This window comes from Rutidosis leptorrhynchoides, chromosome 4, assembly GCF_046630445.1.
Source record: "Rutidosis leptorrhynchoides isolate AG116_Rl617_1_P2 chromosome 4, CSIRO_AGI_Rlap_v1, whole genome shotgun sequence".
NCBI classification, from domain to species: domain Eukaryota; kingdom Viridiplantae; phylum Streptophyta; class Magnoliopsida; order Asterales; family Asteraceae; genus Rutidosis; species Rutidosis leptorrhynchoides.
This window is the reverse complement of record NC_092336.1, coordinates 211,466,330-211,538,418: the sequence shown is the minus strand read 5'-3', so window position 1 is coordinate 211,538,418 and position 72,089 is coordinate 211,466,330.

The window sequence follows — 72,089 nt, the reverse complement described above, 5'->3', positions numbered from 1 at the left end:
CGAGATGAAAGAACTGCAAAGCCAATTACAAGAACTTTTAGAGGGTGGTTTCATTCGACCAAGCACATCACCGTGGGGAGCTCCTGTTTTGTTTGTCAAGAAGAAAGATCTTACATTCAGGTTGTGTATCGACTACCGAGAGTTGAACAAACTTACCATCAAGAACCGCTACCCACTACCGAGAATCGACGACTTACTTGATCAACTACAAGGCTCATCTGTTTATTCAAAGATTGACTTACATTCCGGGTATCATCAAATGCGGGTGAAAGAAGATGATATTCCAAAGACTGCTTTCAGAACACGTTACGGTCATTACGAGTTTATGGTCATGCCGTTTGGTTTAACTAATGCACCAGCTGTGTTCATGGACCTTATGAACCGATTTTGTGGACCATACCTTGACAAGTTTGTCATTGTTTTCATTGATGACATACTTATTTACTCAAAGAATGACCAAGAACATGGTGAACATTTGAGAAAGGTGTTAGAAGTATTGAGGAAGAAAGAATTGTACGCTAACTTTTCAAAGTGTGCATTTTGGTTGGAAGAAGTTCAATTCCTCGGTCACATAGTGAACAAAGAAGGTATTAAGGTGGATCCGGCAAAGATAGAAACTGTTGAAAAGTGGGAAACCCCGAAAACTCCGAAACACATACGCCAGTTTTTAGGACTAACTGGTTACTACAGAAGGTTCATCCAAGACTTTTTCAGAATAGCAAAACCCTTGACTGCATTAACGCATAAAGGGAAGAAATTTGAATGGAATGATGAACAAGAGAAAGCGTTTCAGTTATTGAAGAAAAAGCTAACTACGGCACCTATATTGTCATTACCTGAAGGTAATGACGATTTTGTGATTTATTGTGACGCATCAAAGCAAGGTCTTGGTTGTGTATTAATGCAACGGATGAAGGTGATTGCTTATGCGTCTAGACAATTGAAGATTCACGAGCAAAATTATACGACGCATGATTTGGAATTAGGCGCGGTTGTTTTTGCATTAAAGACTTGGAAGCACTACTTATATGGGGTCAAAAGTATTATATATACCGACCACAAAAGTCTTCAACACATATTTAATCAGAAACAACTGAATATGAGGCAGCGTAGGTGGATTGAATTGTTGAATGATTACGACTTTGAGATTCGTTACCACCCGGGGAAGGCAAATGTGGTAGCCGACACCTTGAGCAGAAAGGACAGAGAACCCATTCGAGTAAAATCTATGAATATAATGATTCACACTAACCATACTACCCAAATAAAGGAGGCGCAACAAGGAGTTTTAAAAGAGGGAAATTTAAAGGATGAAATACCCAAAGGATCGGAGAATAATCTTAATATTTGGGAAGACGGAACCCGGTATAGGGATGAAAGAATTTGGGTACCAAAATTTGGAGATATGAGAGAAATGGTACTTAGAGAAGCTCATAAAACCAGATACTCAATACATCCTGGAACGGGGAAGATGTACAAGAATCTTAAGAAACATTTTTGGTGGCTAGGTATGAAAGCCGATATTGCTAAATATGTAGGAGAATGTTTGACGTGTTCTAAGGTCAAAGCTGAACATCAGAAACCATCAGGTCTACTACAACAACCTGAAATCCCAGAATGGAAATGGGAAAACATTACCATGGATTTCATTACTAAATTGCCAAGGACTGCAAGTGGTTATGATACTATTTGGGTAATAGTTGATCGTCTCACCAAGTCAGCACACTTCCTGCCAATAAGAGAAGATGACAAGATGGAGAAGTTAGCACGACTGTATTTGAAGGAAGTCATCTCCAGACATGGAATACCAATCTCTATTATCTCTGATAGGGATGGCAGATTTATTTCAAGATTCTGGCAGACATTACAGCAAGCATTAGGAACTCGTCTATACATGAGTACTGCCTATCATCCACAAACTGATGGGCAGAGTGAAAGGATGATACAAACACTTGAAGACATGCTACGAGCATGTGTTATTGATTTCGGAAACAGTTGGGATCGACATCTACCGTTAGCAGAATTTTCCTACAACAACAGCTACCATTCAAGCATTGAGATGGCGCCATTTGAAGCACTTTATGGTAGAAAGTGCAGGTCTCCGATTTGTTGGAGTTAAGTGGGGGATAGACAGCTTACGAGTCCGGAGATAATACAAGAAACTACCGAGAAGATCATCCAAATTCAACAACGGTTGAAAACCGCCCAAAGTCGACAAAAGAGCTACGCTGACATTAAAAGAAAAGATATAGAATTTGAAATTAGAGATATGGTCATGCTTAAAGTTGCAACTTGGAAAGGCGTTGTTCGATTTGGTAAACGAGGGAAATTAAATCCAAGGTATATTGGACCATTCAAGATTATTGATCGTGTCGGACCAGTAGCTTACCGACTTGAGTTACCTCAATAACTCGCGGCTGTACATAACACTTTTCACGTCTCGAATTTGAAGAAATTTTTTGCTAAAGAAGATCTCACTATTCCGTTAGATGAAATCCAAATCAACGAAAAACTTCAATTCATCGAAGAACCCGTCGAAATAATGGATCGTGAGGTTAAAAGACTTAAGCAAAACAAGATACCAATTGTTAAGGTTCGATGGAATGCTCGTAGAGGACCCGAGTTCACCTGGGAGCGTGAAGATCAGATGAAGAAGAAATACCCGCATCTATTTCCAGAATATTCGTCAACACCTTCAACAGCTTAAAATTTCGGGATAAAATTTATTTAACAGGTAACACATGTTCTATATCTATATGATATGCTAACTTAATGATTTAAAACCTGGAAACACGAAAAACACCGTAAAACCGGATTTACGCAGTCGTAGTAACACCGCGGGCTGTTTTGGGTTAGTTAATTAAAAACTATGATAAACTTTGATTTAAAAGTTGTTATTCTGGGAAAATGATTTTTATTATGAACATGAAACTATATCCAAAAATTATGGTTAAACTCAAAGTGGAAGTATGTTTTCTAAAATGGTCATCTAGACGTTGTTCTTTCGACTGAAATGACTACCTTTACAAAAACGACTTGTAACTTATTTTTCCGACAATAAACCTATAATTTTTATGTTTAGATTCATAAAATAGAGTTCAATATGAAACCATAGCAATTTGATTCACTCAAAACGGATTTAAAATGAAGAAGTTATGGGTAAAACAAGATTGAATAATTTTTCTCATTTTAGCTACGTGAAAATTGGTAACAAATCTATTCCAACCATAACTTAATCAACTTGTATTATATATTATGTAATCTTGAGATACCATAGACACGTATACAATGTTTCGACCTATCTTGTCGACACATCTATATATATTTCGGAACAACCATAGACACTCTATATGTGAATGTTGGAGTTAGCTATACAGGGTTGAGGTTGATTCCAAAATATATATAGTTTGAGTTGTGATCAATACTGAGATACGTATACACTGGGTCGTGGATTGATTCAAGATAATATTTATCGATTTATTTCTGTACATCTAACTGTGGACAACTATTTGTAGGTTACTAACGAGGACAGCTGACTTAATAAACTTAAAACATCAAAATGTATTAAAAGTGTTGTTAATATATTTTGAACATACTTTGATATATATGTACATATTTGTTATAGGTTCGTGAATCGACCAGTGGCCAAGTCTTACTTCCCGACGAAGTAAAAATCTTTGAAAGTGAGTTATAGTCCCACTTTTAAAATCTAATATTTTTGGGATGAGAATACGTGCAGGTTTTATAAATGATTTACAAAATAGACACAAGTACGTGAAACTACATTCTATGGTTGAATTATCGAAATCGAATATGGCCCTTTTTATTAAGTCTGGTAATCTAAGAATTAGGGAACAGACACCCTAATTGACGCGAATCCTAAAGATAGATCTATTGGGCCTAACAAACCCCATCCAAAGTACCGGATGCTTTAGTACTTCTAAATTTATATCATATCCGAAAGGTGTCCCGGAATGATGGGGATATTCTTATATATATGCATCTTGTTAATGTCGATTACCAGGTGTTCACCATATGAATAATTTTTATCTCTATGTATGGGATGTGTATTGAAATATGAAATCTTGTGGTCTATTGTTACAATTTGATATATATAGGTTAAACCTATAACTCACCAACATTTTTGTTGACGTTTAAAGCATGTTTATTCTCAGGTGAATACTAAGAGCTTCCGCTGTTGCATACTAAAATAAGGACAAGATTTGGAGTCCATGTTTGTATGATATTGTGTAAAAACTGCATTCAAGAAACTGATTTCGATGTTACATATTTGTATTGTAAACCATTATGTAATGGTCGTGTGTAAACAGGATATTTTAGATTATCATTATTTGATAATCTACGTAAAGCTTTTTAAACCTTTATTTATGAAATAAAGGTTATGGTTTGTTTTAAAAATGAATGCAGTCTTTGAAAAACGTCTCATATAGAGGTCAAAACCTCGCAAAGAAATCAATTAATATGGAACGTTTTTAATCAATAAGAACGGGACATTTCAACAGTACCTACCCGTTAAATAAATTTTGTCCCGAAATTTTAAGCTGTTGAAAGTTTTGACGAATCTTCTGGAAATAGATGCGGGTATTTCTTCTTCATCTGATCTTCACGCTCCCAGGTGAACTCGGGTCCTTTATGAGCATTTCATCGAACCTTAACAATCGGTATCTTGTTTTGTTTAAGTCTCTTAACCTCACGATCCATTATTTCGACGGGTTCTTCAATGAATTGAAGTTTTTAATTGATTTGGATTTTGTCCAACGGAATAGTGAAATCTTCTTTAGCAAAACATTTCTTCAAATTCGAGACGTGGAAAGTGTTATGTACATTCGCAAGTTGTTGAGGTAACTCAAGTCAGTAAGCTACTAGTCCGACACGATCAATAATCTTGAATGGTCCGATATACCTTGGATTTAATTTCCCTCGTTTACCAAATCGAACAACGCCTTTCCAAGGTGCAACTTTAAGCATGGCCATCTCTCCAATTTCAAATTCTATATCTTTTCTTTTAATGTCAGCGTAGCTCTTTTGTCGACTTTGGGCGGTTTTCAACCGTTGTTGAACTTGGATGATCTTCTCGGTAGTTTCTTGTATTATCTCCGGACCTGTAATCTGTCTATCCCCCACTTCACTCCAACAAATTGGAGACCTGCACTTTGTACCATAAAGTGCTTCAAGCGGCGCCATCTCAATGCTTGAATGGTAGCTGTTGTTGTTGGAAAATTCTACTAACGGTAGATGTCAATCCCAACTGTTTCCGAAATCAATAACACATGCTCGTAGCATGTCTTCAAGTGTTTGTATCGTCCTTTCGTTCTGCCCATCAGTTTGTGGATGATAGGCAGTACTCATGTCTAGACGAGTTCCTAATGCTTGCTGTAATGTCTGCTAGAATCTTGAAATAAATCTGCCATCCCTATCAGAGATAATAGAGAATGGTATTCCATGTCTGGAGACGACTTCCTTCAAATACAGTCGTGCTAACTTCCCCGTCTTGTCATCTTCTCTTATTGGCAGGAAGTGTGCTGACTTGGTGAGACGATCAACTATTACCCAAATAGTATCATTACCACTTGCAGTCCTTGGCAATTTAGTAATGAAATCCATGGTAATGTTTTCCCATTTCCATTCCGGGATTTCAGGTTGTTGTAGTAGACCTGATGGTTTTTGATATTCAGCTTTGACCTTCGAACACGTCAAACATTCTCCTACATATTTAGCAATATCGGCTTTCATACCTTGTCACCAAAAATGTTTCTTAAGATCCTTGTACATCTTCCCCGTTCCAGGATGTATTGAGTATCTGGTTTTATGAGCTTCTCTAAGTACCATTTCTCTCATATCTCCAAATTTTGGTACCCAAATCCTTTCCGCCCTATACCGGGTTCCGTCTTCCCGAATATTAAGATTCTTCTCCGATCCTTTGGTTATTTCATCCTTTAAATTTCCCTCTTTTAAAACTCCTTGTTGCGCCTCCTTTATTTGAGTAGTAAGGTTATTGTGAATCATTATATTCATAGATTTTACTCGAATGGGTTCTCTGTCCTTCCTGCTCAAGGCGTCGGCTACCACATTTGCCTTCCCCGGGTGGTAACGAATCTCAAAGTCGTAATCATTCAACAATTCAATCCACCTACGATGCCTCATATTCAGTTGTTTCTGATTAAATATGTGTTGAAGACTTTTGTGGTCTTTATATATAATAGTTTTGACCCCATATAAGTTGTGCCTCCAAGTCTTTAATGCAAAAACAACCGCGCCTAATTCCAAATCATGCGTCGTATAATTTTGTTCGTGAATCTTCAATTGTCTAGATGCATAAGCAATCACCTTCGTTCGTTGCATTAATACACAACCGAGACCTTGTTTTGATGCGTCACAATAAATCACAAAATCATCATTCCCTTCAGGCAATGACAATATAGGTGCCGTAGTTAGATTTTTCTTCAATAACTGAAACGCTTTCTCTTGTTCATCCTTCCATTCAAATTTCTTCCCTTTATGCGTTAATGCAGTCAAGGGTTTTGCTATTCTAGAAAAGTCTTGGATGAACCTTCTGTAGTAACCAGCTAGTCCTAAAAACTGGCGTATGTGTTTCGGAGTTTTTGGGGTTTCCCACTTTTCAACAGTTTCTATCTTTGCCGGATCCACCTTAATACCTTCTTTGTTCACTATGTGACCAAGGAATTGAACTTCTTCCAACCAAAATGCACACTTTGAAAACTTAGCGTACAATTCTTCCTTCCACAATACTTCTAACACCTTTCTCAAATGTTCACCGTGTTCTTGGTCATTCTTTGAGTAAATAAGTATGTCATCAATGAAAATAATGACAAACTTGTCAAGGTATGGTCCACACACTCGGTTCATAAGGTCCATGAACACAGCTGGTGCATTAGTTAAACCAAACAGCATGACCATAAACTCGTAATGACCGTAACGTGTTCTGAAAGCAGTCTTTGGAATATCATCTTCTTTCACCCGTATTTGATGATACCCGGAACGTAAGTCAATCTTTGAATAAACAGACGAGCCTTGTAGTTGATTAAATAAGTCGTCGATTCTCGGTAGTGGATAGCGGTTCTTGATGGTAAGTTTGTTCAACTCTCGGTAGTCGATACACAACCTGAATGTACCATCTTTCTTCTTGACAAACAAAACAGGAGCTCCCCACAGTGATGTGCTTGGTCGAATGAAACCACGCTCTAAAAGTTCTTGTAATTGGCTTTGCAGTTCTTTCATCTCGCTGGGTGCGAGTCTGTAAGGAGCACGAGCTATTGGTGCAGCTCCTGGTACAATATCTATTTGAAATTCAACGGATCGATGTGGGGGTAATCCCGGTAATTCTTTCGGAAATACATCGGGAAATTCTTTTGTCACGGGAACATCATTGATGCTCTTTTCTTCAGTTTGTACTTTCTCGACGTGTGCTAGAACAGCATAGCAACCATTTCTTATTAGTTTTTGTGCCTTCAAATTACTAATAAGATGTAGCTTCGTGTTGCCCTTTTCTCCGTACACCATTAAGGGGTTTCCTTTTTCTCGTATAATGCGAATTGCATTTTTGTAACAAACGATCTCTGCTTTCACTTCTTTTAACCAGTCCATACTGATTATCACATCAAAACTCCCTAACTCTACTGGTATCAAGTCAATCTTAAATATTTCGCTACCCAGTTTAATTTCTCGATTCCGGTAATCTGCTAAAATTAATTTACCGTTTGCTAATTCGAGTAAAAATTTACTATCCAACGGCGTCAATGGACAACTTAATTTAGCACAAAAATCTCTACTCATATAGCTTCTATCCGCACCCGAATCAAATAAAATGTAAGCAGATTTATTGTCAATAAGAAACGTACCCGTAACAAGCTCCGGGTCTTCCTGTGCCTCTGCCGCATTAATATTGAAAACTCTTCCGCAGCCTTGTCCATTCGTGTTCTCCTGGTTCGGGCAATTTCTAATAATGTGGCCCCGTTTTCCACATTTATAACAAACTACATTGACATAACTTGCTCCGACACTACTTGCTCCGCCATTACTCGTTCCGACACCATTTGTTCCTTTCGTTCTGTTAACCCCTGGTCCGTAGACCTCACACTTCGCCGCGCTATGACCATTTCTTTTAAACTTGTTGCAAAATTTGGTGCAGAACCCCGAGTGATACTTTTCACACCTTTGGCATAGCTGCTTCTGATTGTTGTTGTTGTTGTTGTTGTTGCGGTTGTTATTGTTGTTGGGATGATTATTGTAGTTGCTACTGTTGTTGTTGTTGTTGTTGTTGGGCCGTTTGTTGTAGTTGTGATTGATGTTGCGATTATTGGGATAGTTGTTGCGATTATTGTTGTAATTGCTGTTGTTGTTGTATTGGTGATTCTTATCACCGTTTTCCTCCCACTTTCTTTTTACTTGCTTCACATTGGCCTCTGCAGCAGTCTGTTCTTTAATTCTTTCTTCAATCTGGTTCACTAGTTTGTGAGCCATTCTGCATGCCTGTTGTATGGAGGCGGGCTCGTGTGAACTTATATCTTCTTAGATTCTTTCCGGTAATCCTATCACAAATGCGTCGATCTTCTCTTCCTCATCTTCGAACGCTCTCGGACACAATAGGCACAATTCTGTGAATCATCTTTCGTACGTGGTAATATCAAATCCTTGGGTTCGTAACCCTCTAAGTTCTGTCTTGTGCTTATTAACCTCGGTTCTGGGACGGTACTTCTCGTTCATCAAGTGCTTGAATGCTGACCGCGGTAGTGCGTAAGCATCATCTTGTCCCACTTGCTCTAGATAGGTATTCCACTATGTTAACGCAGAACCTGTGAAGGTATGCGTAGCATACTTCACTTTGTCCTCTTCAGTACACTTACTTATGGCAAACACCGATTCGACCTTCTCGATCCACCGTTTCAATCCGATCGGTCCTTCGGTTCCATCAAATTCCAAAGGTTTGCATGCAGTGAATTCTTTGTAGGTGCATCCTACACGATTTCATGTACTGCTAGATCCAAGGTTATTGTTGGTATGTAGCGCGACCTGTACTGCGGCTATGTTTGAAGCAAGAAAGGCACGAAATTCCTCTTCGCTCATATTCAAGGTGTGTCGAGTAGTCGGTGCCATTTCCTTCAAAATAGTCAAATGAAACGAGTTAATCATATAGAATATCAAGAGTAGTCAATAGTATTTCGTAGCATAATATGAACTTATTTATAAAAGCTCTTTCTTCATATTAGCGTTTTATACTCTTTAATTCGGGTAGTACCTACCCGTTAAATTTATACTTAGTAGCTAACATACCATTTCAACTACTACAATTCTATATGAAAACTAATCACAAAAACAAAAACAAAAAAAAAAAAAAAATCATATTCAAGCCTTTATACAATAACTTGCAAACTTACAATACCGCTATTTTACATATAGCATGAAATATAGCACATAAAACTTTGATACAAAGTAGTTGCGAAGATAATTCTAGTTAATAAATAAGGCGTTCAGCAAAGGCAATAAAGACACGTAATTCATACGTCCAGAAACAAGTCATGCATTCTGGTTTTACTAATACCACTTCCCATCCTTGGTTTTGTGGAACATAACCGTTGTGACCGATAGTAAGACAATGTGTTGTAATGTCGTCAAAAGGATGAAGGTTACGTAATGACCAACAGTCTCGTAATAACCTAAAAACTTCATTTCTTACCCCAATTACCAACTCCGTCACTTGTGGGAACGTTTTGTTTAATAGTTGTAGCCCGATGTTCTTGTTCTCACTTTGGTGAGAAGCGAACATTACTAACCCGTAAGCATAACATGCTTCTTTATGTTGCATGTTAGCCGCTTTTTCTAAATCACGAAGTCCTATATTCGGATATATTGAGTCAAAATAATTTCTTAACCCGTTGTGTAAAATAGCATTTGGGTTCCCCGCAATATATGCGTCAAAGTAAACACATCGTAACTTATGGATTTCCCAATGTGATATCCCCATCTTTCGAACGAAAGCCTTTTATAAATCAAGGCATTCTTGGAACATTCTTCGAATGTCTTACAAACTGATCTCGCCTTAAATAGTTGTGTCAAGGAATTCTGAGCGACTCTAGACAAGATTTCATCAATCATGTCTTCGGGTAGGTCTCTTAAAATATTGGGTTGTCTATCCATTTTGTGTTTTTATACTGTTAAATAGACAAGAGTTAGATTCATAAGAATAATACTTATTAATATAAGCAATTTTTACATATATCATAAAGCATAAGCACACTATATTACATATATTACACCACACGAATACAACTATCTTATTCCGACTCGCTCGTTTCTTGTTCTTCGGTTTTGGTTCGTTTTGCCAAGTTTCTAGGGATATATGATGTTCCCCTAATACGAGCCGTCGTTTTCCACATTGGTTTAGAAAAACCTGGTGGTTTAGAGGTTCCCGGGTTATTGTCACAACTTAAGAAATATGGGTGTTGATGATACATATAAAGTTCATCGGGTTTGGAAACAAATTTCTCTATTTTTATTCCCTTTCCCTTATTGTTCTCTTTTGCCTTATTAAATTGTGTTGGGGTAATTTCTATAACATCATCGGAATCCTTGTCGGGATCCGATTCATCAGAGAATTAGCAATCCTCCCAATACTTTGCTTCCTTGGCGGAAACACCATTGACCATAATTAACTTTGGTCAGTTGGTTGAGTATTTTCTTCTACTTAACCGTTTTATTATTTCCCCCACTGGTTCTATTTCTTCTTCCAATTCCGATTCTTCTTCCGGTTCCGATTCTTCTTCCGGTTCCGACTCTTCTTCCGGTTCCTCTTCGGGAACTTGTGAATCAGTCTACGAATCATTCCAATTTACATTTGACTCTTCATTATTATTAGGTGAGTCAATGGGACTTGTTCTAGAGGTAGACATCTATCACATAATATCAAACACGTTAAGAGATTAATATATCACATAATATTCACATGTTAAAAATATATAGTTTCCAACAAAAATGTTAAGCAATCATTTTTAAAGAAAACACGGTCGAAGTCCAGACTCACTAATGCATCCTAACAAACTCGATAAGACACACTAATGCAAATTTTCTGGTTCTCTAAGACCAACGCTCAGATACCAACTGAAATGTCCCGTTCATATTGATTATAAACGTTCCATATTAATTGATTTTGTTGCGAGGTTTTGACCTCTATATGAGATGTTTTTCAAAGACTGCATTCATTTTTAAAACAACCATAACCTTTATTTTATCAATAAAGGTTTCAAAAGCATTACGTAGATTATCAAATAATGATAATCTAAAATATACTGTTTACACACGACCATTACATAATGGTTTACAATAGTAATATATTACATCGACATATGTTTCTTGAATGCAGTTTTTACATAATATCATACAAACATGGACTCCAAATCTTATCCTTATTTTAGTATGCAACATCGGAAGCTCTTAGTATTCACCTGAGAATAAACATGCTTTAAACGTCAACAAAAATGTTGGTGAGTTATAGGTTTAACCTATATATATATCAAATCGTAACAATAGAACACAAGATTTCATATTTCAATATACATCCCATACATAGAGATAAAAATCATTCATATGGTGAACACCTGGTAACTGACATTAACAAGATGCATATATAAGAATATCCCCATCATTCCGGGACACCCTTCGGATATGATATAAATTTCGAAGTACTAAAGCATCCGGTACTTTGGATGGGGTTTGTTAGGCCCAATAGATCTATCTTTAGGATTCGCGTCAATTAAGGTGACTGTTCCCTAATTCTTAGATTACCAGATTTAATAAAAAGGGGCATATTCGATTTCGATAATTCAACCATAGACTGTAATTTCACGTACTTGTGTCTATTTTGTAAATCATTTATAAAACCTGCATGTATTCTCATCCCAAAAATATTAGATTTTAAAAGTGGGACTATAACTCACTTTCACAGATTTTTACTTCGTCGGGAAGTAATACTTGGCCACTGGTCGATTCACGAACCTATAACAAATATGTACATATATATCAAAGTATATTCAAAATATATTTACAACACTTTTAATACATTTTGATGTTTTAAGTTTATTAAGTCAGATGTCCTCGTTAGTAACCTACAACTTGTTGTCCAACGTTAGATGTACAGAAAAAAATTGATATATATTATCTTGAATCAATCCACGACCCAGTGTATACATGTCTCAGGCTAGATCACAACTCAAAGTATATATATTTTTGGAATCAACCTCAACCCTGTATAGCTAACTCCCACATTACTGCATATAGAGTGTCTATGGTTGTTCCAAATAATATATACACATGGGTCGATATGATATGTCAAAACATTTGCATATTTGTCTATGGTATCTCAAGATTACATATATATTAGAATACATTTATAATACAATATAAGTTAGTTAGAATATGATTAATATAGATTTGTTACCAATTTTTACGTTGCTACAACAAGAAAAATTATCCAATCTTGTTTTACCCATAACTTCTTCATTTTGAATCCGTTTTGAGTGAATCAAATTGATATGGTTTCATATTGAACTCTATTTTATGAATCTAAATAGAAAAATTATAGGTTTATAGTCGGAAATATAAGTTACAAGTCGTTTTTGTAAAGGTAGTCATTTCAGTCGAAAGAACGACGTCTAGATGACCATTTTAGAAAACATACTTCCACTTTGAGTTTAACCATGATTTTTGGATATAGTTTCATGTTCATAAGAAAATTCATTTTCCCAGAAGAACAACTTTTTAATCAAAGTTTATCATAGTTTTTAATTAACTAACCCAAAACAGCCCGCGATGTTACTACGACGGCGTATGTCCGGTTTTACAGTGTTCTTCGTGTTTCCAGGTTTTAAATCATTAAGTTATCATATCATATAGATATAGAACATGTGTTTATTTGATTTTAAAAGTCAAGTTAGAAGGATTAACTTTTGTTTGCGAACAAGTTTAGAATTAACTAAACTATGTTCTAGTGATTACATGTTTAAACCTTCGAATAAGATAACTTTATATGTATGAATCGAATGATGTTATGAACATCATTACTACCTCAAGTTTTCTGGATAAAGCTACTGGAAATAAGAAAAATGGATCTAGCTTCAAAGGATCCTTGGATGGCTTGAAAGTTCTTGAAGCAGAATCATGACACGAAAACAAGTTCAAGTAAGATTTCCACTCGAAATAAGATTGTTATAGTTATAGAAATTGAATCAAAGTTTGAATATGAGTATTACCTTGTATTAGAAAGATATCTTACTGTAAATAAGAAAGATTTCTTGAGGTTGGATGATCACTCTACAAGATTGGAAGTAAGCTAGCAAACTTGGAAGTATTCTTGATTTTATGAAACTAGAACTTGTAGAATTTATGAAGAACACTTAGAACTTGAAGATAGAACTTGAGAGAGATTAATTAGATGAAGAAAATTGAAGAATGAAAGTGTTTGTAGGTGTTTTTGGTCGTTGGTGTATGGATTAGATATAAAGGATATGTAATTTTGTTTACATGTAAATAAGTCATGAATGATTACACATATTTTTGTAATTTTATGAGATATTTCATGCTAGTTATCAAATGATGGTTACAAAATGTGTTAGGTGACTCACATGGGCTGCTAAGAGTTGGTCATTGGAGTGTATATACCAATAGTACATACATCTAAAAGTTGTGTATTGTACGAGTACGAATACGGGTTTATACGAGTAGAATTGTTGATGAAACTGAACGAGGATGTAATTGTAAGCATTTTTGTTAAGTAGAAGTATTTTGATATGTGTCTTGAAGTCTTTCAAAAGTCTATGAATACATATTAAAACACTACATGTATATACATTTTAACTGAGTCGTTAAGTCATCGTTAGTCGTTACATGTAAATGTTGTTTTGAAACCTTTAGGTTAACGATCTTGTTAAATGTTGTTAACCCAATGTTTATAATATCAAATGAGATTTTAAATTATTATATTATCATGATATTATGATGTACGAATATCTCTTAATATGATATATATACATTAAATGTCGTTACAACGATAATCGTTACATATATGTTTTCAAAATCATTAAGTTAGTAGTCTTGTTTTTACATATGTAGTTCATTATTAATATACTTAATGATATGTTTACTTATCATAATATCATGTTAACTATATATATAACCATATATATGTCATCATATAGTTTTTACAAGTTTTAACGTTCGTGAATCACCGGTCAACTTGGGTGGCCAACTGTCTATATGAATCTTATTTCAATTAATCAAGTCATAACAAGTTTGATTGCTTAACATGTTGGAAACACTTAATCATGTAAATAACAATTTCATTTAATATATATATAAACATGGAAAATTTCGGGTCACTACAGTACCTACCCGTTAAATAAATTTCGTCCCTAAATTTTAAGCTGTTGAAAGTGTTGACGAATCTTCTGGAAATAGATGCGGGTATTTCTTCTTCATCTGATCTTCACGCACCCAGGTGAACTCGGGTCCTCTACGAGCATTCCATCGAACCTTAACAATTGGTATCTTGTTTTGTTTAAGTCTCTTAACGTCACGATCCATTATTTCGACGAGTTCTTCAATGAATTGAAGTTTTTCATTGATTTGGATTTCGTCCAACGGAATAGTGAGATCTTCTTTAGCAAAACATTTCTTCAAATTCGAGACGTGAAAAGTGTTATGTACATTCGCAAGTTGTTGAGGTAACTCAAGTCGGTAAGCTACTGGTCCGACACGATCAATAATCTTGAATGTTCCGATATACCTTAGATTTAATTTCCCTCGTTTACCAAATCGAACAACGCCTTTCCAAGGTGAAACTTTAAGCATGGCCATCTCTCCAATTTCAAATTCTATACCTTTTCTTTTAATGTCAGCGTAGCTCTTTTGTCGACTTTGGGCGGTTTTTAACCGTTGTTGAATTTGGATGATCTTCTCGGTAGTTTCTTGTATTATCTCCGGACCCGTAATCTGTCTATCCCCCACTTCACTCCAACAAATTAGAGACCTGCACTTTCTACCATAAAGTGCTTCAAACGGCGCCATCTCAATGCTTGAATGGTAGCTGTTGTTGTAGGAAAATTCTGCTAACGGTAGATGTCGATCCCAACTGTTTCCGAAATCAATAACACATGCTCGTAGCATGTCTTCAAGCGTTTGTATCGTCCTTTCGCTTTGCCCATTAGTTTGTGGATGATAGGCAGTACTCATGTCTAGACGAGTTCCTAATACTTGCTGTAATGTCTGCCAGAATCTTGAAATAAATCTGCCATCCCTATCAGAGATAATAGAGATTGGTATTCCATGTCTGGAGAGACGACTTCCTTCAAATACAGTCGTGTTAACTTCTCCATCTTGTCATCTTTTCTTATTGGCAGGAAGTGTGCTGACTTGGTGAGACGATCAACTATTACCCAAATAGTATCATAACCACTTGCAGTCCTTGGCAATTTAGTAATGAAATCCATGGTAATGTTTTCCCATTTCCATTTCGGGATTTCAGGTTGTTGTAGTAGACCTGATGGTTTCTGATGTTCAGCTTTGACCTTAGAACACGTCAAACATTCTCCTACATATTTAGCAATATCGGCTTTCATACCTGGCCACCAAAAATGTTTCTTAAGATCCTTGTACATCTTCCCCGTTCCAGGATGTATTGAGTATCTGGTTTTATGAGCTTCTCTAACTACCATTTCTCTCATATCTCCAAATTTTGGTACCCAAATCCTTTCAGCCCTATACCGGGTTCTGTCTTCCCGAATATTAAGATGCTTCTCCGATCCTTTGGGTATTTCATCCTTTAAATTTCCCACTTTTAAAACTCCTTGTTGCTCCTCCTTAATTTGAGTAGTAAGGTTATTGTGAATCATTATATTCATAGATTTTACTCGAATGGGTTCTCTGTCCTTCCTGCTCAAGGCATTGGCTACCACATTTGCCTTCCCCGGGTGGTAACGAATCTCAAAGTCGTAATCATTCAACAATTCAATCCACCTACGCTGCCTCATATTCAGTTGTTTCTGATTAAATATGTGTTGAAGACTTTTGTGGTCGATATATATAATACTTTTGACCCCATATAAGTAGTGCCTCCAAGTCTTTAATGCAAAAACAACCGCGCCTAATTCCAAATCATGCATCGTATAATTTTGTTCGTGAATCTTCAATTGTCTAGACGCATAAGCAATCACCTTCGTTCGTTGCATTAATACACAACCGATACCTTGCTTTGATGTGTCACAATAAATCACAAAATCATCATTCTCTTCAGGTAATGACAATATAGGTGCCGTAGTTATCTTTTTCTTCAATAATTGAAACGCTTTCTCTTGTTCATCCTTCCATTCAAATTTCTTCCCTTTATGCGTTAATGCAGTCAAGGGTTTTGCTATTCTGGAAAAGTCTTGGATGAACCTTCTGTAGTAACCAGCTATTCCTAAAAACTGGCGTATGTGTTTCAGAGTTTTCGGGGTTTCCCACTTTTCAACAGTTTCTATCTTTGCCGGATCCACCTTAATACCTTCTTTGTTCACTATGTGACCGAGGAATTGAACTTCTTCCAACCAAAATGCACACTTTGAAAACCTAGTGCATAATTCTTCCTTCCTCAATACTTCTAACACCTTTCTCAAATGTTCACCATGTTCTTGGTCAATCTTTGAGTAAATAAGTATGTCATCAATGAAAACAATGACAAACTTGTCAAGGTATGGTCCACACACTCGGTTCATAAGGTCCATGAACACAGCTGTTGCATTAGTTAAACCAAATGGCATGACCATAAACTCGTAATGACCGTAACGTGTTCTAAAAGCAGTCTTTGGAATATCATCTTCTTTCACCCGCATTTGATGATACCCGGAACGTAAGTCAATCTTTGAATAAATAGACGAGCCTTTTAGTTGATCAAATAAGTCGTCGATTCTCGGTAGTGGGTAGCGGTTATTGATGGTAAGTTTGTTTAACTCTCGGTAGTCGATACACAACCTGAATGTACCATCTTTCTTCTTGACAAACAAAACAGGAGCTCCCCACGGTGATGTGCTTGGTCGAATGAAACCACGCTCTAAAAGTTCTTGTAATTGGCTTTGCAGTTCTTTCATCTCGCTGGGTGCGAGTCTGTAAGGAACACGAGCTATTGGTGCAGCTCCTGGTACAAGATCTATTTGAAATTCAACGGATCGATATGGGGGTAATCCCGGTAATTCTTTCGGAAATACATCGGGAAATTCTTTTGCGACGGGAACATCATTGATGCTCTTTTCTTTAGTGTGTACTTTCTCGACGTGTGCTAGAACAGCATAGCAACCTTTTCTTATTAGTTTTTGTGCCTTCAAATTACTAATAAGATGTAGCTTCGTGTTGCCCTTTTCTCCGTACACCATTAAGGGTTTTCTTTTTTCTCGTATAATGCGAATTGCATTTTTGTAACAAACGATCTCTGCTTTCACTTCTTTTAACCAGTCCATACCGATTATCACATCAAAACTCCATAACTCTACTGGTATCAAGTCAATCTTAAATATTTCGCTACCCAGTTTAATTTCTCGATTCCGGCATATATAATCTGCTGAAATTAATTTATCGTTTTCTAATTCGAGTAAAAATTTACTATCTAACGGCGTCAATGGACAACTTAATTTAGCACAAAATCTCTACTCATATAGCTTCTATCCGCACCCGAATCAAATAAAACGTAAGCAGATTTATTGTCAATAAGAAACGTACCCGTAACAAGCTCCGGGTCTTCCTGTGCCTCTGCCGCATTAATATTGAAAACTCTTCCCCGGCCTTGTCCATTCGAGTTCTCCTGGTTCGGGCAATTTCTAATAATGTAGCCCGGTTTTCCACATTTATAACAAACTACATTGGCATAACTTGCTCCGACACTACTTGCTCCGCCATTACTCGTTCCGACACCATTTGTTCCTTTCGTTCTGTTAACCCCTTGTCCGTATACCTCACACTTCACCGCGCTATGACCATTTCTTTTACACTTGTTGCAAAATTTGGTGCAGAACCCCGAGTGATACTTTTCACACCTTTGGAATAGCTGCTTCTGATTGTTGTTGTTGTTGTTGTTGTTGTTGTTGTTGTTGTTGTTGTTGTTGTTGCGGTTGTTATTGTTGTTGGGATGATTGTTATAGTTGCTGTTGTTGTTGTTGTTGTTGTTGTTGGGCCGTTTGTTGTAGTTGCGATTGATGTTGCGATTGTTGGGATAGTTATTGCGATTATTGTTGTAATTACTGTTGGTGTTGTATTGGTGATTCTTATCACCGTTTTCTTCCCACTTTCTTTTGACTTGCTTCACATTGGCCTCTTCAGTAGTCTGTTCTTTAATTCTTTCTTCAATTTGGTTCACTAGTTTGTGAGCCATTCTGCATGCCTGTTGTATGGAGGCGGGCTCGTGTGAACTTATATCTTCTTGGATTCTTTTCGGTAATCCTTTCACAAACTCGTCGATCTTCTCTTCCTCATCTTCGAACGCTCCTGGACACAATAGGCACAATTCTGTGAATCATCTTTCGTACGTGGTAATATCAAATCCTTGGGTTCGTAACCCTCTAAGTTCTGTCTTGTGCTTATTGACCTCGGTTCTGGGACGGTACTTCTCGTTCATTAAGTGCTTGAATGCTGACCACGGTAGTGCGTAAGCATCATCTTGTCCCACTTGCTCTAGATAGGTATTCCACTATGTTAACGCAGAACCTGTGAAGGTATGCGTAGCGTACTTCACTTTGTCCTCTTCAGTACACTTACTTATGGCAAACACCGATTCGACCTTCTCGATCCACCGTTTCAATCCGATCAGTCCTTCGGTTCCATAAAATTCCAAAGGTTTGCAGGCAGTGAATTCTTTGTAGGTGCATCCTACACGATTTCATGTACTGCTAGATCCAAGGTTATTGTTGGTATGTAGCGCGACCTGTACTGTGGCTATGTTTGAAGCAAGAAAGGCACGAAATTGCTCTTGCTCATATTCAAGGTGTGTCGAGTAGTCGGTGCCATTTCCTTCAAAATAGTCAAATGAAACGAGTTAATCATATAGAATATCAAGAGTAGTCAATAGTATTTCGTAGCATAATATGAACTTATTTATAAAAGCTCTTTCTTCATATTAGCGTTTTATACTCTTTAATTCGGGTAGTACCTACCCGTTAAGTTCATACTTAGTAGCTAACATACCATTTCAACTACTACAATTCTATATGAAAACTAATCACAAAAACAAAAAAAAACAAAAAAAAAAAAAATCATATTCAAGCCTTTATACAATAACTTGCAAACTTACAATACCGCTATTTTACATATAGCATGAAATATAGCACATAAAACTTTGATACAAAGTAATTGCAAAGATAATTCTAGTTAATAAATAAGGCGTCCAGCAAAGGCAATAAAGACACGTAATTCATACGTCCAGAAACAAGTCATGCATTCTGGTTTTACTAATACCACTTCCCATCCTTGGTTTTGTGGAACATAACCGTTGTGACCGATAGTAAGACAATGTGTTGTAATGTCGTCAAAAGGATGAAGGTTACGTAATGACCAACAGTCTCGTAATAACCTAAAAACTTCATTTCTTACCCCAATTACCAACTCCGTCACTTGTGGGAACGTTTTGTTTAATAGTTGTGGCCCGATGTTCTTGTTCTCACTTTGGTGAGAAGCGAACATTACTAACCCGTAAGCATAACATGCTTCTTTATGTTGTATGTTAGCCGCTTTTTCTAAATCACGAAGTCCTATATTCGGATATATTGAGTCAAAATAATTTCTTAACCCGTTGCGTAAAATAGCATTTGGGTTCCCCGCAATATATGCGTCAAAGTAAACACATCGTAACTTATGGATTTCCCAATGTGATATCCCCATCTTTCGAACGAAAGCCTTTTATAAATCAAGGCATTCTTGGAACATTCTTCGAATGTCTTACAAACTGATCTCGCCTTAAATAGTTGTGCCTAGGAATTCTGAGCGACTCTAGACAAGATTTCATCAATCATGTCTTCGGGTAGGTCTCTTAAAATATTGGGTTGTCTATCCATTTTGTGTTTTTATACTGTTAAATAGACAAGAGTTAGATTCATAAAAAAAATACTTATTAATACAAGCAATTTTTACATATATCATAAAGCATAAGCACACTATATTACATATATTACACCACACGAATACAACTATCTTATTCCGACTCGCTCGTTTCTTGTTCTTCGGTTTTGGTTCGTTTTGCCAAGTTTCTAGGGATATATGATGTTCCCCTAATACGAGCCGTCGTTTTCCACATTGGTTTAGAAAAACCTGGTGGTTTAGAGGTTCCCGGGTTATTGTCACAACTTAAGAAATACGGGTGTTGACGATACATATAAAGTTCATCGGGTTTGGAAACAAATTTCTCTATTTTTATTCCCTTTCCCTTATTGTTCTCTTTTGCCTTATTAAATTGTGTTGGGGTAATTTCTATAACATCATCGGAATCCTTGTCGGGATCCGATTCATCAGAGAATTAGTAATCCTCCCAATACTTTGCTTCCTAGGCGAAAACACCATTGACCATAATTAACTTTGGTCAGTTGGTTGAGGATTTTCTTCTACTTAACCATTTTATTATTTCCCCCACTGGTTCTATTTCTTCTTCCAATTCCGATTCTTCTTCCGGTTTCGATTCTTCTTCCGGTTCCGACTCTTCTTTCGGTTCCTCTTCGGGAACTTGTGAATCAGTCCACGAATCATTCCAATTTACATTTGACTCTTCATTATTATTAGGTGAGTCAATGGGACTTGTTCTAGAGGTAGACATCTATCACATAATATCAAACACGTTAAGAGATTAATATATCACATAATATTCACATGTTAAAAATATATAGTTTCCAACAAAAATGTTAAGCAATCATTTTTAAAGAAAACACGGTCGAAGTCCAGACTCACTAATGCATCCTAACAAACTCGATAAGACACACTAATGCAAATTTTCTGGTTCTCTAAGACCAACACTCAGATACCAACTGAAATGTCCCGTTCATATTGATTATAAACGTTCCATATTAATTGATTTCGTTGCGAGGTTTTGACCTCTATATGAGACGTTTTTCAAAGACTGCAACCATAACCTTTATTTTATCAATAAAGGTTTCAAAAGCATTACGTAGATTATCAAATAATGATAATCTAAAATATACTGTTTACACACGACCATTACATAATGGTTTACAATAGTAATATATTACATCGACATATGTTTCTTGAATGCAGTTTTTACATAATATCATACAAACATGGACTCCAAATCTTATACTTATTTTAGTATGCAACATCGGAAGCTCTTAGTATTCACCTGAGAATAAACATGCTTTAAACGTCAACAAAAATGTTGGTGAGTTATAGGTTTAACCTATATATATCAAATCGTAACAATAGAACACAAGATTTCATATTTCAATAACTTTAAGAGATTAATATATCATTAGTAATAGCTTCTCTTATTCGAGTTCACCTGGGAGCATGAAGATCAGATGAAGAAGAAATACCCGCATCTATTTCTAGAAGATTCGTCAACACTTTCAACAGCTTAAAATTTCGGGACGAAATTTATTTAACGGGTAGGTACTGTAGTGACCCGAACTTTTCCATGTTTATATATATATTAAATGAAATTTTTATTTACATGATTAAGTATTTCCAACATTTTAAGCAATCAAACTTGTTAAGACTTGATTAATTGAAATAGGTTTCATATAGACAATTCACCACCCAAGTTGACCGGTGATTCACGAACGTTAAAACTTGTAAAAACTATATGATGACATATATATGTTATATATATAGTTAACATGATATTATGATAAGTAAACATATCATTAAGTTTATTAATAATGAACTACATATGTAAAAACAAGACTACTAACTTAATGATTTTGAAACGAGACATATATGTAACGATTATCGTTGTAACGACATTTAATGTATATATAGCATATTAAGAGATATCCGTACATCATAATATCATGATAATATAATAATTTAAAATCTCATTTGATATTATAAACATTGGGTTAACAACATTTAACAAGATCGTTAACCTAAAGTTTTCAAAACAACACTTACATGTAACGACTAACGATGACTTAACGACCCAGTTAAAATGTATATACATGTAGTGTTTTAATATGTATTCATACATTTTTGAAAGACTTCAAGACACTTATCAAAATACTTCTACTTAACAAAAATCCTTACAATTACATCCTCGTTTAGTTTCATCAACAATTCTACTCGTATGCACCCGTATTCGTACTCGTACAATATACAGCTTTTAGATGTATGTACTATTGGTATATACACTCCAATGATCAGCTCTTAGCAGCACATGTGAGTCATCTAACACATGTGGGAACCATCATTTGGCAACTAGCATGAAATATCTCATAAAATTACAAAAATATGAGTAATCATTCATGACTTATTTACATGTAAACAAAATTACATATCCTTTATATCTAATCCATACACCAACGATCAAAAACACCTAAAAAAACTTTCATTCTTCAATTTTCTTCATCTAATTAATCTCTCTTAAGTTCTATCCTCAAGTTCTAAGTGTGCTTCATAAATTCTACAAGTTCTAGTTTCATAAAATCAAGAATACTTCCAAGTTTGCTAGCTTACTTCCAATCTTGTTGAGTGATCATCCAACCTCAAGAAATCTTTTTTATTTAAAGTAAGATATCTTTCTAATACAAGGTAATACTCATATTCAAATTTGATTCAATTTCTATAACTATAACAATCTTATTTCGAGTGGAAATCTTACTTGAACTTGTTTTCGTGTCATGATTCTGCTTCAAGAACTTTCAAGCCATCCAAGGATCCTTTGAAGCTAGATCCATTTTTCTCATTTCCAGTAGCTTTATCCAGAAAACTTGAGGTAGTAATGATGTTCATAACATCATTCGATTCATACATATAAAGCTATCTTATTCGAAGGTTTAAACTTGTAATCACTAGAACATAGTTTAGTTAATTCTAAACTTGTTCGCAAACAAAAGTTAATCCTTATAACTTGACTTTTAAAATCAACTAAACACATGTTCTATATCTATATGATATGCAAACTTAATGATTTAAAACCTGAAAACACGAAGAACACTGTAAAACCGGACATACACCGTCGTAGTAACACCGCGGGCTGTTTTGGGTTAGTTAATTAAAAACTATGATAAACTTTGATTTAAAAGTTGTTCTTCTGGGAAAATGATTTTTCTTATGAACATGAAACTATATCCAAAAATCATGGTTAAAATCAAAGTGGAAGTATGTTTTCTAAAATGGTCATCTAGACGTCGTTCTTTCGACTGAAATGACTACCTTTACAAAAATGACTTGTAACTTGTATTTCTGACTATAAACCTATACTTTTTCTATTTAGATTCATAAAATAGAGTTCAATATGAAACCATAGCAATTTGATTCACTCAAAACGGATTTAAAGTGAAGAAGTTATGGGTAAAACAAGATTGGATAATTTTTCTTGTTGTAGCAACGTGAAAATTGGTAACAAATCTATATTAATCATATCCTAACTAACTTATATTGTATTATACATGTATTCTAATATATTATGTAATCTTGGGATACCATAGACACGTATGCAAATGTTTTGACATATCATATCGACCCATGTGTATATATTATTTGGAACAACCATAGACACTCTATATGCAGTAATGTGGGAGTTAGCTATACAGGGTTGAGGTTGATTCCAAAAATATATATATACTTTGAGTTGTGATCTAGCCTGAGGCATGTATACACTGGGTCGTGGATTGATTCAAGATAATATATGTAATGACCCGGAATTTTCCGACCAAATTATACTTATGAGATTAATATTTACATAAATTAAACCATACCAACATGATAAGCAATCCAAATTGTTGAGACTTGTGTTTTTGAAAAGAGTTTTACACAACGTTTGACCGTCCAATATGACCGATGATATCACGAACTATATAACATATGATAATTATACGTTTGTGTATATATATATGTATTTATATATATTTAACATGATCTAAGGATTGTTTAACATCTCATTGTGTACTAATGACAATGAGTTATAAGTATATTTTGAAACTACTAACTTAAGTTTTCAAAACGATAACTATACGTAACATTCTTTGATATATATACTTATAATCTATAATACTTATACATGTATCGTATATATAATGTATTTAATCACTTTTTAAGGACTTAAATACATAAAACAATATAATTATATTCATAAAAGATAGCTATATTTGAATTCTCGTTCCGTTTCCTCAAGATTTCTATACGTATATCTAGGGTATATGTACCCGTATCATACCCAGCTTCTATATGTATTTACTATTGGTATATACACATCAAATCAACATCCTAATCAACATTATTACTGCCCTAGATATGAGGTAACTAGAATTTGTCAAGTAGTATGAATTATTAGTAAGAAAACAAAATTAGGAATCCTTTTCTTTCTTTATAAACTAAAAACATTTTTATAAATGAACACAATTTCTTCACTCCATTTTCTCATACCTACAACCTCATTTCTCTATCAAAATACTCCTAACTTCATACTTGATCATCTCCAAGCATTTTCCCCATCATTTAGCTTCAATTACAAGCCTTAAACACCATAAGAAAACTCTTTCAAGAACATATCAAAATAACCGCCCATTTGAAGAAGTTTACTTTTAATCTTTTGATCTAACTCCACCACTCTTTGATTCCAAGATTATTTCTTATCTTTTGCAGTAACTTTGTCCAAGTAACTTGAGGTAGTAACCTTGTTCATAATCTTATTCAATTCATATTCATATAGCTATCTTATTTTGTGGTATAAAATTTTAACAACAAGAACATAGTTTGAATGACTTCAAACTTGTTCGCAAACTAAATAGATCCTTCTAACTTGACTTTTAAAACACTTCAAGACCTGTAATATATCATAATGATATGCTAACCTAACAAGATATAACTTGGTTTTACAAAGAACATCTTAAAAACTGAATCTACGTCGTGGGAGTGCAACCGGGGGCTGTTTTGGGTTGGATAATTAAAAACCATCTTGAACTTTGAATTGGAAGTTCATGTTCTGAAAAAATGATATTTCTTATGAATATGTTAACACATAAAAATTTCATTGTTTAACTCAAAGTGTAAGTATTTTTAGAAAAAAGATCATTAAATGTTGTTTTTATGATGGAAAATGATCACTTTCATAAGTTTCACCAAAGTTTGACCTATAACTTATGATTTCGAATAAAAACTAAGGTATTTTCAGTTCATATTCTTAAAATTTGACTCGATCCAAGGAAGTGGCAAGTTGAACCAACAAAAACGGAGTTGTAATGAAGAAACTACGACTAAAACAAGATTGGGTGTCCGAAGCTAGTTTAGCTACGAAATTAATTGGAGTAAAACTAAACTAATCATATCTTTGATAATTAATATGATATTTTATATATATTTACTTATGATTTGATTTTATATATTCCAGGACGACCCGTAAACAATACGAGAGGATTAATTATAAGACCTCATGATTGTACGCAACACGTCATTTGATAACACGGTACTTTATGTACGCAACACGTCATTTGACAACATGGTACCATGGGTCGAGATTAATTCTGATCAATATGAATACGTTGGGGTCTTTATTTATTTTATTTAAGCAACTAATTGTGGACCACTAACATCGGAATGCTATCTACGGACTAAGAAAATATTAAAAGTATTAAAAGTATATATATATGTAACGATTACTTAAAAAGAAAATATGTTGATATATTATATATATGGTTAGGTTCGTGATATCTATCGGAGACCAAGTCGAATTAAATACCTTCAAGGCAAAAGTGAGTTTCATTTGCTCCCTATTTAATTGCTTTTGCAATATATATTTTTGGGCTGAGAATACATACGCTACTTTTATAAATGTTTACAAAATAGACACAAGTACTTAAAAATATATTCAACGTTGAGTTGTACCACTGGCATATTTCCTTGTAGCTTGGTAACTACTATTTACATGGGTATTGTAAACGTGAATCCTGTTGATAGATCTATCGGGCCTGACAACCCCAACCGGACTGGACGACCAGTATTCAACGATTGTATAGTACTTCGTTTTGGTGACTACACTTGGTACGGTGTAGTGAGATTTCATAATAAAGGGAATATGCGACGTTGATTAAATGTTAAGTATGGTTACCAAGTGCTCAACCACTTAGAATGCTTTACATACACTTGCGAGTGTATTATGTTTATGATTATGAAATCTTGTGGTCTATTAACATATTGAAATTATTGTTATGATAAACCTATGAACTCACCAACCTTTTGGTTGACACTTTAAAGCATGTTTATTCTCAGGTACGAATTAAGTCTTCCGCTGTGCATTTGCTCAATATAAGGAAATTACTTGGAGCCGATCATCGCAATGGGATCAAATGTTGATGATTCGTCCAGGTGGATTAGGACGGGTCCTTTCAGTTGGTATCAGAGCGGTGGTCTTAGCGAACCAGGTCTTGCATTAGTGTGTCTAACTAGTAGTTGTTAGGATGCATTAATGAGTCTGGACTTCGACCGTGTCTACATGTCAAAAGTTATGCTTATCATTTCTAGTCAGAAATCATCTGCTTATCATCCTTAGGAAATTACCTGCTTATCATTCATAAGTCTAGACACGTTTTACTGCATTTACTGCATTGATAGTGTATAGACGAATTCTTATCTTAGCATATCTGTTATTGCGAACTTTGACTGATATCTTTTCAAAGATTCTCCGTAATTTACGGGATTTTGGTATTATATATACATATGTAAATTATGTATTGAAGAGTACCAAATCTAACTCCTATAATCTATTCCATACCAAAAATTTATTTTCCCCATTATACAAGATGGATTCCGCATCTAGTTCGAATTCTTCAGATTCCGACAGTTATGTCGATATGGATTTCCATTCGGGCTCCGAAAGCAGCGTTACCGGAATGGATCAACCAATTTCCCATCATCTATTCTGGATGAATTGGGGATGGTTTCGTAATATACTAAATCACTGGAGACAAGAAGAAGGTGATCCATTCCATCCACCAAATTGCCCTCTTGGCGATGAACCTGAAGCACTTACCGGCGAACCTATTCGAAACACCTTTTTCTCTCTCATTTCTAGAGTATCTCATCACGATTATATACTATCCCATATTACAAATCTTGTTCATTCGCTCGCTCCAACCGCCAATCATCCCGGCGTACTAGAAGAAGTTAACGAACTTCGCGCTCGCGTGACAGCTTTGGAGAACATTGTGCGAAGGTTGCAAACACCAGCAGCAGCACCAGCAGCATAATCAGCATCACCATCAATAACATCAACAATACCATCATCACCACTAACAAACAACATCCGCATCACACGTCTCGACATCATAATCTGTCCCACAAACATCAATATCATACGCACCATAGATACCAAGGAGTACCAACAATAATGAACGATGAAGTATTGATCAATAACTTCATTGATATTCTGCGAAGAATATGTGGTTTCAAAAAGTTTTAGAGATTTCTTATTCTAGCTCAAACCGAAAAGCAAATGAGATTAATATCACATTAACTCATTAAATTCATGATTTCATCTGAAGAAAATATATATGTATATATGTTTTCATAAAGATTGTAATTAAAAGTTCTTTTGTACAAAATATTAATGGTGAAATTTTTTTTTTAACGGGTAGGTAATACCCGAGGAATAATTAGATTTCATCTTAATAAGTTACATTGTACATTCGTCAAAGCTGATTCAACAGTCATTTACTATCCTACTTATAACCACCGATATACGTATCCGTTCACCACAGAATAACCATTTTTATTCAATTTCATATTTGGATTTTGATTTCTCAGAATCCAACAAGTGGCATATGAAGAAAACATATGACAAAATAAAATCTGTTAGAAACAAACAAATTAACTATGAAAATTTTGTTAAGAATCCACGCTAACTGTTCCAGCTAACTGTTCCTAGCTAACTGATTACATTTTATTTATCGCAGTTTATTTATCACAATTTAATTATCGCACTTATATTTTTCGTCATTTAATTTCTGTAATTATTTTACGCACTTTAAATATCGGGACACGTATACAATGTTTTGACATATCATATCGACGCATCTATATATATTATTTGGAATCACCATAGACACTCTATATGCAGTAATGATCGAGTTCTCTATACAGGGTTGAGGTTGATTCTACAATAATATATATAGTTTGAGTTGTGATCGAGTCTGAGAGGTATACGGGTCACGACACGTATTAATTAATTCGTATATTATATATTAAACTATATATGAATTATTGGACTGTTACTGTGGACTATCGACTGTGGACTAATGACATTGGACAATTAAAATGATTTAAAATATTGATTATAACATATGAAACTAAACATTTCTTCAAGATTGCCACTTGATTTCATCTTAAACCTCATTGTATCTCGACGATTACAGTCAGCGTTCAAATCTATCATGATTCTTAAAAACACCTCAATCGAGAGGATAAACCAACCGCACTTCATCTACGGAAGAAAAGATTGATGCATATAGTTATGCACCTAAAAACCCTCGAAAACTGAGTAAACGTTTGACACGTATCTGTTCTAGTTCCTTTGACATTGTTATTACCGAAGATCATTTTGCAATCCCTTTCCAAAGTAGCTAATTTTGTCACAGCTCCAGCAAGTCAACTCCGACTTTTCATCCGAAACAACTTTATTATAACCGCGATATATATGCGTACTCTTTATTGTTACTGGGGAACCTTTTATATTCCACAATATTACCATCAGCGATTAATCATTCTAAAAACACAATTCTCCTGAAACTACCTAGGTTTGATAACCGATGACCCAGATCAGTTAACTTTGAAAATGCTGACGAAGCAGCATGTTGTAGATGATCTTAATGGCTAAAAGTTTGATGATAAAGAAAGGAGTGTTAGGAACGCTCGATAGAAAATTTAGTACCGAAAAGCGGATTATGTGAAACTATGAAGAAAGCCGTGGACAAATCACAAAGAATAAGTTTACCTTTAAAGAATCCAAATGATTCTGTGCCTGCTGAAATCGTTAGCAAACATCTTATTTCTCATTCTAAACCTTCTCAGACAAATCTTCTTCATCATCCATTGATATTAGAAATTCTAAGATATTCTCGTATGTTCTATTATAAATATCCTCCATATTTCTGGCGATATTTTCACAACTATTCTTATCTGAGATCATTTATCTCTCCGTAATATCTACAACATAAAAGAAACTGTGTTAGTTTCTAAATTCTGAAACATTCAAGTTTAAAATATTAATGTTTTGAAGTAGTGTTGGGAACTGAAGCATGGATTAGTATAATATAATGACACTTCATCAACGTCATTATATTACAGTAAGTCATGCTGAGTTTCTAATGAAGCATGATGATTCACAGTACTGTCATCATGTGCCATTTACATGACTCTTACATTCTATCTAATCTCTAAACATATCAATAGAATATTTTTCTGGATGACTCGGTCTTCTCCAGGGTATTCTGGTAATTTAACAAATCAAAATCGTTCTATTACCATTTTCTTCTTAGAGCATTAGCTATGTTCATTCTGAATTTCATATCTACGAATTCCAGACCATTACTCGCTTGACTCGAAGTTGGGAAGAGAAAATGAAAGCATGAAACTCCGAAAAATAATGAAGAATATAAACTTCGATAATAACCCCGAAATTACAAACCGTGTATTTCGATGCAGATAGCAATATAGAGACACGGGAGAATTAGAAACACTATAAACACAAGAGTATAGTAGAAGTAAATAGATTCTTCTGGTGGTAGATGAAAAAGAAGAATGACAGATATAAAAGTTAGGAGTATATCAAGAATCAGGACTGGATGGAGCATATTGATGAATGCTTTAAAGTAAGAATCAGGGGAGAAAGAATAGAAGGTGTGAGTCGTGGAAAATAAGGAAACGAAGGGGTAAATTTATAGTGAAATATCCGACAGAGCAATCGAAACAGATTATTGCATATAATCAAAGAAGATCCTAATTTCCTTAATCACCAAAGAACCAAATCTTATTACGTAAGATTCTCTTTAAATCCCTTAAATCCCGGAAATCAATCATAACTACATCATCGGTTAAGACGAATATATTTTACTCATCTCACTCTTTTACGATAGTCTCATTTATATTCTTCGCATAATCGAATCGTTTTATCTACATTACTCAATGATGATAAAACTCCATTATCACCTTATATTTGTCATGAAAACCTTCGTATTGTTATCCATAACAACCTCTATCAAATTTCGGGGACGAAATTTCTTTAACGGGTAGGTACTGTAATGACCCAGAATTTTCCGAACAAATTATACTTATGAGATTAATATTTACATAAATTAAACCATACCAACATGATAAGCAATCCAAATTGTTGAGACTTGTGTTTTTGAAAAGAGTTTTACACAACGTTTGACCGTCCAATATGACCGATGATATCACGAACTATATAACATATGATAATTATACATTTGTGTATATATATGTATTTATATATATTTAACATGATCTAAGGATGGTTTAACATCTCATTGTGTACTAATGACAATGAGTTATAAGTATATTTTGAAACTACTAACTTAAGTTTTCAAAACGATAACTATACGTAACATTCTTTGATATATATACTTATAATCTATAATGCTTATACATGTATCGTATATATAATGTATTTAATCACTTTTTAAGGACTTAAATACATAAAACAATATAAGTATATTCACAAAAGATAGCTATATTTGAATTCTCGTTCCGTTTCCTCAAGATTTCTATACTTATATCTAGGGTATATGTACCCGTATCATACCCAGCTTCTATACGTATTTACTATTGGTATATACACATCAAATCAACATCCTAATCAACATTATTACTGCCCTAGATATGATGTAACTAGAATTTGTCAATTAGTATGAATTATTAGTAAGAAAACAAAATTAGGAATCCTTTTCTTTCTTTATAAACTAAAAACGTTTTTATAAATGAACACCATTTCTTCACTCCATTTTCTCATACCTACACCCTCATTTCTCTCTCAAAATACTCCTAACTTCATACTTGATCATCTCCAAGCATTTTCCCCATCATTTAGCTTCAATTACAAGCCTTAAACACCATAAGAAAACTCTTTCAAGAACATATCAAAATAACCACCCATTTGAAGAAGTTTACTTCCAACCTTTTGATCTAACTCCACCACTCTTTGATTCCAAGATTATTTCTTATCTTTTGCAGTAACTTTGTCCAAGTAACTTGAGATAGTAACCTTGTTCATAATCTTATTCAATCCATATTCATATAGCTATCTTATTTTGTGGTATAAAGTTTTAACAACAAGAACATAGTTTGAATGATTTCAAACTTGTTCGCAAACTAAATAGATCCTTCTAACTTGACTTTTAAAACACTTCAAGACCTGTAATATATTATAATGATATGCTAACCTAACAAGATATAACTTGGTTTTACAAAGAACATCTTAAAACTGAATCTACGTCGTCGGAGTGCAACCGGGGGCTGTTTTGGGTTGGATAATTAAAAACCATCTTGAACTTTGAATTGGAAGTTCATGTTCTGAAAAAATGATATTTCTTATGAATATGTTAACACATAAAAATTTCATGGTTTAACTCAAAGTGTAAGTATTTTTAGAAAAATGATCATTAAATGTTGTTTTTATGATGGAAAATGATCACTTTCATAAGTTTCACCAAAGTTTCACCTATAACCTATTATTTCGAATACAAACTAAGGTATTTTCAGTTCATATTCTTAAAATTTGACTCGATCCAAGGAAGTGGCAAGTTGAACCAACGAAAACGAAGTTGTAATGAAGAAACTACGACTAAAACAAGATTGGGTGTCCGAAGCTAGTTTAGCTACGAAATTAATTGGAGTAAAACTAAACTAATCATATCTTTGATAATTAATATGATATTTTATATATATTTACTTATGATTTGATTTTATATATTTCAGGACCACCCGTAAACAATACGAGAGGATTAATTATAAGACCTCATGATTGTACACAACACGTCATTTGACAACACGGTACTTTATGTACGCAACACATCATTTGACAACATGGTATCATGGGTCGAGATTAATTCTGATCAATACGAATATGATGGGGTCTTTATTTATTTTATTTAAGCAACTAATTGTGGACCACTAACATCGGACTGCTATCTACGAACTAAGAAAATATTAAAAGTATTAAAAGTATATATATATGTAACGATTATTTAAAAAGAAAATATGTTGATATATTATATATATGGTTAGGTTCGTGATATCTATCGGAGACCAAGTCGAATTACATACCTTCAAGGCAAAAGTGAGTTTCATTTGCTCCCTTTTTAATTGCTTTTGTAATATATATTTTTAGGCTGAGAATACATGCGCTGCTTTTATAAATGTTTACAAAATAGACAAAAGTACTTAAAAATATATTCTACGTTGAGTTGTACCACTGGCATATTTCCCTGTAGCTTGGTAAGTACTATTTACATGGGTATTGTAAACGTGAATCCTGTTGATAGATCTATCGGGCCTGACAACCCCAACCGGACTGGATGACCAGTATTCAACGGTTGCACAGTACTTCATTTTGGTGACTACACTTGGTACGGTGTAATGAGATTTCATAATAAAGGGAATATGCAACGTTGATTAAATGTTAAGTATGGTTACCAAGTGCTCAACCACTTAGAATGCTTTACATACACTTACGAGTGTATTATGTTTATGATTATGAAATCTTGTTGTCTATTAACATATTGAAATGATTGTTATGATAAACCTATGAACTCACCAACCTTTTAGTTGACACTTTAAAGCATGTTTATTCTCAGGTACGAATTAAGTCTTCCGCTGTGCATTTGCTCAATATAAGGACATTACTTGGAGCCGATCATCGCAATGGGACCAAATATTGATGACTTCGTCCAGGTGGATTAGGACGTGTCCTTTCAATATATATCAATTTTTTCTGTACAACTAACGTTGGACAACTAGTTGTAGGTTACTAACGAGGACAGCTGACTTAATAAACTTAAAACATCAAAATGTATTAAAAGTGTTGTAAATATATTTTGAATATACTTTGATATATATCTACATATTTGTTATAGGTTCGTGAATCGACCAGTGGCCAAGTCTTACTTCCCGGCAAAGTAAAAATCTGTGAAAGTGAGTTATAGACCCACTTTTAAAATCTAATATTTTTGGGATGAGAATACATGCAGGTTTTATAAGTGATTTACAAAATAGACACAAGTACGTGAAACTACATTCTATGGTTGAATTATCGAAATCGAATATGCCCCTTTTTATTAAGTCTGGTAATCTAAGAATTAGGGAACAGACACCCTAATTGACGCGAATCTTAAAGATAGATCGATTGGGCCTAACAAATCCCATCCAAAGTACCGGATGCTTTAGTACTTCGAAATTTATATCATATCCGAAGGGTGTCCCGGAATGATGGGGATATTCTTATATATGCATCTTGTTAATGTCGGTTACCAGGTGTTCACCATATGAATGATTTTTATCTCTATGTATGGGATGTATATTGAAATATGAAATCTTGTGATCTATTGTTACGATTTGATATATATAGGTTAAACCTATAACTCACCAACATTTTTGTTGACGTTTAAAGTATGTTTATTCTTAGGTGAATACTAAGAGCTTCCGCTGTTGCATACTAAAATAAGGACAAGATTTGGAGTCCACGTTTGTATGATATTATGTAAAAATTGCATTGAAGAAACATATGTCGATGTAATATATTACTATTGTAAACCATTATGTAATGGTCGTGTGTAAACAGTATATTTTAGATTATCATTATTTGATAATCTACGTAATGCTTTTGAAACCTTTATTGATAAAGTAAAGGTTATAGTTGTTTTAAAAATGAATGCAGTCTTTGAAAAACGTCTCATATAGAGGTCAAAACCTCGCAACGAAATCAATTAATATGGAACGTTTATAATTAATATGGAACGTTTAAATATATCATTAAGTGTGTTAACAATGAACTACATATGTAAAAACAAGACTACTAACTCAAGAATTACGAAACGAGACTTATATGTAACGATTATCGTTGTAACGATATTTTAATGTATATATCATATTAAGAGATATTCATACATCATAATATCATGATAATATAATAATTTAACATCTCATTTGATATAATAAACATTGGGTTAACAACATTAATTGAGATCGTTAACTTAAAGGTTTCAAAACAATACTTACATGTAACGACTAACGAAGACTTAACGACTCCATTAGAATGTATATACATGTTGTGTTTTGATATGTATTCTTACACTTTTGAAAGACTTCAAGACACATATCAAAGTACTTCTACTTAACAAAAATGCTTACAATTACATCCTCGTTCAGTTTCATCAACAATTCTACTCGTATTCACCCATATTCGTACTCGTACAATATACAGCTTTTAGATGTATATACTATTGGTATATACACTCTAATGATCTGCTCTTAGTAGCCCATGTGAGTCACCTAACACATGTGGAAACCATCATTTGGCAACTAGCATGAAATATCTCATAAAATTACAAAAATATGAGTAATCATTCATGACTTATTTACATGAAAACAAAATTACATATCCTTTATATCTAATCCATATACCAACGACCAAAAACACCTACAAACACTTTCATTCTTCAATTTTCTTCATCTAATTGATCTCTCTCAAGTTCCATCTTCAAGTTCTAAGTGTTCTTCATAAATTCCATAAGTATAGTTTCATAAAAATCAAGAATACTTCCAAGTTTGCAAGTCTACTTCCAAGCTTTCTAATCCATTTCAATAATCATCTAAGATCAAGGAACCTTTGTTATTTATAGTAGGTTATCTTTCTAATTCAAGGTAATATTCATATTCAAACTTTGATTTAATTTCTACAACTATAACAATCTTATTTCGAGTGAAAATCTTACTTGAACTGTTTTCGTGTCATGATTCTGTTTCAAGAACTTTCAAGCCATCCAAGGATCCTTTGAAGCTAGATCCATTTTTCTCATTTCCGGTAGTTTTATCCAGAAAACTTGAGGTAGTAATTATGTTCAGAACATCATTCGATTCATACATATAAAGCTATCTTATTCGAAGATTTAAACTTGTAATCACTAGAACATAGTTTAGTTAATTCTAAACTTGTTCGCAAAGAAAAGTTAATCCTTTTAACTTGACTTTTAAAATCAACTAAACACATGTTCTATATCTATATGATATGCTAACTTAATGATTTAAAACCTGAAAACACGATGAACACCATAAAATCGAATATACGCCGTCGTAGTGAAACCAGGGGCTGTTTTGGTTTGGATAATTAAAAACTATGATAAACTTTGATTTAAAAGTTGTTCTTTTGGGAAAATGATTTTTCATATGAACATAAAACTATATCCAAAAATCTTGGTTAAACTCAAAGTGAAAGTATGTTTTTCAAAATGGTCATCAAGATGTCGTTCTTTCGACGGAAATGACTACCTCTTTAGTAATTGACATGTAACTTAAATTTCTGACTATAAACCTATACTTTTTCTGTTTGGATTCTTAAATTATAGTTCAATATGAAACCATATCAATTTGATTCACTCAAAACAGATTTAAAATGAAGAAGTTATGAGTAAAATAAGATTGGATATTTTTGATCTTTTTAGCTACGGGAAATGTTTAACAAATCTATACAAATCATATCCTAGCAAACTTATATTGTATTATACATGTATTCTAATATATATTATGTAATCTTGGGATACCATAGACATGTATGCAAATGTTTTGACATATCATATCGACCCATGTATATATATTATTTGGAACAACCATAGACACTCTATATGCAGTAATGTTGGAGTTAGCTATACAGGGTTGATGTTGATTCCAAAAATATATATACTTTGAGTTGTGATCTAGCCTGAGACGTGTATACACTGGGTGGTGGATTGATTCAAGATAATATATATCGATTTATTTCTGTACATCTAACTGTGAACAACTAGTTGTAGGTTACTAACGAGGACAGCTGACTTAATACACTCAAATCTTTAAAACATAATAAAAATGATTGTAATTATATTTTGATCATACTTTGATATATATGTACATATTTGTATAGGTTCGTGAATCTATCCGTGGCCAAGTCTTATTTTCAAGGAAGGAAATATCTGTGAAAGTGAGTTATAGTCCCACTTTTAAAATCTAATATTTTTGGGATGAGAATACATGCAGGTTTTATAAATAATTTACAAAATAGACACAAGTACGTGAAACTAAATTCTATGGTTGAATTTTCGAAATCGAATATGCCCCTTTTTATTAAGTCTGGTAATCCAAGAATTAGGGAACAGACACCCTAATTGACGCGAATCCTAAAGATAGATCTATTAGGCCTAACAAACCCCATCCAAAGTATCGGATGCTTTAGTACTTCAAAATTTATATCATATCCGAAGGGTGTCCCGGAATGATGGGGATATTCTTATATATGCATCTTGTTAATGTCGGTTACCAGGTGTTCACCATATGAATGATTTTTATCTCTATGTATGGGATGTGTATTGAAACATGAAATCTTGTGGTCTATTGTTACGATTTGATATATATAGGTTAAACCTATAACTCACCAACATTTTTTGTTGATGTTTAAAGCATGTTTATTCTCAGGTAAATACTAAGAGCTTCCGCTGTTGCATACTAAAATAAGGACAAGATTTGGAGTCCATGTTTGTATGATATTGTGTAAAAACTGCATTCAAGAAACATATGTCGATGTAATATATTTCTATTATAAACCATTATGTAATGGTCGTGTGTAAACAGTATATTTTAGATTATCATTATTTGATAATCTACGTAATATTTTTAAAACCTTTATTGATAAAATAAAGGTTATGGTTGTTTTAAAAATGAATGCCGTCTTTGAAAAACGTCTCATACAGAGGTTAAAACCTCGCAACGAAATCAATTAATATGGAACGTTTATAATCCATATGAACTGGACATTTCAGTTGGTATCCGAGTGCTGGTCTTAGAGAACTAGAAAATTTGCATTAGTGTGTCTTATCGAGTTTGTTAGGATGCATTAGTGAGTCTGGACTTCGACCGTATTTTCTTTAAAAATGATTGCTTAACATTTTTGTTGGAAACTATATATTATTAACATGTAAATATTATGTGACATATTAATCTCTTAACATGTCTGATATTGTGTGATAGATGTCTACCTCTAGCACAAATCCCATTGACTCACCTAATAATAACGAAGAGTCGAATATATATTGGCAATATTCACACGTTCTCGAAGAACCGGAAGAAGAGGAACCGGAAGAAGAGGAACCAGAAGAAGAGGAACCGGAAGAAAAAGAGGTTCCGGAGGGGGGAATAGTAGGAACCACAGAAAACTGGTCAAATAAAAGAAAATCCTCAACCAATGGACCAAAGTTAATAATAGTCAATGGTGTTTCCGCTAAGGAAGCAAAATATTGGGAAAATTACCAATTTTCCAATGAATCGGATCCTGATGAGGATTCCGATGATGTTATAGAAATTACCCTGACCCAATTTAATGAGGCAAAAGAAAATAATAAGGGAAAAGGCATCAAAATAGAGAAATCTGATTCCGACCCCGATGAACTTTATATGTACCGTCAACACCCGTATTTTCAATATCGTGACAATAACCCGGGAACCTCTAAACCACCAGGTTTTTCTAAACCAATGTGGAAAATGACGAATCGTATTAGAGGAACATCATATATCCCTAGATGATTAGGAAAAAGAACCAAGTCCGAAGAAGAAGAAACCAGTGATTCAGATTAAAGGGGTGTGAGCATGTTGTGTAATAAATGTATTGTAGTGTGCTTGTACTTTTATGTTCTATGTAAAAATTGCTTGTATTGTTTGTTATTACAAATCTAATCCTTGTCTATTTTACAATATAAAAACAAAATGGACGTTAAGGGTAGACAACCGAATATTTTAGAAGACCTACCAGAGGATATGATTGAGGAAATCTTGTCTAGAGTCGGTCAGAATTCATCAGCACATTTAGATATGGCGAAATTAACTTGTCAAATATTTGAAAGACTTTCCAAAAATGCCTTAGTTTATAAAAGGATTTCCTTTGATAGGTGGGGTATATCACATTGGGGAGACTTTAAGTTACGCCGTGTTTTTTTTAAAGCGTTAAATGCGGGGAACCCAAATGCAATTTTACGCTACGGGTTAAGAACCTATTTTGACTCAACATATCCCAACGTAGGATTTCGTGAATTAGAAAGAGCTTCTAACATGCAACATAAAGAAGCATGTTATGCTTATGGGTTAGTGATGTTCGCTTCTTACCAAAGTGAGAAAAAGAACATCGGATTGTAGCTTTTAAATAAAACTTTCCCACAACTGACGGATTCAGTAGTTGGGGTGAGAAACAAGGTTTTTAGATTATTACGGGGCTGTTGGACATTACAAAACCCTCGTCCTTTTGACGACATTACAACATGCTGCCTAGCCAATGGTCATAACGGTTATTTTCCACAAGACCAAGGATGGGAAGTCGTCTTAGTAAAACCAGAATGCATGACTTGTTTCTGGACTTATGAATTACGTGTCTTTATTTCCTTTGCTGAACAACTTGCGTATTAACTAGATTTATCTTCAAAACTGTCCTGTATCATAGTGTACTATATTTCATGTTATATGTAATATAGCGAAGTTGTAAGTTTGAAGAATATTTGTATGTGATATATTATTATAATCAATTTTTCATATGGAATTGTAGTAGTTGAATTGTATATTAGCTACTAAGTATGAACTTAACGGGTAGGTAGTACCCGAATTTAAAATTATAAAACGCTAATATGAAGAAAAAGCTTTTATAAATGAGTTCATATTATGCTACGAGATACTATTGACTACTCTTAATATATGTATGATTAAATTGTTTCACTTGACTATTTTCAAGGAAATGGCACCGACTACTCGACACACCTTGAATATGAGCGAAGAGAAATTTCGTGCCTTTCTTGCTTCAAACATAGCCACAGTACAGGCCGCGCTACATACCAACAATAACTCTGAATCTAGCAATACAGCTAACGGAGCAAGAAATCGTGTAGGATGCTCCTACAAGAAATTCACTGCCTGCAAACCTTCAGAATTTGATGGGACCGAAGGACCAATCGGATTGAAACGGTGGACCGAGAAAGTTGAATCGGTGTTTGCCATAAGTAAGTGTGCTGAAGGAGACAAAGTGAAGTACGCTACGCATACCTTCATAGGTATTGCGTTAACATGGTGGAATACCTATCTAGAGCAAGTGGGATAAGATACTGCTTACGCGCTACCGTGGTCAGCATTCAAGCACTTGATGAACGGGAAGTACCGTCCCAGAACCGAGGTCAATAAGCTCAAGTTAGAACTTAGAGGGTTACGAACACAGGGATTCGATATTACTTCGTACGAAAGACGATTCACAGAATTGTGCCTATTGTGTCCGAGAGCATTCGAAGATGAGGAAGAGAAGATCGACGCGTTTGTGAAAGGGTTACCGGAGAGAATCCAAGAAGATATAAGTTCACACGAGCCTGCCTCCATACAAAAGGCATGTAGAATGGCTCACAAACTAGTGAACCAGATTGAGGGAAGAATTAAAGAACAGGCGGCCGAAGAGGCCAACGTGAAGTTAGTCAAAAGAAAGTGGGAGGAAAACGGTGATAAGAGTCACCAAAACAACAACAACTATCCCAACAATCGCAACATCAATCGCAACTACATCAAATGGCACAACAATAACAACAACAACAACTACTACTACAACAATCATCCCAACAACAATAACAACTGCAACAACAACAACAATCAGAAGCAGCTATGCCAAAGGTGTGAAAAGTATCACTCGGGGTTTTGCACCAAATTTTGCAACAAGTGTAAAAGAAATGGTCATAGCGCGGTGAAGTGTGAGGTCTACGGACCAGGGGTTAACATAACGAAAGGAACAAATGGTGTCGAAACGAGTAATGGCGGAGCAAGTAGTGTCGGAGCAAGTTATACCAATGTAATTTGTTATAAATGTGGAAAACTGGGCCACATTATTAGAAATTGCCCGAACCAGGAGAACACGAATGGACAAGGCCGCGGAAGAGTTTTCAATATTAATGCGGCAGATTCACAGGAAGACCCGGAGCTTGTTACGGGTACGTTTCTTATTGACAATAAATCTGCTTACATTTTATTTGATTCGGGTGCGGATAGAAGCTATATGAGTAGAGATTTTTGTGCTAAATTAAGTGCCGTTCGATAGTAAATTTTTTCTCGAATTAGCAAACGGTAAATTAATTTCAGCAGATTATATATGCCGGAATCGAGAAATTAAACTGGGTAGCAAAATATTTAAGATTGATTTGATACCAGTAGAGTTAGGGAGTTTTGATGTAATAGTTGGCATGGACTGGCTGAAGGAGATGAAAGCAGAGATCGTATGTTACAAAAATGCAATTCGCATTATACGAGAAGAAGGAGAACCCTTAATGGTGTACGGAGAAAAGGGCAACACGAAGCTACATCTTATTAGTAATTTGAAGGCACAAAAACTAATAAGAAAAGGTTGCTATACTGTTCTAGCACATGTCGAGAAAGTACAAACTGAAGAAAAGAGTATCAATGATGTTCCCGTCGTAAAAGAATTTCACGATGTATTTCCGAAAGAATTACTGGGACTACCTCCACATCGATCTGTTGAATTTCAAATAGATCTTGTACTAGGAGCTGCACCAATAGCTCGTGCTCCTTACAGACTCGCACCCAGCGAGATGAAAGAACTGCAAAGCCAACTGCAAGAACTATTAGAACGTGGTTTCATTCAACCAAGCACATCACCATGGGGAGCTCCTGTTTTGTTTGTCAAGAAGAAGGATGGTACATTTAGGTTGTGTATTGACTACAGAGAGTTGAGTAAACTTACCATCAAAAACCGTTATCCACTGCCAAGAATTGACGACTTATTTGATCAACTACAAGGCTCGTCGGTTTATTCGAAAATCGATTTACGTTCTGGATATCATCAAATGCGAGTAAAGAATAATCAAGAGCACCAGCTGTGTTCATGAACCTTATGAAACAAGTGTGTGGGCCATATCTTGACAAGTTTGTCATTGTTTTCATGGATGACATACTTATTTACTCAAAGAATGATCAAGAGCACAAAGAACATTTGAGAAAAGTGCTAGAAGTATTGAGGAAAGAAAAACTGTACGCTAAGTTTTCAAAGTGTGCATTTTGGTTGGAAGAAGTTCAATTCCTCGGTCACATAGTGAACAAAGAAGGTATCCAGGTGGACCCGGCAAAGATTGAAACCGTTAAAAAGTGGGACACCCCAAAAACTCTGGAGCATATACGTCAATTTTTAGGATTAGCTGGTTACTATAGAAGATTCATCCAAGATTTCTCCAAAATAGCAAAACCCTTGACTGCATTAACGCATAAAGGGAAGAAATTTGAATGGAATGATGAACAAGAGAAGGCGTTTCAGTTATTGAAGAAAAAGCTAACTACAGCACCTATATTGTCATTGCCTGAAGGGAATGATGATTTTGTGATTTATTGAGACGCATTAAAGCAAGGTCTTGGTTGTGTATTAATACAACGAACGAAGGTGATTGCTTATGCGTCTAGACAATTGAAGATTCACGAGCAAAATTATACAACTCAAGATTTGGAATTGGGTGCTGTTGTTTTTGCATTAAAGACTTGGAGGCATTATTTATATGGGGTCAAAAGTATTATATATACCGACCACAAAAGTCTCCAACATATATTTAATCAAAAGCAACTGAATATGAGACAACGCGGGTGGATTGAACTGTTGAATGATTATGATTTTGAGATTTGATACCACCCGGGAAAGGCGAATGTGGTAGCCGACGCTTTGAGTAGAAAGGATAGAGAACCTATACAGGTAAAAGCTATGAATATAATACTAACCTTACTACTCAAATAAAGGAGGCGCAACAGGGGGTTGTAAAAGAAGGAAAGTTGAAGAATGAGATACCCAAAGGATCAGAGAAACATATTAATATTCGGGAAGACAGAACCCGATATAGGGCTGATAGAATTTGGGTACCAAGGTTTGGAGATGTGAGAGAAATGGTACTTAAAGAAGCACATAAAACTAGATATTCAATACATCCCGGAGCGGGGAAGATGTATAAAGATCTCAAGAAACACTTTTGGTGGCCGGGTATGAAAGCCGATATTGCTAAATATGTTGGAGAATGTTTGACGTGTTCTAAGGTCAAAGCTGAACATCAGAAACCATCAGGTCTACTACAATAACCTGAAATCCCGGAATGGAAATGGGAAAACATTACCATGGATTTCATTACTAAATTGCCAAGGACTGCAAGTGGTTATGATACTATTTGGGTAATAGTTGATTGTCTCACCAAGTCAGCACATTTCCTGCCAATGAGAGAAGATGACAAAATCGAGAAGTTGGCGCGATTGTATTTGAAGGAGGTTGTCTCCAGACATGGAATACCCGTCTTTATTATCTCTGATAGGGATGGTAGATTTGTTTCAAGATTCTGGAAGACGTTGCAACAAGCATTGGGACTCGTCTAGACATGAGTACTGTCTATCCTCCACAAACTGATGGGCAGAGTGAAAGGACGATACAAATGCTTGAAGACATGCTACGAGCATGTGTTATTAATTTCGGAAACAGTTGGGATCGACACCTACTGTTAGCAGAATTTTCCTAGAACAACAGTTATCATTCTAGTATTGAGATGGCGCCGTTTGAGGCACTTTATGGTAGAAAGTGTAGGTCTCCTATTTGTTGGAATGAAGTGGGGGATAGACAGATTACGGGTCCGGAGATAATACAAGAAACTACCGAGAAAATCATCCAAATTCAACAACGAATGAAAACCGCCCAGAGTCGACAAAAGAGCTACGCGGACAGTAAAAGAAAAGATATAGAGTTTGAAATTGGAGAAATGGTCATGCTTAAGGTTTCACCTTGGAAAGGCGTTGTTCGATTTGGTAAACGGGGGAAACTAAATCCAAGGTACATTTGACCATTCAAGATTATAGATCGTGTCGGACCAGTAGCTTACCAACTGGAGCTACCTCAACAACTCGTGGCTGTACATAACACTTTCCACGTCTCAAATTTGAAGAAATGTTTTGCTAAAGAACATCTCACTATTCCGTTGGACGAAATCCAAATCAATGAAAAACTTCAATTCATTGAAGAACCCATCGAAATAATGGATCGTGAGGTTAAGAGACTTAAGCAAAACAAGATACCGATTGTTAAGGTTCAATGGAATGCTCGTAGAGGACCCGAGTTCACCTGGGAGCGTGAAGATCAGATGAAGAAGAAATACCCGCATCTATTTCCAGAAGATTCGTCAACACCTTCAACAGCTTAAAATTTCGGGACGAAATTTATTTAACGGGTAGGTACTTTAGTGACCCGAACTTTTCCATGTTTATATATATTAATTGAAATTTATATTTACATGACTAAATGTTTCCAATGTGTTATGAATCAAACTTGTTAATACTTGATTAAATGAAATACGTTTCATATAGACAATTGATCACCCATGTTGACCGGCGATTCACGAATGTTACAAAATTGTAAAAACTACATGTTGTGGTATATATAGACATAAATATGGTTGACATAAGATTATGATGAGTAAGTATCTCACTAAGTATATTAACAATGTGTGATATACATAAGAATTGAGATTACTAAGTTAAGAAACTCGAAATGATATATATAACGATTATCGTTATGATAACGTCTACTCAATACATATGTATCATATTAAGATATTGATACACTATATTTACCATGATAAAATGATGTTTAAATATATCATTAAGTGTGTTAACAATGAACTACATATGTAAAAATAAGACTACTAACTCAAGAATTACGAAACGAGACTTATATGTAACGATTATCGTTGTAACGATATTTTAATGTATATATCATATTAATAGATATTCATACATCATAATATCATGATAATATAATAATTTAACATCTCATTTGATATAATAAACATTGGGTTAACAACATTAATTGAGATCGTTAACTTAAAGGTTTCAAAACAACACTTACATGTAACGACTAACGAAGACTTAACGACTCCATTAGAATGTATATACATTTTGTGTTTTGATATGTATTCTTTCACTTTTGAAAGACTTCAAGACACATATCAAAGTACTTCTACTTAACAAAAATGCTTACAATTACATCCTCGTTCAGTTTCATCAACAATTCTACTCGTATGCACCCGTATTCGTACTCGTACAATACACAGCTTTTAGATGTATGTACTATTGGTATATACACTCCAATGATTAGCTCTTAGTAGCCTATGTGATTCACCTAACACATGTGGGAACCATCATTTGGCAACTAGCATGAAATATCTCATAAAATTACAAAATTATTAGTAATCATTCATGACTTATTTACATGAAAATAAAATTACATATCCTTTATATCTAATCCATATACCAACGACCAAAAACACCTACAAACACTTTAATTCTTTAATTTTCTTCATCTAATTGATCTCACTCAAGTTCCATCTTCAAGTTCTAAATGTTCTTCATAAATTCCATGAGTATAGTTTCATAAAAATCAAGAATACTTCCAAGTTTGCAAGTCTACTTCCAAGCTTACTAATTCATTCCATGTAATCATCTAAGATTAAGGAACCTTTGTTATTTACAGTAGGTTATCTTTATAATTCAAGGTAATATTCATATTCAAACTTTGATTCAATTTCTACAACTATAACAATCTTATTTCGAGTGAAAATCTTACTTGAACTGTTTTTGTGTCATGATTCTGTTTCAAGAACTTTCAAGCCATCCAAGGATCCTTTGAAGCTAGATCCAGTTTTCTCATTTCCAATAGTTTTATCCAGAAAACTTGAGGTAGTAATGATGTTCATAACATCATTCGATTCATACATATAAATCTATCTTATTCGAAGGTTTAAACTTGTAATCACTAGAACATAGTTTAGTTAATTCTAAATTTGTTCGCAAACAAAAGTTAATCCTTCTAACTTGACTTTTAAAATCAACTAAACACATGTTCTATATCTATATGATATGCTAACTTAATAATTTAAAACCTGGAAACACGATGAATACCATAAAATCGAATATACGCCGTCGTAGTGAAACCGGGGGCTGTTTTGGTTTGGATAATTAAAAACTATGATAAACTTTGATTTAAAAGTAGTTCTTCTGGGAAAATGATTTTTCATATGAACATAAAACTATATCCAAAAATCTTGGTTAAACTCAAAGTGAAAGTATGTTTTTCAAAATGGTCATCAAGATGTCGTTCTTTCAATAGAAATGACTACCTCCTTAGTAATTGACATTTAACTTAAATTTCTGACTATAAACCTATACTTTTTCTATTTGTATTCGTAAATTAGAGTTCAATATGAAACCATAGCAATTTGATTCACTCAAAACGGATTTAAAATGAAGAAGTTATGGGTAAAACAAGATTGGATATTTTTGATCTTTTTAGCTACGGGAAATGTTTAACAAATCTATACAAATCATATCCTAGCTAACTTATATTGTATTATACATGTATTTTAATATATTATGTAATCTTGAGATACCATAGACACGTATGCAAATGTTTTGACATATCATATCGACCCATGTATATATATTATTTGGAACAACCATAGACACTGTATATGCAGTAATGTTGGAGTTATCTATACAAGGTTGAGGTTGATTCCAAAAATATATATACTTTGAGTTGTGATGTAGCCTAAGATGTGTATACACTGGGTCGTGGATTGATTCAAGAAAATATATATCGATTTATTTCTGTACATCTAACTGTGGACAACTAGTTGTAGGTTACTAACGAGGACAGCTGTGTAGTGGCCCGAACTTTTTCATGCTTATATATATATTCAATGAAATTGTTATTTACATGATTAAGTGTTTCCAACATGTTAAGCAATCAAACTTGTTAAGAATTGATTAATTGAAATAGGTTTCATATAGACAATTGACCACCCAAGTTGACCGGTGATTCACGAACATTAAAACTTGTAAAAAATATATGATGACATATATATGGTTATATATATAGTTAACATGATATTATGATAAGTAAACATATCATTAAGTATATTAATAATGAACTACATATGTAAAAATAAGACTACTAACTTAATGATTTTGAAACGAGACATATATGTAACGATTATCGTTGTAACGACATTTAACGCATATATATCATATTAAGAGATATTTGTACATCATAATATCATGATAATATAATAATCTAAAATCTCGTTTGATATTATAAACATTGGGTTAACAACATTTAACAAGATCGTTAACCTAAAGGTTTCAAAACAACACTTACATGTAACGAATAACGATGACTTAACGACTCAGTTAAAATGTATATACATGTAGTATTTTAATATGTATTCATACACTTTTGAAAGACTTCAAGACACTTATCAAAATACTTCTACTTAACAAAAATGCTTACAATTACATCCTCGTTCAGTTTCATCAACAATTCTACTCGTATGCACCCGTATTCGTACTCGTACAATACACAGCTTTTAGATGTATGTACTATTGGTATATACACTCCAATGATCAGCTCTTAGCAGCCCATGTGAGTCACCTAACACATGTGGAAACCATCAATTGGCAACTAGCATGAAATATCTCATAAAATTACAAAAATATGAGTAATCATTCATGACTTATTTACATGAAAATAAAATTACATATCCTTTATATCTAATCCATACACCAACGACCAAAAACACCTACAAACACTTTCATTCTTCAATTTTCTTCATCTAATTGATCTCTCTCAAGTTCTATCTTCAAGTTGTAAGTGTTCTTCATAAATTCTACAAGTTCTAGTTTCATAAAATCAAGAATACTTCCAAGTTTGCTAGCTTACTTCCAATCTTGTAGAGTGATCATCCAACCTCAAGAAATCTTTTTTATTTACATTAAGATATCTTTCTAATACAAGGTAATAATCATATTCAAACTTTGATTCAATTTCTATAACTATAACAATCTTATTTCGAGTGAAAATCTTACTTGAACTATTTTCGTGTCATGATTCTGCTTCAAGAACTTTCAAGCCATCCAAGGATCCTTTGAAGCTAGATCTATTTTTCTCATTTCCAGTAGCTTAATCCAGAAAACTTGAGGTAGTAATGATGTTCATAACATCATTCGATTCATACATATAAAGTTATCTTATTCGAAGGTTTAAACTTGTAATCACTAGAACATAGTTTAGTTAATTCTAAACTTGTTCGCAAACAAAAGTTAATCCTTCTAACTTGACTTTTAAAATCAACTAAACACATGTTCTATATCTGTATGATATGCTAACTTAATGATTTAAAACCTGGAAACACGAAAAACACCGTAAAACCGGATTTACGCCGTCGTAGTAACACCGCGGGCTGTTTTGGGTTAGTTAATTAAAAACTATGATAAACTTTGATTTAAAAGTTATTCTTCTGGGAAAATGATTTTTCTTATGAACATGAAACTATATCCAAAATCATGGTTAAACTCAAAGTGGAAGTATGTTTTTCAAAATGGTCATCAAGACGTCGTTCTTTCGACTGAAATGACTACCTCTTACAAAAATGACTTGTAACTTATATTTCCGACTATAAACCTGTACTTTTTCTATTTAGATTCATAAAATAAAGTTCAATATGAAACCATAGCAATTTGATTCACTCAAAACGGATTTAAAACGAAGAAGTTATGGGTAAAACAAGATTGGATAATTTTTCTTGTTGTAGCTACGTGAAAATTGGTAACAAATTTATATTAATCATATCCTAGCTAACTTATATTGTATTATACATGTATTCTAATATATTATGTAATCTTGGAATACCATAGACACGTATGCAAATGTTTTGACATATCATATCGACCCATGTGTATATATTATTTGGAACAACCATAGACACTCTATATGCAGTAATGTGGGAGTTAGCTATACAGGGTTGAGGTTGATTCCAAAAATATATATACTTTGAGTTGTGATCTAGCCTGAGACATGTATACACTGGGTCGTGGATTGATTCAAGATAATATATATCAATTTTTTTCTGTACATCTAACTTTGGACAACTAGTTGTAGGTTACTAACGAGGACAGCTGACTTAATGAACTTAAAACATCAAAATGTATTAAAAGTATTGTAAATATATTTTGAACATACTTTGATATATATGTACATATTTGTTATAGGTTCGTGAATCGACCAGTGGCCAAGTCTTACTTCCCGACGAAGTAAAAATCTGTGAAAGTAAGTTATAGTCCCACTTTTAAAATCTAATATTTTTGGGATGAGAATACATGCAGGTTTTATAAATGATTTACAAAATAGACACAAGTACGTGAAACTACTTTCTATGGTTGAATTATCGAAATCGAATATGCCCCTTTTTATTAAGTCTGGTAATCTAAGAATTAGGGAACAGACACCCTAATTGATGCGAATCCTAAAGATAGATCTATTGGGCCTAACAAACCCCATCCAAAGCACCGGATGCTTTAGTACTTCAAAATTTATATCATATCCGAAGGGCGTCCCGGAATGATGGGGATATTCTTATATATGCATCTTGTTAATGTCGGTTACCAGGTGTTAACCATATGAATGATTTTTATCTCTATGTATGGGATGTATATTGAAATATGAAATCTTATGGTCTATTGTTACGATTTGATATATATAGGTTAAACCTATAACTCACCAACATTTTTTTGTTGACGTTTTAAGCATGTTTGTTCTCAGGTGATTATTAAGAGCTTCCGCTGTCGCATACTTAAATAAGGACAAGATTTGGAGTCCATGCTTGTATGATATTGTGTAAAAACTGCATTCAAAAAACTTATTTCGTTGTAACATATTTGTATTGTAAACCATTATGTAATAGTCGTGTGTAAACAGGATATTTTAGATTATCATTATTTGATAATCTACGTAAAGCTTTTTAAACCTTTATTGATGAAATAAAGGTTATGGTTTGTTTTAAAATGAATGCAATCTTTGAAAAACGTCTCATATAGAGGTCAAAACCTCGCAAAGAAATCAATTAATATGGAACGTTTTTAATCAATAAGAACGGGACATTTCAGTTGGTATCCGCACGTTGGTCTTAGAGAACCAGAATTTTGCATTAGTGTGTCTTATCGAGTTTGTTAGGATGCATTAGTGAGTCTGGATTTCGACCGTGTTTACTTGAAAAATGATTACTTAACAAATTTTGTTGGAAACTATATATTTTTAACATGTGATATATTAATCTCTTAACGCGTTTGATATTATGTGATAGATGTCTACCTCTAGAACAAGTCCCATTGACTTACCTAATAATAATGAAGAGTCAAATGTAAATTGGAATTTATTCGTGGACTGATTCACAAGTTCCCGAAGAGGAACCAGAAGAAGAGTCGGAACCGGAAGAAGAATCGGAACTGGAAGAAGAATCGGAACCGGAAGAAGAAATAGAACCAGTGGGGGAAATAATAAAATGGTGAAGTAGAAGAAAATCCTCAACCAACTAACCAAAGTATTGGGAGGATTACCAATTCTCCGATGAATCGGATCCCGACAAGGATTCCGATGATGTTATAGAAATTACCCCGACACAATTTAATAAGGCAAAAGAGAACAATAAGGGAAAGGGCATAAAAATAGAGAAATTTGATTCCAAACCCGATGAACTTTATATGTATCGTCAACACCCGTATTTCGTAAGTTATGACAATAACCCGGGAACCTCTAATGTAGCGACCCCGACAAATCGTCAAGTGACGGCGTCGTCTACGTATGGTCCCATTACATGGTTATAAGTATTTATAACAAAGTTTGACCGAAAATATGTCGCATACATTTCATAAAGGATGTTTCAATGTTTACAAAAGTAATTCCCAAGACAAGTACATAACAAAAGTTATTGTTCATATGAAACACGTGCGACATAGTTTAAAATAGCCAAAAAGACGCTCCACGTATGCAAGTATACTCGACATCCAATGCAAGTATCAAAAAGTATGTGCGGAAGCATGTATCACCTAAGTTCAAGGACCTGAGAAAAACATAGAGAATCTGTCAACGAAAACATTGGTGAAATCATAGGTTTAAATAAGTAAATGAGTAAAAGCAAGCTGAACCACAAGAGTTGCAATATTGATAAAGTCATAGTACATTCTAAAAGTTAATATTCACGAGCACCCAATTATCAAAGCTTAACATTCCGTCCGTTGAATACCCCATAAATTAGTGCTAGAACAACACTGTTTCCCGAAAATATATTTCATCCGTAGACGGTAGCGAACCGTCAAAGATGAGGGTTGTCAACCCATATGGCCATATAACATAAGTTCTCGCTTACACCATCTGATGTAACTAATGATAATCGGATTAAGGATTTTCGTTCTAAACTCGTATGTAGAATGTTTGTTTTCCCGTTCTTGTGTTCACTTAGTTCAAAAGAATCGTTTATGTTTTCTCATCCCAAAAGTAAGTTTAAAAGAGTAAAAGTGGGACTATGATCTCACCTTGTATGCACGAACCAAAAAGTACTTCGACAAGTAAACGTGCAAGAAACAATGCTAGTCTTGACCTAAACAAATAGGTTGTATCAATAACGATAGTCACGAAGGGTCAAAGATGTTCAATTAGTCCTATGGCTCGTTACGACTCGATTAATATAGCACGTGGATCAATTTGTCAAGTTTCATGCACGACACAAGTAGTTAAGCATGTTAGAACGATTGTATAATCGTTTGGTTAAGTTTGACTAAAAGTCAAACTTGGTCAAAGTCAAAGTCAACGGGGTCGGGTCGGGTGTCCGACAATTTTCTCATGATGAGAAGTCATATACGAGCATAATAGTCAAGTTTCATGGTAAACGGGGTTATAGTAAAGCGGGAAACATTTTTGTGACATGAAAAACAAAGACAAAATGAGCTGGGCAGTATGCGCGGCGCGCTATGGGTTGCGCGGCGCGCACCCAAGTGTAAATCCTGGTCAGAACTTAACCACGAAGGCAAACATCTGGGATTTCTAATTCTGCGCGGCGCGCGGGTATATGCGCGGCGCGCAATACCTGGGAAACATGCAGTTTGCAGAAAAATGGTCCAAGTCACGAACCAAAATACAATTTAACACATCTCATGCACCGAAAACACTTAAAACGCATATCATATATCATTAGAAAGGTAATTTGACAAGGAGAATAACTAAATGCATTTACTCAATCAAAACCAAACAAACTCATATCAAAATCACCATTAATGCTCATCATTTATTACTCCAAGTTCATAAATGCCATATTATGATTCGGGAAATTAATGCACATGTGTAATACGCCGTTTTGAAGATAATCAAGCATACAATACAACTAAACGAAAACAAAACAACATGGTAATCATTCAATGCATCTAAGATTCATTTCAAGTTCATCAAACCCTAAACTAAATTCACCAAATTTCATAATCAAGTTTAGGAGGTTTCCTTAATCAAACTTTACATCAAAATAAAGCTAGTAACACTAGGAGCATAATTAAAACATGAAGTCTTAGCATCTAACAACATATAAACACTCAAATCTCAAGGTTAAGCATGTTATCTTTCAATATGAACTAGTTACATCAAAATAACAAGAACAAGCATACAAATCACATAATCATACTAGACTTGAGCCATAGACACTAATCAACAACCTTTTAACTCAAAAATCTCAAGAACACATAAAATTAGTGATTTTAGAAAGTTACCCAAAATTGATGAAATCGGTATGGAATCGAAGAGGATGTTGCAAGGATTCCAAATATGTATTTTGTTTGAATTGAAGCTTGCTAGAAATTAAATGGATGATGATTCCTTGATGTGGTGAATTGAAAGAAAATGTGAAAGTAGGAGAAGAAAAGAGAAAAGAAAATGAGAAAATGATGAGTGGATGAGGTTGAAGGTTTGACTAGTTGACCTAGTCAAATCTTTGGCCTCTTGGCAAAACTAGTCCCTCAACTTAAAATCAGGTGCGTTAAATTACCTACACAAGATATTTTGAAACGCGTATTAACGGGAGATGTTATAAACATATAACGGAGTTTGAAATAGTATAAAGGAAAAATAAACGGAAAAAGGCGGGATGTTACATTACCTACACCTTAAAAGAAATTTCGTCCCGAAATTTAAGCAGGCGTAGTAATCGTTGTTTCCTCCTCGGAATCCGACGATTCCGGAACCGGGAATAGATGAGGGTGTTTCTTTCGCATTTGATCTTCTCTTTCCCAAGTAAACTCGGGTCCCCTTTTGGCGTTCCAACGAACCTTAACAATCGGGATCCGGCTTTGTTTTAATTCCTTCTCGACGTAGTCCACAATTTCAACCGGTTCCTCCACAAAGTGGAGTTTGTCATTAATAGTGAGTTCCTCGAGAGGGACGACGATATCGGGCTCGGCAAGACATTTCTTCAAGTTAGATACATGAAAGGTAGGATGGACGGAGCTTAGTTGAGGCGGAAGATCCAAACGATACGCAACGGTCCCAACACGCTCTAAGATTTTGAAAGGACCAACATACCGTGGGTTTAGTTTCCCACGTTTCCCAAAACGGATGACGCCTTTCCAAGGTGCGACTTTTAACATGACGCGGTCACCGACTTGAAATTAGAGGTCCTTGCGTCTTTTGTCGGTATAGCATTTTTGACGACTCCGGGCCGTCCGAAGCTTATCTCGGATTTGAAGAATCTTCTCGGTTGTTTCGTGAATGAGTTCGGGCCCGGAAATTTGCACGTCACCCACTTCGGCCCAACAAAGAGGAGAGCGACATTTTCGACCATATAACGCTTCAAAAGGTGCGGCCTGGATACTCGCATGATAACTATTGTTGTAAGAGATTTCGGCGAGAGGTAAGTGCTTGTCCCAAGCTTTTCCAAAATCAACAACACAAGCTCGTAGCATGTCCTCCAAGGTTTGTATCGTACGTTCACTTTGTCCATCGGTTTGAGGATGATATGCGGTGCTCATGTCTAAACGCGTTCCCAACGCTTCTTGTAAAGTGCGTCAAAATCTAGAAATGAAACGACCATCTCGGTCGGAGATAATCGATAAAGGTACACCGTGACGGGCTACGATCTCCTTGATGTAAAGTTGTGCAAGTTTCTCCATTTTGTCGGTTTCTTTCATGGCGAGAAAGTGCGCGGATTTGGTGAGGCGATCGACAATGACCCAAATAGTATCATAACCGCCCGACGTTTTCGGTAATTTGGTGATAAAATCCATCGTGATCCTTTCCCACTTCCATTGCGGGATCTCGGGTTGTTGAAGTAACCCAGACGGTCTTTGGTGTTCGGCTTTGACTTTAGCGCAAGTCAAACATTTGGCAACGTATCTAGCAACTTCCTTTTTGATGTTCGGCCACCAATATTGTTCTTTAAGGTCATGGTACATCTTATTGGCGCCGGGATGAATCGAGTATCGTGATTTGTGGCTTCGTCTAGGATGAGGTTTCGTAAATCACCGTATCTAGGCACCCAAATTCTTCCGGCGTAATATCGAAGTCCGTTCTTCTTAACTTCGAATCAAGAGACGAGAATGTTTAAAAGTTCACGCCCGATGTGGTTGTCTTTAAGAGCCTCCTCTTGAGCTACCCGAATTTGGCTATTAAGGTTGGAGTGGATGGTGATGTTTAATGCTCGGACGCGAAGAGGTACCGTTCTTTCCTTTCGACTTAAGGCATCGGCCACTACATTTGCCTTCCCGGGGTGGTAACGAAGCTCGCAATTATAATCGTTCAAGGTTTCAATCCACCTTCGTTGTCTCATGTTTAGTTGCTTTTGATCGAAGATGTGTTGGAGACTTTTGTGATCGGTAAAGATAGTACTTTTGGTACCAAGAAGATGATGTCTCCATAACTTAAGTGCAAAGATGACGGCACCGAGTTCAAGATCATGTGTCGTGTAGTTTCGTTCGTGGACTTTGAGTTGTCGAGAGGCATAAGCAATGACTTTCTTTCGTTGCATTAGTACACACCAATAACCGTTTTTCGAGGCATCACAATATACAACAAAATCATCATTGCCTTCGGGAAGTGACAAGATAGGAGCGGTGGTTAGCTTAGTTTTCAAGATTTGGAAAGCGGTTTCTTGTTCGGATGTCCAAACGAATTTTCGTTCCTTGTGAGTTAACGCGGTTAGAGGGCGAGCGATTAAGGAGAAATCCTTGATGAAATTACGATATTATTCGGCGAGACCTAAGAATTGACGAATTTGAGTAGGAGTAGTAGGAGTCTCCCATTTACTAATGGCTTCGATTTTTGCGGGATCGACTTTAATGCCTTGATCACTTACAACGTGACCGAGAAATTGAACTTCCTTCAATCAAAATTCACACTTGGAGAACTTGGCATAGAGTTGTTCTTTTCTCAAGAGTTCAAGCACGAGTCGGAGATGTTTTTTGTGTTCCTCTTCGCTTTTAGAATAGACCAAAATGTCGTCAATGAACACGATAACGAATTTGTCAAGGTAAGGTTTGCACACGCGGTTCATGAGATCCATGAACACCGTCGGTGCGTTAGTGAGACCGAAAGGCATGACAAGAAACTCGTAACTACCGTAACGAGTCCGGAAAGCGGTTTTGGAGACATCTTCCCCCTTAACCCTTAGTTGATGATAACCCGAACGGAGATCGATTTTTGAATATACACGAGAACCTTGTAGTTGATCAAAAAGATCATCGATGCGAGGAAGAGGATATCGGTTCTTAACCGTCAATTTGTTTAGTTCACGATAATCAATGCACATTCGTAGGGATCCGTCTTTCTTCTTGACGAACAAAATCGGAGCGCCCCATGGTGAATGGCTAGGTTGAATGAAACCACGGTCGAGTAACTCTTGGATTTGACTTTGCAATTCTTGTAATTCAGATGGAGCGAGTCTATATGGCGCACGTGCTATGGGTGCGGCTCCCGGAATAAGATCGATTTGAAATTCAACCGGTCGATGAGGTGGAAGACCCGGTAATTCGTCGGGAAATACATCGGAAAAGTCACTAACAATTGGCACATCATCGATGCGCTTCTCATCGGCCTCGACTTTCTTAATGTGAGCAAGAATTGCGAAACAACCCTTGCGAAGTAGCTTTCGAACTTTAAGGCATGAAACGAGATTGAGTCCGGTGAAATTTTTAGTCGCCATAGACAATCAATGGTTCACCGTTCTCGATAGGAATTCGGATTGCGTGAAGGTCGCAAAGAATGTGAGATTTATTTTTGACCATCCAATTCATACCGATTATTACATCAAAACTTCCTAGTTCCATGGGTATCAAGTCAATTTCAAATTCATTAACCAAAATGTTTAAAGTACACCCCCGGTAATATGTGTCGGCACTTAAGAGTTTTCCATCGGCCACTTCGATGGAATAAGTGGTATCTAAAGGGTGTGGTGGAGTGCAAAGAGTAGGAGTCAAAGTCTTAGACACAAAACATTTATCGGCACCCGAATCGAATAAGCAAGTAACATAAGTGTTGTTGAGAAGAAACGTACCCGTGACTAGTTCGTTGTCATCTCGGGCTTCCTCGGTGTTGATGTTAAAGGCTCGGCCTCGGTTGTTGGGGTTGGCTTTCTTCTTCGGGCATTCGTTCTTATAATGGCCCGTTTGGCCACATTCATAACAAGTGACCGTCCTTGGAGGATTGGGCCCCTTTCGAGCGACGGGGGCGGTGCTTGTGCAATTGTTGGCCCTATGACCAACTCCTTGGCAACGGTGACAAATTAGCTTGTTACATTCGCCGTAATGATGTTTGTGGCACTAGTTGCACAAAGGTAAGTTTCCGACATAACCCTTCTTGCCGTCGTTGTTGAAGGGCTTTTTGGTGAAGGTGTTGTTGTTGTAGTTGGTTGATGGAGTGGCTTCCCATTTCCTCTTGTTGCCACCCGACTTGTCTTCGGCCTTAGGAGCCGGCACTACAATTTCATCAACCGTCTCAATTAATTGGCGGGCCATGTTCATAGCGGCTTGATGAGTAGTGGGTTTGGATGACATCACCCCTTGTTTGATGCTTTTTGGGAGACCGTGCATGTAGAGCTCAATCCTTTGAGATTCGGGGCTAACGAGACTAGGACACATCAAAGATAGTTCGGCGAAGCGTAGATTGTAAGCCTTGAGGTCGTTTCCGACCGCCTTCAAAGCTCTTAGCTCTTGCTCAAGCTTGCGGGTTTCTTCGCGCGGAAAATATTCAACAATCATCTTTTCCTTCAAATCGGCCCAAGAAAGGGCATGAGCTTCATCGGTTCCCACCGATTGAACGTAGGTGTTCCACCAAGTGAGAGCAACACCGGAGAAAGTGTGGGTGGAGTATTTGACCTTGTCTTGGTCCCGACAACCGCTTATGCTAAAGACGGCCTCGGTTTGTTCAAACCAACGAGTAAGCACAACCGGTCCCCCGGTTCCATCATAAGAGTGAGGTTTGCACCCCATGAAAGCTTTGTAGGAGCACCCTTCGCTAGAGTTACCGGCTCCTTGGTTGTTGTTGTTATTATTGTTGTTGTTGGACGAGTGACCAGCCATGGCCGCATCCACGGCGGTGGCTATCATGCGTTGCAAAGCTTGTTCGGGAGTTTCGGGAGGGGCGCGTCGACGAGCCATTGTTCCTTCAAAACACCAGAATACTGTTGGTTAGTATTCTAAATAATACTAACCGTGATATGAAATAAAGATAGAGAGAAAAATTATCCTTGACTCGCCTTAAATTCTTTATGTCATAATGTCGGAATGTTCATATGAGTCACCGTAATATAATCCCGGAAATTATATTACCCTAATTCATATGTGCATTCGACATTACTACATATAGTCAAGGTGGCGTGTCAATTAAATCATACAACGCAAGAGTAAGATAGAATAAGAGTAGATATGAGTAAGAGAGTTCGAGTATAAATGCACAAGTAGCCAGGTAATTCCTATGTCAAGTCTATATGCCGGTTGTAGTCTAGACTCACCAATGTACCCTATGACTCAGGGTTGACACTAATGAACTCTAAATCCCTACAACCAAGGCTCTGATACCACTTGTAGCGACCCCGACAAATCGTCAAGTGACGGCGTCGTCTACGTATCGTCCCATTACATGGTTATAAGTATTTATAACAAAGTTTGACCGAAAATATGTCGCATACATTTCATAAAGGATGTTTCAATGTTTACAAAAGTAATTCCCAAGACAAGTACATAACAAAAGTTATTGTTCATATGAAACACGTGCGACATAGTTTAAAATAGCCAAAAAGACGCTCCACGTATGCAAGTATACTCTACATCCAATGCAAGTATCAAAAAGTATGTGCGGAAGCATGTATCACCTAAGTTCAAGGACCTGAGAAAAACATAGAGAATCTGTCAACGAAAACGTTGGTGAAATCATAGGTTTAAATAAGTAAATGAGTAAAAGCAAGCTGAACCACAAGAGTTGCAATATTGATAAAGTCATAGTACATTCTAAAAGTTAATATTCACGAGCACCCAATTATCAAAGCTTAACATTCCGTCCGTTGAATACCCCATAAATTAGTGCTAGAACAACACTGTTTCCCGAAAATATATTTCATCCGTAGACGGTAGCGAACCGTCAAAGATGAGGGTTGTCAACCCATATGGCCATATAACATAAGTTCTCGCTTACACCATCAGATGTAACTAATGATAATCGGATTGAGGATTTTCGTTCTAAACTCGTATGTAGAATGTTTGTTTTCCCGTTCTTGTGTTCACTTAGTTCAAAAGAATCGTTTATGTTTTCTCATCCCAAAAGTAAGTTTAAAAGAGTAAAAGTGGGACTATGATCTCACCTTGTATGCACGAACCAAAAAGTACTTCAACAAGTAAACGTGCAAGAAACAATGCTAGTCTTGACCTAAACAAATAGGTTGTATCAATAACGATAGTCACGAAGGGTCAAAGATGTTCAATTAGTCCTATGGCTCGTTACGACTCGATTAATATAGCACGTGGATCAATTTGTCAAGTTTCATCCACGACACAAGTAGTTAAGCATGTTAGAACGATTGTATAATCGTTTGGTTAAGTTTGACTAAAAGTTAAACTTGGTCAAAGTCAAAGTCAACGGGGTCGGGTCGGGTGTCCGACAATTTTCTCATGATGAGAAGTCATATACGAGCATAATAGTCAAGTTTCATGGTAAACGGGGTTATAGTAAAGCGGGAAACATTTTTGTGACATGAAAAACAAAGACAAAATGAGTTGGGCAGTATGCGCGGCGCGCTATGGGTTGCGCGGCGCGCACCCAAGTGTAAATCCTGGTCAGAACTTAACCACGAAGGCAAACATCTGGGATTTCTAATTCTGCGCGGCGCGCGGGTATATGCGCGGCGCGCAATACCTGGGAAACATGCAGTTTGCAGAAAAATGGTCCAAGTCACGAACCAAAATATAATTTAACACATCTCATGCACCGAAAACACTTAAAACGCATATCATATATCATTAGAAAGGTAATTTGACAAGGAGAATAACTAAACGCATTTACTCAATCAAAACCAAACAAACTCATATCAAAATCACCATTAATGCTCATCATTTATTACTCCAAGTTCATAAATGCCATATTATGATTCGGGAAATTAATGCACATGTGTAATACGCCGTTTTGAAGATAATCAAGCATACAATACAACTAAACGCAAACAAAACAACATGGCAATCATTCAATGCATCTAAGATTCATTTCAAGTTCATCAAACCCTAAACTAAATTCACCAAATTTCATAATCAAGTTTAGGAGGTTTCCTTAATCAAACTTTACATCAAAATAAAGCTAGTAACACTAGGAGCATAATTAAAACATGAAGTCTTAGGATCTAACAACATATAAACACTCAAATCTCAAGGTTAAGCATGTTATCTTTCAATATGAACTAGTTACATCAAAATAACAAGAACAAGCATACAAATCACATAATCATACTAGACTTGAGCCATAGACACTAATCAACAACCTTTTAACTCAAAAATCTCAAGAACACATAAAATTAGTGATTTTAGAAAGTTACCCAAAATTGATGAAATCGGTATGGAATCGAAGAGGATGTTGCAAGGATTCCAAATATGTATTTTGTTTGAATTGAAGCTTGCTAGAAATTAAATGGATGATGATTCCTTGATGTGGTGAATTGAAAGAAAATGTGAAAGTAGGAGAAGAAAAGAGAAAAGAAAATGAGAAAATGATGAGTGGATGAGGTTGAAGGTTTGACTAGTTGACCTAGTCAAATCTTTGGCCTCTTGGCAAAACTAGTCCCTCAACTTTGAATCGGGTGCGTTAAATTACCTACACAAGATATTTTGAAACGCGTATTAACGGGAGATGTTATAAACATATAACGGAGTTTGAAATAGTATAAAGGAAAAATAAACGGAAAAAGGCGGGATGTTACATCTAAACCACCAGGTTTTTCTAAACCAATGTGAAAAATGACGGCTCATATTAGGGGAACATCATATATCCCTAGAAACTTGGAAAAATGAACCAAAATCGAAGAAGAAGAAACGAACGAGTCGGAATAAGATAGTTGTATTCGTGTGGTGTAATATATGTAATATAGTGTGCTTATGCTTTATGATATATGTAAAAATTGCTTGTATTAATAAGTATTTTTTTATGAATCTAACTCTTGTCTATTTTACAGTATAAAAACACAAAATGAATAGACAACCCAATATTTTAAGAGACCTACCCGGAGACATGATTGATGAAATCTTGTCTAGAGTCGGTCAGAATTCCTCGGCACAACTATTTAAGGCGAGATCAGTTTGTAAGACATTCGAAGAACGTTCCAAGAATGCCTTGGTTTATAAAAGGCTTTCGTTCGAAAGATGGGGGATATCACATTGGGAAATCCATAAGTTACAATGTGTTTACTTTGATGCATATATTGCGGGGAACCCAAATGCTATTTTACGCAACGGGTTAAGAAATTATTTTGACTCAATATATTCGAATATAGGACTTCGTGATTTAGAAAAAGCGGCTAACATGCAACATAAAGAAGCATGTTATGCTTACGGGTTAGTAATGTTCGCTTCTCACCAAAGTGAGAAAAAGAACATCGGGCTACAACTATTAAACAAAATGTTCCTACAAGTGACGGAGTCGGTAATTGGGGTAAGAAATGAGGTTTTTAGGTTATTACGAGACTGTTGGTCATTACGTAACCTTCATCCTTTTGACGACGTTACAACACATTGTATTACTATCGATCACAACGGTTATGTTCCACAAAACCAAGGATGGGAAGTGGTATTAGTAAAACTAGAATGCATGACTTGTTTCTGGACGTATGAATTACGTGTCTATATTGAAATGTCCCGTTCTTATTGATTAAAAACGTTCCATATTAATTGATTTCGTTGCGAGGTTTTGACCTCTATATGAGACATTTTTCAAAGACTGCATTCATTTTTAAAGCAAACCATAACCTTTATTTCATAGATAAAGGTTTTAAAAAACTTTACGTAGATTATCAAATAATGATAATCTAAAATATCCTGTTTACACACGACCATTACATAATGGTTTACAATACAAATATGTTACAACAAAATAAGTTTCTTGAATGCAGTTTTTACACAATATCATACAAGCATGGACTCCAAATCTCGTCCTTATTTAAGTATGCGACAGCGGAAGCTCTTAATAATCACCTGAGAATAAACATGCTTAAAACGTCAACAAAAATGTTGGTGAGTTATAGGTTTAACCTATATATATCAAATCATAATAATAGACCACAAGATTTCATATTTCAATACACATCCCATACATAGAGATAAAAATCATTCATATGGTGAACACCTGGTAACCGACATTAACAAGATGCATATATAAGAATATCCCCATCATTCCGGGATACCCTTCGGATATGATATAAATTTCGAAGTACTAAAGCATCCGGTACTTTGGATGGGGTTTGTTAGGCCCAATAGATCTATCTTTAGGATTCGCGTCAATTAGGGTGTCTGTTCCCTAATTCTTAGATTACCAGACTTAATAAAAAGGGGCATATTCGATTTCGATAATTCAACCATAGAATGTAGTTTCACATACTTGTGTCTATTTTGTAAATCATTTATAAAACCTGCATGTATTCTCATCCCAAAAATATTAGATTTTAAAAGTGGGACTATAACTCACTTTCACAGATTTTTACTTCGTCGGGAAGTAAGACTTGTGAAAGGACCGGTCCTAATCCTCCCGGACGAAGTCATCAACAGTTGGTCCCATCGCGATGATCGATTCCAAGTAATGTCCTTAACATGAGCTAATGCACAGCGGAAGACTTAATTCGTACCTGAGAATAACATGCTTTAAAATGTCAACATAAAGTTGGTGAGATATATAGGTTTGATGCTAGCAGAGTTATAACTATGGACCACAAGATTTCATGTTATACATAATACACTCCTCGTGTATGAAAAAGTCATTGAGCACTTGGTAACCATACTTAACATTTAAATCTCAGCGGCATATTCTTAAATAAACCCTACACCGTACCAAGTGTAGTAACGAAACGAAGTACTGTGCAACCGTTTAAAACTGGTCGTCCAGCCCGGTTGGGGTTGTCAGGCCCGATAGATCTATCAACAGGATTCACGTTTACGCTCCTCACGTAAATATTAGCTACAAAGTATAAAGAAATATGCCATGGTACAACTCAACGTAGAATTTATTTTTGATCACTTGTGTCCATAACGTAAATCATTTATAAAAACAGTGCATGTATTCTCAGCCCAAAAATATTTAGAGTTTAAAAGGAAACTATATACTCACCATACTGTATTTTGTAGTAAAAATACATATAACATCATTGAACAAGTGTAGGGTTGGCCTCGGATTCACGAACCTATATCATTTGTGTATATTAATACATATAATCATAATCAAACAATTTTTATATATATTTAGTTATGTATTAATGTATATAATTTAATTTAAAATATATTTATATATTATTCATAACTTATTTATAATAACTTTTTATTTAACAAAATAGTATTTAATATCAATATAGATGTACAATATATTTTTACATAAATGTCCTTTATTTATTAAAGTATATTTTTAATACTATAATAGTGACAAAAATAATAATGATAATAATAATAATTTTAATTATAAAGGTACTAAATTTTAACCTTAATAATAATAATAATAATAATAATAATAATAATAATAATGATAATAATAATAACACAAAGAAATAATAAGAGTGTATACCCTTAGAAAGTTTTCTAAAAAGAATTGTCCAATTCAAGAATCGAACCCGTGACCACTCAAACATCCACAAGCACTTCAAACCACTCATCCACTTTAGTTTTCGTGTTTTAATATAAACACGTTTATATTTAAACTACTCTCTTCGGCCCTGCAGGATATGAAGCCTGGTCCAATTGAAAAAGGAAGAATTCGGCCCAACAGATAAATTAGGTTTCGGCCCAAGCTGGAAACCAAATCGTGGCCCACCAGAAACTAAATCACATTCGCGGCCCAAAAGTTAAACAGGAATTCAGTCCAAGTAGATTAACTAAGTCCAATTTGTTAGATTTTAATGAGTCTCACGAAATTTAAAAGCAATTACTCCGTAACTTTAATCTATGTAGGGTTTATTGCCAGCTAGCTTGCATAACCACTCATTCCTTAAATTATTTGGTGGGGTTATTGAGTTTGACAGAAAGAAAGGAAAACAACTTGATCCAAAAATCTCCATTAGTTATCATCATCAATTATTTCTTCATCAATCAATAACGAAGGCAAACCATTATCTATTGTCGTCATCGTTAATTATTATTATTATTATTTTCAGATCACCATTATCAACAATTCATTATCATCATCGTTCATCTATCAGAGAAACGAATCAGTTGTTGCTGCTTTAGTTGGGTTTCGATAGGTGGCGATTTTGGTTGGTTCTCAAACAAAACGAGAAACGGGAAAAGGTGGTGTGTTTGGGTTTCGTTTCGAGTGGATGCAACAACGGTTATGATTATGGTTTGGTTGTCGTGGTGGATTTGTGGTGTTCACGGCGATGGTTTACGAATGAAAGTGGGGTGGCGGCTGTAGGTGCTTGGTGGTGGCGTAAGGAAAACTAGTTGTGTTTCGTACAAACTCGAAGTGGTACTAGTAGTTTGCAGTTAAGGTGGTCCATGAATTATGATTTGTAATCGTAAAAATATATATTGAAAAGGGTGATGAAGTGGTGATCGATTTTGGTGGTGATTGTCCTTGAATGAAGAAAACGCGAGTAGTATTGTAACATATGAGTGGTGATACAATGGGTTGAAAGAGTTGGTTCTCAGACACGCTAGTGAGGGAGAGAGAGACTTGTGTTGTGGTGGTTCTCGGCTAAACTTGGATAGAAAAATGGGAACGTTTACGATGGTTTCGTGGTGATGTGTTTCGTGAAGGAGAATTGGAAGAAAGAGAGGGAGAGATATCGAAGGTTGTTTACGGTGGTGGCTTGTGACGGTTCTTGATGGCGAAGTGGTGGTGATTAAGGTGTGGGGTTTTGATTCGATTAAACAGCAATTTAGTAGATGTGAAAATGAGTTTGTGGTGTTTGCTCTCGGTTTATAGAAACAGAAAAAGGATGCAGCACAATGGTGGTTTAGGTGTGTTTTACATTAGTCGAAACAGAAGCAAATAACAAGTGGGTCTTGTATTTGTGATGGAAGTTCTTGATTTAAGAGGTTGCAATCTTTTTGAGTTCACTGATGGTGGTAATATGATGGGTTGTTGGTGCGTTATTTAAGGATGGCGTGTGGGTTGATGAAGGTGATGGCGAGGTGATGGAAGATGGTTTGATCAAGAGTAGAGCGGTGGTTTATTCTTGCTCAACAAGATGAGAGTGATGATCGGTAACAGGAGGAGAAATAGCATAAACAAATGACGAGTTATAATTGGTGATGTGGTGTTAGATTATGATGAAAGTGGTTTAATGGTGTTAGAAGATGGATGATTGTTTTTGTCACCCACGATTTAGAAGTGGGTACATATATAGATATAATGGGTAATAATAATAATAGTCTACTACTACAAATAATCAATTAATAATACAACTATAATAAAAATCTCAATATCCTAATGTCAAATGAAAAGGATAGGAAACAGAACAAACAAAATATATTCAATCAATTGTCTAATTGATTCACGGGTAAACAGAAAAAGGGGAAGAAACAAAAAAATATGAATCAGATGGTGATGGCCTGCGAAAATCCGTTTCTATCTGTATTATTTAATCCAGTAAATAATTTAAATAAATTAGATATGGATGCTACAAATCTGTAATATTTATTATGATTTATATATAATTAATATTATTAATTAAAAATATATATTAATAATAAATAATAATGATACAATAATCATAAAAATAGTAGTAATATTATTTATAATAATAATAATAATAATAATAATAAATTATATTATTTTTGATAATACTGACATTATTAATAATTTATAATAACAATAATAATACTAATATCTAATAATACACTAGTAATAATAAGGATATAACAATTTACATGTTTTAAATTTTCATCTCAATATATAATATATAATATATAATAATAATAATAATAGTACAGACATTAATGTTAATATTTTCTGATAATAATAAAAGTAATATTAGTATAACATTATACATATAATATTTTGTTAATCATTGACGAATTATGTTCGAAATCATTTAATAAATTTTTTTTTTATTATAATTTATCTTTCATAATAATTATATCATATATCAGTTCTCTACTATATTTATTTTACAATATATAATTATTTAAATGTATAGTTAACTAAATGTACATTTCTATTTATAGGTTCGTGAATCGTCGAGCACAGTCAAAGGGTAACTGATTATCCGAATATAGATTTCAAACTTTCTAGACTCAATATTACAGATTTTGCTTATCGTGTCGGAAATATATAAAGATTAAGGTTTAAATTTGGTCGGAAATTTCCGGGTCGTTACAACTTGGCCACTGGTTGATTCACGAACCTATAACAATATATACATGTATATCAAAGTATGTTCAAAATATATTTACAACACTTTTAATATATTTTGATGTTTTAAGTTTATTAAGTCAGCTGTCCTCGTTAATAACCTACTACTAGTTGTCCACAGTTAGATGTACAGAAATAAATCGATAAATATTATCTTGAATCAATCCACGACCCAGTGTATACGTATCTCAGTATTGATCACAACTCAAACTATATATATTTTGGAATCAACCTCAACCCTGTATAGCTAACTCCAACATTCACATATAGAGTGTCTATGGTTGTTCCGAAATATATATAGATGTGTCGACATGATAGGTCGAAACATTACATAATATACAATACAAGTTGATTAAGTTATGGTTGGAATAGATTTGTTACCAATTTTCAAGTAGCTAAAATGAGAAAAATTATCCAATCTTGTTTTACCCATAACTTCTTCATTTTAAATCCGTTTTGAGTGAATCAAATTGCTATGGTTTCATATTGAACTCTATTTTATGAATCTAAACAGAAAAAGTATAGGTTTATAGTCCGAAAAATAAGTTACAAGTCGTTTTTGTAAAGGTAGTCATTTCAGTCGAAAGAACGACGTCTAGATGACCATTTTAGAAAACATACTTCCACTTTGAGTTTAACCATAATTTTTGGATATAGTTTCATGTTCATAATAAAAATCATTTTCTCAGAATAACAACTTTTAAATCAAAGTTTATCATAGTTTTTAATTAACTAACCCAAAACAGCCCGCGGTGTTACTACGACGGCGTAAATCCGGTTTTACGGTGTTTTTCGTGTTTCCAGGTTTTAAATCATTAAGTTAGCATATCATATAGATATAGAACATGTGTTTAGTTGATTTTAAAAGTCAAGTTAGAAGGATTAACTTTTGTTTGCGAACAAGTTTAGAATTAACTAAACTATGTTCTAGTGATTACAAGTTTAAACCTTCGAATAAGATAGCTCTATATGTATGAATCGAATGATGTTATGAACATCATTACTACCTTAAGTTCCTTGGATAAACCTACTGGAAAAGAGAAAAATGGATCTAGCTTCAATGGATCCTTGGATGGCTCGAAGTTCTTGAAGCAGAATCATGACACGAAAACAAGTTCAAGTAAGATCATCACTTGAAATAAGATTGTTATAGTTATAGAATTTGAACCAAAGTTTGAATATGATTATTACCTTGTATTAGAATGATAACCTACTGTAAGAAACAAAGATTTCTTGAGGTTGGATGATCACCTTACAAGATTGGAAGTGAGCTAGCAAACTTGAAAGTATTCTTGATTTTATGAAACTAGAACTTTTGGAATTTATGAAGAACACTTAGAACTTGAAGATAGAACTTGAGAGAGATAAATTAGATGAAGAAAATTGAAGAATGAAAGTGTTTGTAGGTGTTTTTGGTCGTTGGTGTATGGATTAGATATAAAGGATATGTAATTTTGTTTTCATGTAAATAAGTCATGAATGATTACTCATATTTTTGTAATTTTATGAGATATTTCATGCTAGTTGCCAAATGATGGTTCCCACATGTGTTAGGTGACTCACATGGGCTGCTAAGAGCTGATCATTGGAGTGTATATACCAATAGTACATACATCTAAAAGCTGTGTATTGTACGAGTACGAATACGGGTGCATACGAGTAGAATTGTTGATGAAACTGAACGAGGATGTAATTGTAAGCATTTTTGTTAAGTAGAAGTATTTTGATAAGTGTATTGAAGTCTTTCAAAAGTGTATAAATACATATTAAAACACTACATGTATATACATTTTAACTGAGTCGTTAAGTCATCGTTAGTCGTTACATGTAAGTGTTGTTTTGAAACCTTTAGGTTAACGATCTTGTTAAATGTTGTTAACCCAATGTTTATAATATCAAATGAGATTTTAAATTATTATATTATCATGATATTATCATGTATGAATATCTCTTAATATGATATATATACATTAAATGTCTTTACAACGATAATCGTTACATATATGTCTCGTTTAAAAATCATTAAGGTAGTAGTCTTGTTTTTACATATGTAGTTCATTGTTAATATACTTAATGATATATTTACTTATCATAGTATCATGTTAACTATATATATATCCATATATATGTCATCATATAGTTTTTACAAGTTTTAACGTTCGTGAATCACCGGTCAACTTGGGTGGTCAATTGTCTATATGAAACATATTTCAATTAATCAAGTCTTAACAAGTTTGATTGCTTAACATGTTGGAAACATTTAATCATGTAAATATCAATCTCAATTAATATATATAAACATGGAAAAGTTCGGGTCACTACAGTACCTACCCGTTAAATAAATTTCGTCCCGAAATTTTAAGCTGTTGAAGGTGTTGACGAATCTTCTGGAAATAGATGCGGGTATTTCTTCTTCATCTGATCTTCACGCTCCCAGGTGAACTCAGGTCCTCTACGAGCATTCCATCGAACCTTAACAATTGGTATCTTGTTTTGCTTAAGTCTTTTAACCTCTCGATCCATTATTTCGACGGGTTCTTCGATGAATTGAAGTTTTTCGTTGATTTGGATTTCATCTAACGGAATAGTGAGATCTTCTTTAGCAAAACATTTCTTCAAATTCGAGACGTGGAAAGTGTTATGTACAGCTACGAGTTGTTGAGGTAACTCTAGTCGGTAAGCTACTGGTCCGACACGATCAATAATCTTGAATGGTCCAATATACCTTGGATTTAATTTCCCTCGTTTACCAAATCGAACAACGCCTTTCCAAGGTGCAACTTTAAGCATGACCATCTCTCCAATTTCAAATTCTATATCTTTTCTTTTAATGTCAGCGTAGCTCTTTTGTCGACTTTGGGCGGTTTTCAACCGTTGTTGAATTTGGATGATCTTCTCGGTAGTTTCTTGTATAATCTCCGGACCCGTAATCTGTCTATCCCCCACTTCACTCCAACAAATTGGAGACCTGCACTTTCTACCATAAAGTGCTTCAAACGGCGCCATCTCAATGCTTGAATGGTAGCTGTTGTTGTAGGAAAATTCTGCTAACGGTAGATGTCGATCCCAACTGTTTCCGAAATCAATAACACATGCTCGTAGCATGTCTTCAAGCGTTTGTATCGTCCTTTCGCTCTGCCCATCAGTTTGTGGATGATAGGCAGTACTCATGTCTAGACGAGTTCCTAATGCTTGCTGTAATGTCTGCCAGAATCTTGAAATAAATCTGCCATCCCTATCAGAGATAATAGAGATTGGTATTCCATGTCTGGAGACGACTTCCTTCAAAAACAGTCGTGCTAACTTCTCCATCTTGTCATCTTCTCTTATTAATAGGAAGTGTGCTGATTTGGTGAGACGATCAACTATTACCCAAATAGTATCAAAATCACTTGCAGTCCTTGGCAATTTAGTGATGAAATCCATGGTAATGTTTTCCCATTTCCATTCCGGGATTTTGGGTTGTTGAAGTAGACCTGATGGTTTCTGATGCTCAGCTTTGACCTTAGAACACGTCAAACATTCTCCTACGTATTTAGCAACATCGGCTTTCATACCCGGCCACCAAAAATGTTTCTTGAGATCCTTGTACATCTTCCCCGTTCCAGGATGTATTGAGTATCTGGTTTTATGAGCTTCTCTAAGTACCATTTCTCTCATATCTCCAAATTTTGGTACCCAAATCCTTTCAGCCCTATACCGGGTTCCGTCTTCCCGAATATTAAGATGCTTCTCCGATCCTTTGGGTATTTCATCCTTTAAATTTCCCTCTTTTAAAACTCCTTGTTGCGCCTCCTTTATTTGAGTAGTAATGTTATTATGAATCATTATATTCATAGATTTTACTCGAATGGGTTCTCTGTCCTTCCTGCTCAAGGCATCGGCTACCACATTTGCCTTCCCCGGGTGGTAACAAATCTCAAAGTCGTAATTATTCAATAATTCAATCCACCTACGCTGCCTCATATTCAGTTGTTTCTGAATAAATGTGTGTTGAAGACTTTTGTGGTCGGTATATATAATACTTTTGACCCCATATAAGTAGTGCCTCCAAGTCTTTAATGCAAAAACAACCGCGCCTAATTCCAAATCATGCGTCGTATAATTTTGTTCGTGAATCTTCAATTGTCTAGACGCATAAGCAATCACCTTCGTTCGTTGCATTAATACACAACCGAGACCTTGCTTTGATGCATCACAATAAATCACAAAATCATCATTCCCTTCAGGCAATGACAATATAGGTGCCGTAGTTAGCTTTTTCTTCAATTACTGAAACGTTTTCTCTTGTTCATCATTCCATTCAAATTTCTTCCCTTTATGCGTTAATGCAGTCAAGGGTTTTGCTATTCTGGAAAAGTCTTGGATGAACCTTCTGTAGTAACCAGCTAGTCCTAAAAACTGGCGTATGTGTTTCGGAGTTTTCGGGATTTCCCACTTTTCAATACCTTCTTTATTCACTATGTGACCGAGGAATTGAACTTCTTCCAACCAAAATGCACACTTTGAAAACTTAGCGTACAATTCTTCCTTCCTCAATACTTCTAACACCTTTCTCAAATGTTCACCGTGTTCTTGGTCATTCTTTGAGTAAATAAGTATGTCATCAATGAAAACAATGACAAACTTGTCAAGGTATGGTCCACACACTCGGTTCATATGGTCCATGAACACAGCTGATGCATTAGTTAAACCAAACGGCATGACCATAAACTCGTAATGACCGTAACGTGTTCTGAAAGCAGTCTTTGGAATATCATCTTCTTTCACCCGCATTTGATGATACCCGGAACGTAAGTCAATCTTTGAATAAACAGACGAGCCTTGTAGTTGGTCAAATAAGTCATCGATTCTTGGTAGTGGGTAGCGGTTCTTGATGGTAAGTTTGTTCAACTCTCGGTAGTCGATACACAACCTGAATGTACCATCTTTTTTCTTGACAAACAAAACAGGAGCTCCCCACGGTGATGTGCTTGGTCGAATGAAACCATGCTCTAAAAGTTCTTGTAATTGGCTTTGTAGTTCTTTCATCTCGCTGGGTGCGAGTCTGTAAGGAGCACGAGCTATTGGTGCAGCTCCTGGTACAAGATCTATTTGAAATTCAACGGATCGATGTGGGGGTAATCCCGGTAATTCTTTCGGAAATACATCGGGAAATTCTTTTGCAATGGGAACATCATTGATGCTCTTTTCTTCAGTTTGTACTTTCTCGACGTGTGCTAGAACAGCATAGCAACCTTTTCTTATTAGTTTTTGTGCCTTCAAATTACTAATAAGATGTAGCTTCGTGTTGCCCTTTTCTCCGTACACCATTAAGGGTTTTCCTTTTTCTCGTATAATGCGAATTGCATTTTTGTAACAAACGATCTCTGCTTTCAGTTCTTTCAACCAGTCCATACCGATTATCACATCAAAACTCCCTAACTCTACTGGTATCAAATCAATCTTAAATGTTTTGCTAACCAGTTTAATTTCTCGATTCCGACATATATTATCTACTGAAATTAATTTACCATTTGCTAATTCGAGTAAAAATTTACTATCCAAAGGCGTCAATGGACAACTTAATTTAGCACAAAAATCTCTACTCATATAGCTTCTATCTGCACCCGAATCAAATAAAACGTAAGCAGATTTATTGTCAATAAGAAACGTACCCGTAACAAGCTCCGGGTCTTCCTGTGCCTCTGTCGCATTAATATTGAAAACTCTTCCGCGGCCTTGTCCATTCGTGTTCTCCTGGTTCGGGTAATTTCTAATAATGTGGCCCGGTTTTCCACATTTATAACAAACTACATTGGCATAACTTGCTCCGACACTACTAGCTCCGCCATTACTCGTTCCGACACCATTGGTTCCTTTCGTTCTGTTAACCCCTGGTCCGTAGACATCACACTTCGCCGCGCTATGACCATTTCTTTTACACTTGTTGCAAAATTTGGTGCAGAACCCCGAGTGATACTTTTCACACCTTTGGCATAGCTGCTTCTGATTGTTGTTGTTGTTGCGGTTATTATTGTTGTTAAGATGATTGTTGTGGTTGCTGTTGTTGTTGTTGTTGTTGTTGTTGTTGTTGGGCCGTTAGTTGTAGTTGCGATTGATGTTGCGATTGTTGGGATAATTGTTGCGATTATTGTTGTAATTGCTGTTGTTGTTGTATTGGTGATTCTTATCACCGTTTTCCTCCCACTTTCTTTTGACTTGCTTCACATTGGCCTCTTCAGCAGTCTGTTCTTTAATTCTTTCTTCAATCTGGTTCACTAGTTTGTGAGCCATTCTACATGCCTGTTGTATGGAGGCGGGCTCGTGTGAACTTATATCTTCTTGGATTCTTTCCGGTAATCCTTTCACAAACGCGTCGATCTTCTCTTCCTCATCTTCGAATGCTCCCGGACACAATAGGCACAATTCTGTGAATCGTCTTTCGTACGTGGTAATATCAAATCCTTGGGTTCGTAACCCTCTAAGTTCTGTCTTGAGCTTATTGACCTCGGTTCTGGGACGGTACTTCTCGTTCATCAAGTGCTTGAATACTGACCACGGTAGTGCGTACGCATCGTCTTGTCCCACTTGCTCTAGATAGGTATTCCACCATGTTAACGCAGAACCTGTGAAGGTATGCGTAGCGTACTTCACTTTG